Source organism: Cajanus cajan, chromosome 4 (genome assembly GCF_000230855.2).
Source record: "Cajanus cajan strain Asha chromosome 4, NIPB_CcT2T_4, whole genome shotgun sequence".
In the NCBI taxonomy this organism is placed as follows: domain Eukaryota; kingdom Viridiplantae; phylum Streptophyta; class Magnoliopsida; order Fabales; family Fabaceae; genus Cajanus; species Cajanus cajan.
The window spans coordinates 2650215-2720936 of record NC_138520.1 but is presented as its reverse complement, the minus strand read 5'-3'; the positions used below and the strand labels follow the sequence as shown (position 1 = coordinate 2720936).

At 29.1% G+C, this 70722-nt stretch overlaps 5 protein-coding genes across 6 annotated transcripts; 2 read left to right on the top strand and 3 right to left on the bottom strand.

Moving 5' to 3' along the window:
• Positions 1-20678: 20678 nt before the first annotated feature.
• On the bottom strand, positions 20679-24244 carry LOC109814588 (putative serine/threonine-protein kinase PIX13). Of its 2 annotated transcripts, none has more exons than XM_020379049.3 (6): positions 23929-24244; positions 23392-23690; positions 22165-22300; positions 21825-21964; positions 21519-21642; positions 20679-21257 (listed from the first exon to the last, which is right to left on the bottom strand). In XM_020379049.3, the coding sequence occupies exons 1-6, from the start codon at positions 24218-24220 to the stop codon at positions 20842-20844; spliced, it is 1407 nt and encodes a 468-aa protein (XP_020234638.2). In that variant the 5' UTR covers positions 24221-24244; the 3' UTR covers positions 20679-20841. The 2 variants fall into 2 exon arrangements, with proteins under 2 accessions (XP_020234638.2, XP_020234637.2); XM_020379048.3 differs by having other exon boundaries at positions 21825-21961; positions 23929-24239.
• A 4859-nt stretch (positions 24245-29103) lies between these two features.
• LOC109814606 (putative serine/threonine-protein kinase PBL21) lies at positions 29104-33265 on the bottom strand. Its single transcript, XM_020379071.3, has 6 exons — positions 32842-33265; positions 32572-32759; positions 32237-32426; positions 30849-31240; positions 30228-30497; positions 29104-29860 (listed from the first exon to the last, which is right to left on the bottom strand). The coding sequence occupies exons 1-5, from the start codon at positions 32936-32938 to the stop codon at positions 30237-30239; spliced, it is 1128 nt and encodes a 375-aa protein (XP_020234660.1). The 5' UTR covers positions 32939-33265; the 3' UTR covers positions 29104-29860; positions 30228-30236.
• Positions 33266-36448: 3183 nt separating this feature from the next.
• Positions 36449-38492, top strand: LOC109814615 (glycosyltransferase family protein (DUF23)). Its single transcript, XM_020379082.3, has one exon. The coding sequence runs from the start codon at positions 36464-36466 to the stop codon at positions 38402-38404; it is 1941 nt and encodes a 646-aa protein (XP_020234671.1). The 5' UTR covers positions 36449-36463; the 3' UTR covers positions 38405-38492.
• A 2865-nt stretch (positions 38493-41357) lies between these two features.
• LOC109814614 (uncharacterized) lies at positions 41358-45864 on the bottom strand. Its single transcript, XM_020379081.3, has 9 exons — positions 45491-45864; positions 44887-44923; positions 44680-44758; positions 44513-44558; positions 44325-44423; positions 43401-43469; positions 42977-43316; positions 42706-42854; positions 41358-42476 (listed from the first exon to the last, which is right to left on the bottom strand). Exons 1-9 carry the CDS (start codon positions 45782-45784, stop codon positions 41646-41648), a joined length of 1944 nt encoding a protein of 647 aa, XP_020234670.1. The 5' UTR covers positions 45785-45864; the 3' UTR covers positions 41358-41645.
• A 15859-nt stretch (positions 45865-61723) lies between these two features.
• Positions 61724-63637, top strand: HMGB2 (high mobility group B2). Its single transcript, XM_020379075.3, has 8 exons — positions 61724-61869; positions 61964-62018; positions 62252-62368; positions 62682-62739; positions 62832-62876; positions 62961-63041; positions 63126-63218; positions 63304-63637. The coding sequence occupies exons 2-8, from the start codon at positions 61972-61974 to the stop codon at positions 63319-63321; spliced, it is 459 nt and encodes a 152-aa protein (XP_020234664.1). The 5' UTR covers positions 61724-61869; positions 61964-61971; the 3' UTR covers positions 63322-63637.
• The last annotated feature ends 7085 nt before the right edge of the window (positions 63638-70722 follow it).

Below are 70722 nucleotides of genomic sequence, written 5' to 3'. Positions count from 1 at the left end.
AAAAACTTTTAAAACAAAATTAAGCAAAATACTTGCTCAATAAACTAAACTTCTAAGAAAGCATTAAACGAAATATGTACATATTAAATTTTTCCCTCTTTAAGTGAATAAATAAAATATTTCATTTATTGATCGATAAAAAAAATATTATCTTCAAATTAATTTGTTCTTTTTAATTTTAAGAATTTTTTCTCTATTCAATTTTATTAACATCATTGTTAGTTTCAATTTGGATGGAACAGTAAAATTTAATAATATTTTTAATTAGATGATCAAATTAGACAATAATTTATCTAAAATTTTTATTATTTGTATATTTAGATAAAACTTAAATTTTATATTACTTATTAAATATTTCTTATTAGATAACTCTTTATTTATTTTGCGATTTTTTATTTCAAAATACTTAATTTTTTGTTTTTTAAAAATAAATAGATAATTAAGTTTATTTTTATGAATTATTTCAATTTTAATCATTGATTAAAAACCAAATTGAATACTTTTGTTTGATCTAATCGAGAATCGATGAGTGATTAATCCATCAACTTAGAAGCAAAATTTAGAGCGTATTGGAACTAATAAAAATTGGTGAAACTGATCCAAAATATTATTTAAAAATTAATATATATATATATATATATGTATATAAAAATTTTAATTATTGTTTAATGTTGTTCTTCTAGTTTTTAAATATTCAATTTAATCTATCAATTTTTAAATATTTAATTTAATCTCCTAAATTTTAAAAAATATTCAATGTTATTTTTAATTTTAATGTTGACAACATTAAATATTTTTTTAAAAAAGTAAAGACTGGTTAAATATTTTTAAAAATAGTGTTATCGAATTAATAATGTAAATGAAAAAAACCAAAAAAAGTAATTTAGTCTTAAATAAATCATTATTTCTAATATTTTAAATATTATATTAGCTTATTTTAAATTTTAAATATTACCTAAATTCATTATACATGTCACTATTACGAATTTTTATTTTTAAATTTATATTTATAATATGCGTAGTGCGTAAAACATTTGTTGCCGATTCTATGTTTTGTTGACATGTTATTTACTGTTAGATAGTAGTAACAGATAATGGTGTCTTACCTTAATAAATTCATAAAGGTGCTGAAAGCATCTCCATGTTTGAATATTGTTTAATGTTTGAAGCGTCACTTTTTTTTTTTATTATTTTAACGTAGCTATTTTCATCTCATTAACTCGTACATTAATCTCATTCACTTCACAATATTATGATTGTAGTACGGATTTTTTTAAGGTTCTTACTTTTTACACTTGATTTACAAATAGAAGCATTAAAAATATACATATTTTTATCTAAATTTAATATACAACAATTTTTAGATATACAAATAATATATATATATATATATATTATAATTCAAAATCTGTAATATAAAAGTTTAGGTTGTCAGTTAAGTAATAATTAATAACTATTAATTAGTTTAATTATTTCAAGTTAGCCAAAAAGTTAACGATGTTAATCAATCTAGTTTCCAAGGAATTCCATCACATAACCTATTTCTATTTTGTTTTCATACTAAATATGATCATCACAATTTAACCGCATGAAGACATGCAAAAGTAAGTTAAAATTCAAAAGAAAATAACATAATTAGTATAAAAGTATATATATATATATATATATATATATATATATTATCAACATAAACAACTCAACTTGATTTAACTTATGATACAACTTTTCAACACAATACAACATTTTTTCAACTTGAACAACACAATAGCATCTCAATGCAACTTATCACAATTTAACATAGCACATGAACTACACAATTTAGTCGACGCATCATATGCACAATCCAAATATTATATGTGTCGTCATACATTTCAATTAAAAGATTTCTTATAACACAGGTCAACAGTCTAGGTAGTTTGATCCTACTGAACTATCAACCCGATCTTTCAATTCAATTAGATCAACAACCAATTTGGATAAAATTCCACAAATAATGTGATTTCTCAAATTTTGCCATTTAAACTAGGAAGTCTAGTATTATTGTCAAGGTAGAATAGTTTGGGTGTGAGTTAAACATGACATTAACTAGCATAATTAAGCTACCTATGGGATTAACTTGCTAATTATCCTCCAAATACTACATCATTCTAATACTTAGTTAAGGATTTTGGCCTTTGACCTTGTACCTTACTATAATTTGGTTATTTTATACATGTATGCTTCAACTTTGTCCATATACAAATCAACAATGGTGCTTATAATCAGCATGCCTCGACCTGACTCACATATTGCATCAACTATGATCCTAGAGAAGACTTAACTATCCACTTTTAGGATCAATTTTTCAAAAAGGGTTTTCAACAAAGTTGTGTTCTCAGAACACCATAACACAATATCCTTATAATGGGATATGCAACTTTAATAATAACTTCTTTTTTAGTCTTAAGTCGATCAACTAAGTACAACTTTAATGTCAAAGAATTCTCAAAATAGCTACTCAACATACAACTAAACTCAACTTCTAACCATTTAATTAACTTATACAATATACTTCATTAAGGTATAAAGAGTTAACATCATGTATCAATAGATGACATATAGCACAACATAATTATCTTAGAACATGTAATAGATTCCACAAATCTATATACATATTAAATTTTCTTAACAACACATATGTATAAGGTAGTCCACTTCCGACGCCACTCTTCTCGTGTCCGACGTGAAATGAGGCAAAGAATTTCTAACTCAACTATGTTTGACGCCAATCTTCCCACATTCAGCATGGATGAGGCAGAGAAGTCATATGTGCTCACATGCCTAGCATGGCCAAAATCCACACCCAACCTTGTTTCAAGGACAAATATTTACCTAACTCATGTTCGACATCACCACATTGGCACCCGACACTGTCTAGGTAGAGAGTTCTATCTTGACATTTGATGACACTTAGAAATTTTTTAAAAATAATATATATATATATATAATATATATATATATATATATATATATATATATGAGATTTGTTAATAAAATCAATATTAATCACCCCTTAAAACACATACAAATAAGATTTTTGTATGTTATTTTTAAAAAATATTATGTCAATTAAGTGGTGACAAATCACGAAATAATATTAAATTTTAACGATCAATAAATGTAAAATTGACAATAAAACTAAAATTTCATATTTTTTAAATTAAAATGATTAAATATCTTAATTTAAAATATAAAAATTAAAATTTTATATTAACAAAAATAAAGAATAAAAATGTAATTTAACTCGATGTTTACTAGTATTGAAATAAATATTAATATTAATATATATTAATATTCAATTAAAACATACTATTAGTCTCATGTTTGTTTGACTTTTCACAAACAGATATATCGCTTATGTAACTTGTTTTTTGTTTGACTTTTTTGAAAACAAATATAGCTTATGCAACATGGACTTTTTTTAATTTGGATACATTGCTGCTTATTGACATGTGCATGGCTGCTTATTATGGAAGCTGAAATGCCTGTTTTAACATCCCTATAAATTGTTTGGGAGTATGGCACTAAGAATTTTATGTATTGAAATTGACTATAAAGAAGTGTCTCTTACTTTCAATAATGGTTCCCAGTGCATCATCCCTTGTACAGGTTTTATCAATAAAGGTGTAGCCTTATCAACCGTAATTGGCAAGTTCACTTATGTATAAGTGCGTGAAGTTAACAATTTAACTGACTGTTTGACAGATTTCTCTATTAGGTCTATAGTTAATTTTTCTGTTATGTCAGAACTTCCGATGTTTTGTCATCCTTTTTTAAAACGGTGTGAATTTCTGATTTAGTTGATTTTCTCGCGTTCAGCAGATCTTGTTTAGAAAAAAAAAAAAAAAAGACATGTGCATGGCTGCTTATTGACCAAGGAAAATGACGAGTGTATACATTATTTTATTTTATTTTAAAGAGATAGAAAAAAAAACTAATGAAAAATTAAAATATATAATGAACAGTGTGATAGATGAAAATAAAAGATGGAGAAAATTATAAGATAAAAAAACGTATAAATATATAAATATTGTAAATGATTGAGAATAGCATAAACATATGTATCAATGATGATTATACAGGAAAATTGACAAGAATGACGGGAGCCAACGATGATACTCATAAACCTTATTTATTTATTTATTTGGATAATTACTTTATACGAAGTATTTATTATTTTTTTAGATAATTATTTTTATTAAAAAATTTAATCGATCATATTTAATAAAATTCAAACATGAGATCTCACTTGAAAAAGTAAATCCGACAATAATTTTACTCGTAATAATTCATTGCTTCGTACTTTATTTACGAGACAGCCAAATTCAATCCTCTTTATTTAATACTAGCAAAGAAAAAAGACACTCCTTGCCTCTATTATATTAAAAAAAAAAATAGAAGTTAATCATAAAAAAGTAGTTATTGAAAAATAAATAAAGAATAACATGTTCCATATAAAAATGAAAACTAAAAATAGTTATTAAAAGTGGTATCTCCTTTATATATTAATATAAATTCATTAGTTTTAAGTTCTTAAATTTGATTAAAAAATATTTTTTCTAATTTTTTAAAATAAAAAGGTATAATGGTCAAAAAAGTAAAGACCAAGATAGTTATCGAAAAGTGGTATCTCCTTTATATATTAGTATAGATTCATGAAAAAATAGTTAAATTTGTTTTTTGTTCTTAACGTTAAAATGCAAAAAATCACGTTTGACTGGAAGTAACGAACCCTAAACATAGTAAGCAGACAATATTTTATAAAAAAAGTTAAGTTATAACAATTTTTAAGAGAAAATGGTTATTTCGTTTTTCTACGTGAATTTCACATAATAAATAGGGGGTGCTTTATTTTCTTATTTTTTTATTTATTTATTTCTATTTATTTTTTTTTTAAGTTTTTAGTTTAGAATATAATCTAATTTATATTTAAAGAATTATGTTATAAATAATTATAACATAATAATAATCGAATTCATAATATTAAAAAAAAATGCAAATTCCACGTAAAATCATATTGAATGTGGAGAGAACGTGTGAAAATGTATTTTCAAACACTGTAAGTGTATAAACTGGTAATTAGATTAAATATGAACGGATTACTGGATTTGATATCTTATCATCAAAGTAATGATGGCAAGTTTTGGTTACTGAATCAAGTACACACACGTCGTGTAATATTACTAAAATACGAAGGTATGTGTCATTTTCAAGTAGTGTGATATTCACTATAATTTATGATAGAATCACAATTCATGTAACTATTTTACTCAATTTTTTAAATAGTGGACAGGTCATATATCGCTCAAGATATTGGATGCGGATGCGAGTGATAGAGGTTAAATTAGTGAGTCATTTATTAAATTTTATAGTTTATTTTTATTAATTTTTTTAAGAAAATTATTGTATCATATATTTTATATTTATAATTTTATAATATTTATTTTAAATAAGTTTTCAAAAAACTATAATTAATATAATGTTAATAAAATAATCAAATTATAAACTAATTGAATCAAATAAATTAATATAATTAAATATATAATTTTAAATTAAAAATATATATAAATTATTTAAGTCAATTGGTATAGTAGTCACTAAGATAATAAATAATCACATTTATTTATCCAAAATTACTTTTTTGTATTGTTGTTTGTATGAAAAAGTACATATAAAAGTATTTTATTATAAACAAAAGTTAATCAAAAGTACTAAATATTATAAATAAAAATATAAACTATAATATATATATAATATTATATTTATCAAGTATAATAATAAAAATTGATATGTCTGGTGCATTTAAGCAGTCAAGCATTATAAGGATCTCAAACAGTTTAATGACGTCACTCCTAGGTCAAATGCCCAATTGATATCAACTCGAATTGATGTACTGCATAGGTCCCAAAGTGAAAAAAAAAATTGTTTCTTTTGATTTCTTAACTTTTCAAAGATATTTACTTATTAATATTTTCTTACAATTAAGATTAAATTATTTCTTCTCTCATTTATTTGTTTTATTCTAATTAATATTTTTATTGTTAAAAATTTAATTTAATTATTATAATCAATTTGATGATAAATAATTGAATTAGTATGTATAAGATTTTAAGTTCCAACCTTTTTCACATTGTTGTCGTAGTCGATCGACTTAACTATAGAGTAAAAGAAGTTCTTTGTTTTAAACCTTCAAAATAATGTACAGGGCATATTAGTATTTTTACATGTTTTATTATTAATTTATTTAGTATAATAATAATTAAAGTGTTTTTTATAAATAAAATTTTAATATTGTTGAAGAAAAGATTGTTTTTATTTTTTTAGAGATCTCTATTTTTCTATTATTTTTTAAAATTTTATGAATATCTCACATTAAAATTTGCTTTAAGTCTAATAATACATTGAGTTGGTACTAGTCATTATAAAATAAACACATATATAGTTAATAAAATAAGATTATATTTCTAAATAATCATATACTTAAATAATTATTATTTATAATTGGCAGGAAAAAGTATTTTGTGCATAGTTAGAAGAAAAAAAAATGAAACAATTATTTATGAACAGTTTCATAATAAAATAAAAACTATAAACTAAAAAAATTATAAATAAGAGTAAGAACATCTATGTAAAACTGGACATAAAAGAGGATTATAAGAAAAAAATAGTATGACCTTTATTAATGATATAGAAATATATTTATTATTCCTATAAAATTAGGTAACTAGAAGTAATTGTTCCTATCTTATCATATAATGAGATTTTAGTAGTGTAGTTGGTGAACGAAAAAGACATGTCTTGAATCGGAGACAAGTAAAACCGTACAAATAAGCAAGATCCAATAATAGGAAGACACAAACTTCCTTGTATTTAAAGGAAGAAAAAAAATGATACAATCTCCGAAAGTATGTGCTGAAAATCAATGATTAAAATAATGATTTAAATTATAAAATATTAAATTAAATAATTATTTAATAATAAATTTATTAAAAAATATTAATATTTTAATATTCAAAACATCATTCAGAATACGATTTCGGAATATATATTATTGCTCTTTAAAGAATGAATTGCGTATCATTAATTATTTATTTATTCCTATTATTTTGTTTGACATTTAAAAATTGTTTCGGATTGAATATTATTTTATTATATTTTTAACTATATTGTAGAATAAAAGAAATACAAATGAAAGAAAATGTATAATATATTAAAAAATGAATAATATTTTTTTTATGAAAACTAAAACATTTCTGTATTTCATCATCTTTTTATACACTAAATAAGGAAATAATAATGATGTTGTGTGAGAATAAATTATCTAAATTAAGAGTTATTATATATAATTCACATCAATAATTTTGGATGTGATTAGCCCAATACTTCACGCAAGAGGCACTTTACCATATAATATCCATAATGGAAATTATGGTATATAATTAATTTGCTTTCTGGAATCGATATAGGAACATATTGGCTGAATTGTTCCGAGAATGTGTGGGGTCAACGTAAACCACGTGCACAAGCAAAATTAATGTTGAAACTAGATTATGGTTGGGATACTTAAAATATACAGTAGTTATATTGTCATGCATGGTTGGGATGAAAATGTTTAGTGGCAAGAAATAACGTGTTGATGATGCAAGGTCATCTTCAATGCATTAATTTCTAAATTTATTGTCCTAGTTGTGGAAAAGAACATAAACAACCAAATGAATTAATCAATGTTAGAAAACCTCGGGGTTAGAAACACCAGCTTCTATTATGACGGAAAAAAAAGGGAGGATAGCAATATTTATATGGTGAATTATGTTAGGCTTGTACTTTTTTTTTTTTTACATTATTTCTTCACCCGATGATACTATTATTTTTCTTGTTTTTTATCAATTAATTAGTAAATGATCTTTGTGACGATGCTTGAAAACCTCCAAGTTAGAAACACCAGCTTCTTTATGAGCAGAAAGGAATATTTATTGATGAATTGTGTTAGGCTTATTTTTTTCCCCACATATTATATATATATATATATATATATATATATATATATATATATATATATAGAGAGAGAGAGAGAGGAGGGTTCAAATGATACCGGTGTAACTTTTACTAAGTGTTACACCGCTTAATAAATTTATATTAAATATGAATTTTAAAAATTTAACCGTTAGATTGAAAGTTTATATCTCTTAGATCATATATGTCAAATTTTATATTAATCTAAGATGATTTGATACTTCATTCTCATAAAATAAAATTGACGTAATATATACATTTCAAAATATACTAAAATATGAACGTTTTGATTACCTTCAAGTTGTTTAATTTTAACAAAATTTGACATATATAATCTAAGAGATGTGAACTTTCAATCTAAGATTGGATTTTCAAAATTCACATTTAATATAAAGTTATTGAGCGGTGTAACACTTAGTAAAAATTACACTGGTGTCGTTTGAACCTTCCTCATATATATATATAGGGGAATGCTAATATACTCCTACCTATTTTTTAGTGGGAGTATGTTAGTAACCTACACCAAAATTTTAGGAAAAAAAATCACTCATTTCTTTTGATTTGGTTAATTTGTATAAAGGATATTATAGTAATTTAATTTAATTTTAAATGAAAATAAAATGTTTTCTCTCTCTTATTAACTTCATTCTCTAAGTCATCTCTCTCTCATATTAAATTCCTTCTTCAACTCATTTCTCTTTCCTATTAAATTCTTTCTCTAACATATTTATCTCTTTCCTATTAAATTCCTTCTTTAACTCACTTCTCTCTCATTTCTCATGATGTTTCCCCCCTCTCTCTGTGAACAAATAAAAATTAATTAATAGAAAAAATAAATGAATTGGAGAATAAAATTAATAAGAGAGAGAAAATATTTTATTTTCATTTAAAATTAAATTAAATTACTATAATATTCTTTGTACGAATTAACCAAATTAAAAGAAATGAGTGATTTTTTTGTCCTAAAATTTTGGTGTAGGTTGCTAACATACTCCCACTAAAAAATAGGTGGGAGTGTATTAGCATTTCCCATATATATATATATATATATATATATATAGAAGAGGGATCCTTTTACTCAAGGAGTAAGTCTACCTAGACTTACTCCGTTCAATAACTTATGTTCTACATCAAATTTCAATGATTCAACCATTCAATTTAAAGTTCTCAATGCATAGATCAAATCTGCAAATTTTTAAAAAAAAATTGAAAATCATTTGATACTTCGTTTCATTAAATCAAATCAATGTATAAAATAATTTTATGATTATCTGTCAATTTGAATTAATGAAATGAAGTATCAAATGATTTTTAAATTTTCTAAAAATTTGCAGATTTGATCTATGCATTAAGAATTTTAAATTAAACAGTTGGATCGTTGAAATTTGATGTAGAATACGAGTTATTGAACGAAGTAAGTCTAGATATACTTACACCTGGAGTAAAAGAATCTCTCCTCGTATATATATATATATATATATATATATATATTAAGAAAAGTTAAGAATAATAAGATAAAGTACACCTCTATGAAAGGTTAAAATCAATCCACAAACCCCTTTTGATAGTTTTTAATGAATTATAGATCGTTTATCTTCTCTTTAGAACAAATTTACATGAAATAATATAAAATATAATAGAAATTAAATATTCAATGTCCTAACTAGTAGAATAAAGACTTAAATAATAGTTATTTTATCACCACACTTAACGTTATATCTGCATGCGATACTATTAGTATAACAAGTTAGAATTATGATATTTATGATGAATGTGATGTACATAAAGAGGTGTTAAAAGTTTTTTAAAACGCAACAATTATTACTTAAACGGTGTTATAAATTAATGAGGGAAAATATAGATCCCCTACGCCGAAAAAGATTACGGTTTACAGAAAGGCAAATTAAGTGAAATGATAGTATTGGTCATCATTTATTCGTATTGTTGAGGCTATCAATATCATCATATTTCTTATAGACTTAATTTAGCCTTTTCTATTTATGCATAGAACGCGGGTTATCGGTTAAATATTATGAATTAGAAATGCATGGATCAACTTTATTTCCCTTATCGAAGTAGTGTGTAAAGTTGAACAAACCGTTACTTCAATTTTCCCCTCCAAAATAAACTAGAACAGTAGTGTGCATTGTTAGATTTTGTGAAAGGAAGGGAAGAGAGCCCCATCATGAGAATTCACAAGAATGGAGTGTTTTGGATTTGTGCAATCACAGCATAGGATGAATATTTTACATTACCTAATCAGCGTGCTCATACACTTTTTTCCGCTTTTGCAATCACACATTCATCGTTTTCTCATGCTTCCAAAAAGCAAATAATTTGAAAATGCCTTAGATCGGACGCTTCTCGTGGAGGGATGAAGCGTTTAATCATTGATAATTTGGACAATTTTTTTTTTCTAAATAAAAGTAATAACTTGACGTGCTTGCATGCATTGATTCCAAAACTTTTAGGGTTGGGAAATTTTAAAAATAAATATTTTATTTTCTGAAAACATTTTTATTATTAAATTAATGTTGGAATGCATGCGATCCCGGGCCAGGGGGGAAAGAGATATATGAGAGGAATTGGAATTGAAATGGTCAAAGGAAATGGGTACATTGATGATGATAAGGTATTATTATGCAAGGTGTGCAAGGTGTGCAAGTGAAAATATTGACATATAAAAGATGGAGAAATTAGTAAAAGTGAGAGCAGAGAATTGAATGATTAAGTGGTGTAGTTAACAGTTGGGAGATGAGTAAGTGGGAAGAATGATGGAGGTGTGAAAGTGGAGCCAGGCGTAGTGATTGTAGAAGCAAGTGTGAGATTCTAGATGAGTGTGGGACCTTACGCCCAAAGCCAATATCTCCATCATTTCGCGTTGCGCGCCAGTCATGAGTAAATACTATATCACTCCTTCTATTAGTGAACTCATTTTCAAAAAGATAGACCCATTAACTCAGTTTGGTGTTGTTGGGTAAGTGAACTGGTGTTAATTGTTGATTTGATTTATTTTGTTAACATATTCCAAACAACCCACGATTGAAGAAGAGTTTTTTTTTATTATTATTATGATTATTAAATATTTATAAACTTTGTCATAGCTAATATATGCTAGAAAACTTAACTTGATCATTTTTTGTGACATCTCTCTTCTAAACTATCTTTAATTACTAATCATTTTTAGTGATATTTTTTTTCAATTATTTTTTTTTAATGATTTTTCTTTTAATCAGATTTTTTTCATTTAGAACACTGGATTAATAAACGAGAGTGTGAATCGGTTGAATTGTGTTGTAAGTTGTTGCACTTTATAACAAAGGGGCCATGGCATTTGCTTTTTCCTTTTGGGTTGTTTATGTGGAAAATTTGGAGGACCCATTAGGCGTCATAATTGCCTCTTATCTCATGTTATGTTATTATATTTATGGCACAAAGCTACACGCCTTGATCATGCAAATCGCCACACGCTGCACAGAGGTGCATACACAAGTTACAAAAGCAGATTCTCACTCTCTTACCTAAACCTAAACAAAGGTCTATACCAGTTTGATTTGTACCTTACTTTAGTTAGCAACACACAACAGAGGACAGGATTAGTTTGAATCTCCTCATTTAACATCGCCAAATTAATAGTACTTGCATAATTAGTGCTTCTATATATGGTTAGATGAAAATTAGAAGAAATAAATTATCGTCGGTCTCTTTTTATGCATGTATATCAACTTAACAAATATAACATACTATCTTGCTTCACATTTAAAGTATTGATACCAAACTTAAAAAATATAATTAATATGTCTGATTTTATAAAATAAATTATATAACTTCTTATTACACCTTTAAACATTTTGGATTTCTACCAATAATTAAAGGATATATTAATAATAATTAAGAATATATAATAGAAAAAATATTTGATGTTGTATTAATATATTAAAACAACAATCAAATTAAACAAAAAAATTACTAAAACATCAAATGAAATGCAACAGAAAATAATAAATTTTACCCCGTTAATAACTTCTTAACATTATGTACTTGGATTAAAAAAGTTATCATTAGATTAAAAAAAATGTTAATAACAAATAGGACAAACAAATCAAAGTACTAATTATAAATGATGTGTGATAAATTATTTTTAATCATTCAAAAATAAATTTTTTTGTTATTATCAAAATAAATAATAAAATTATTAATTATTTTTTAAGTAAAATATTATTTAAAAATATATAAAAATTATTTTTTTAAAAATAGTGGACATATTTCGAGAAATAATAAAAAGATAAGAGGAGATAAAGTAAAAAAAATAAATTAAGAAGTAGTTAAGAAAAATAATAATTATGATAAATAATGATCTTAAAAATTTAAGGAACGTTAATAGTACAGCTAAAAAAGTGTTGCCAGCTTTTGTTAAATAATAAATCCAAAATTCCCTTCATAAAAAGTTAGAATTCATGTGATAAAAAAAAAAAAAAACAAACAATTCATTTTATATAGATGATTGGACATATTGATTTTAATTTTTTTTATAAATATTTTTAAACTAAATTATTTTAAATGTGTAAACAATTCATAAGTAGCTTAACAAAACAAAATCTACAAAGTGATATCCCTTATTTAATTTGCTCTAGAATAACACTAGCCATTTAATTTTAATGTTTTTTTATTATGTTATTAATATAAAATATCTTTCAATTATGTCAATAATTAAAATATATTTAATTAATCATTTTGAGTATTTTTTTTTTCATAGTCTTATTTTTTTTATTCACAAATTTAAGCTCAAAATATTATTTAAAATTTTAAATCTAATTTCACTTGAGCAAATAATCATTCCTCAGTTATTTATGTCTAAAAGAGGTGATTTAGTAGGGAATAGAGGAGAAAGAGAAGAATTGTCAATGAATTAAAAAAATGTGTTTAAAGGAAGTGATTTAAGTGGATTTGTGGAAAAATTATGATGGATTCATGTGGATTTAATTTCACTCTCTTATAGATTGATTTGTGTGGAATTTTCTAAAAAAAATGCTTGGATAAGATTGATTCTACATTATTGTCTAAATAGTTGGTTAGTAAAAAATAATAAATATATATAATTATTTAAATAATAATTTTTACATAATATCTCTATTTCTTATTCCATACCATGAACTAAAGTGAGAAGATTTCTCACTCCCCTTTGTTTTGATGTCTTGGTTGTATAAATATTGTTGCAAGTAATGCTTATCAGGATTTTGTTGACTGTAGTGACAAGACCTGATACTTGTTTTAGGAGTGTTGTAATAGAATATGTAACATCGGGGGCTTAGATTAGAGATAGTCTTATTTAATTTCTAGTACAATATTTATGTTTTGTGTTATATTTCCACATTAGTATGGAGTTTGTTTTGAAACATGTTATGTGAGACTCTTTACCTCATATTGGAGGCTTTACTTGATTATTTATCCATGAGTTTGGAGTATTTTTTATATACTTTAATATTTTAAATGTTTTAAATTATTTACACATGTGGAATAGATGGTGTCACAAATAAGACATTCAATATTATCCATATTAACTTCACAAGTAACCTAGGTAAATATTTGGGATATGACATGGTCCATGCATGGCAGAGTTACTAGTGAGTTGTTTAGGTCTTTGGTGGAGAAAGTCTAGTTTCATCTTGCAACCTGGGAAGTGAAACTCTTAAATAGGGTTGGAAGGGTCACCTCAATGAATTATGTTGAGACTTCGATTCCAACTTATACCATGCAAATGCTAGTCGCTTCCAAAGTAAGTGTGTGATAAACTAAACTTACTGGGGCATCGATTTATTTGGAGTGGTAATATGGACAAGAAGATCAACTTGGTGAAGTGGGAAATGATTATCAAGAGGAAGAAAGATGGGGTCTTGGTGTGTGTGTGTGGCCTATTGTTAGAATATTGCCCTTCTTGGCAAACTTGTTTGGGACGTCTTTCATCACCTTAATAAGTTGTCGATGAAAATTTTTAAATCAAAATATACAAGAGATCACTTGCAGGACATTTTGGATCGATAAGGTTCTTACTTAGTCACCTTGTTGTGAAACGCCTATGCCTATATAAATGATGGGTTTCGCCTTCAATTCAATAATGCTAGTTGCAATTTTTGGTTTGATCCTTGACTAGATGGCATCCAGCTCGCGTTAGAAGTTTCATATGTGCATTTGCATGCTATAGATTTGTTGGTGAAAACTTTCATTTAGATAATGGTTGGATTTGGACCAACAAACCATAATCATTCTGCCTCTTGTTCGATATAGGATTCTACAAATAATTAAGAGTGGTGCTTCACCTTGCTACTGTTGACCTGGTAGTTTGGAGGGGTGATTTATCATGGATTTATTATATTGTGAAATCAGGTTACAATTGGTTGCTGAAGTGTAATACTTGGAGCAGTGGGGAATCATGGTCCTAGATTTGGAAGTTGGACATCCCAGAGAATGTAAAATTCTTCCTGTGGTAGGTGGGGTTTCAGGCTTTTCCTACATGTACCTTATTTAGAAGATGACATAATAGTTACACTACTACTTGCTTGTGGTGTGGGTCTAGAACGAAGGACATGAGCTACTTATTTTGGAGGTGTAGTGAGGTTGATAGGGTTTGGAGGTTGTTTCTTGTTAGCGTGGCTACCCCGAGTTGTATTGATGTTACTATTTTGGAGTAGGTACACCTTCAGGTTTAGTTGTTAGACAAGTGACCTCAGATAACTTAAGAGCACGGGGTGAATTAAGTTATTCAAAATTTTCTTTTATTACTTTTTAATATCTCTTACCATGAACAAAGAATGATTTTAAGTTGAAAGTGTACGTGCAAAATGTTTATCTCTTTAAGATACTTACTTAACAATCAACAAGTAAAAGGATAGGGAAGAGAAAATTGCAAACTCAATTTTATATTAGTTCGGCCAACCCTTGCCTACGTCCAGTCCTCAAGTCACCACTTGAGATTTCCACTATGTTGTAAATTCTTTACAACAGATGAATACTCAAACACCTTGGAATCCCCTTTCCTTTGTGTTGAGTTCCAATCACACTCAAGAGAAACACTCTCTCTTGATTACAACAGATGAATTGAAGATTGTTCACAAGATAAACTCTCTAGAAGAGTAGATTAAACAATTTGAAGATTTTATAAGAACTTTCAAAGATTTTGCAAGTGTTTGGCCAAGTAGTTTTTCAAAAAGGTTTCTCAAAGTTGGAAAATTCGTCAATCTTCTCAGAAGTGTAGAATATATATATGAGGAAAAATTCAAAGATTTATTGTCTTTTCATGAATAGTTGTAACTTTAAATGTTATTTTGAAAAGACACGCTAGTAATCGATTACAATGTGTTGGTAATCGATTACAACAGTTAAAATTCAAATTTTAATAATACCATTGATGTTTTTCATTTGAATTTTAAATCTTCTTATTGTTGGTAATAGATTACATCATTTGGTAATCGATTACTAAACCCAAAAATGTGTATTCTGACTTATTAACATTTGATTAAAAACATTAAAAAAAACTTAACAAGGCCAATTTGATTTTGCAAAACTTAAAGGTTCCTTTAACAAAGATCTAAGTTAATCAAGACTTATCTAATGACACTTGTAATCTTGTACTTTGAATCAACCTTGCTTCAACTTATTCTTTATAATCTTTTCCTTTCTGTTGGCATCATTAAAACCTGAATTCATCACATTAACATTAGTGTTCAAGGGCTTGGTTCCCATTACTCTTTGGGAAATTTGGAAGGCAAGGAATGCATCATTATTTAGCATGATAGAGTTCCCCCGATTGTAATAATGAATTAGATCTCCCAATTATGGGATAGGGTGTGTAAAGTGTTTGGTGTTTCAAAGGTGCAAACCAATCATGCTACTTCTAATAGAAGATGGGTTTTTTGTATTCATGTTATTGGTGACCAAGTCACATTACATGTTGATGACAATTGTTGGGGGAATCCTGGGCCTAGTGGATGTGGGGGGCTCATTCGAGACTCTCATGGATGTTGGGTTAGAGGCTTTTCTGGGGACATTGGCCAGTTTAATATCCTCCATGTTGAATTAACTGTCATCTTCTAGGGGCTAAACTTCGACTAGGAGTTGCAGTACAAAAAAGTGGTGTGTGTTTCGGATTCTCTGCATGCGCTTTGACTTATTAGACAACTTACTGTTTTATCTCATGTGTATTCTACCCTTATCGAATCCATTGAAGATTTTGCGAAAGAAGACTAGAAAGTGGAATTTGTGCACACCTTAAGAGAAGAAAATCAATGTGTTAATATTCTCACTAAGAAAGGACCCCTTTGAAGAACCCTTGTTGACTTTGGTGGATGCTCTTCATGTTGATAGATGTCATGTGTCTTTCTTGATGCATTAGTTTTATTTTCATGGTTTTTTTCTCTCGTTTGATTCACATTACCAAAAAGAAGTTATTGTTTGGTTTGAATAAAATATTGAAAAAAAAGGAAGAAGAAAAAAAACATGTTTATTGAAACTTTTTTCTTGGTATAAAAAAATCAGAAAGGAAAGAAAAATGAATATGAAATTCATAATAAAATTCTCACTTTTCATTTTTGAAAGAAAAAAAAAAGGTTTAATATGTTTTTAGTTCTTGTAAAATGAATGAATTTTGATTTTAATTCTTAAAATTTATTTTTTTTATTTTTCATCCATCTAAAATTGTGTAAAATGCGTAAATTTTTGTTTTAGTCTCCGTAAAATATATATATATTTTTTAATTTTTATTCTTTTTAAATATGAAAATCACTAATTTTTATTTTTAAGAATGACTTTAAAGTATATAAATAATATTTATTTTAATAGTCTTTAAAATTTTGTGGAGATGTCACATATTAACATAATGTCATTAACAGTTATAAGTAACACTTGAGATAGACGTCACATAATATTTTAATGAATAAATATGTAGTTAAAAATGATTACATAATAATTGAGACTAAAAATAATAATTTAAATTTAAAATAATAAAAAACAAAATAAAAAATTTACAAAGACTAAAATTTAAAATTGTTCATTATATAAGGATTAAAAATATATTTAAACCAAATAAAAACAAAGAGATCAATGTAATAAAATTAAAATTTTACTCTTTATGTTTACAATAAAAAAGCAAAATTATTATTTTATTTTAAAGAATGAAATAAATAATTTTAAAATATATTAATATTTTAAAATTTATCTTAAAATGTATTTTGAGTTTTTATTGATTTTAATCATTAATACTTATTTTTATATTTTTATTTTATATGAATTTTTACTTAGGAATATTTATGTCTTTTTTATATATACTCCTTTCTTTCTTCTCACCTTTTCTTTCCTATCAAATAACTAAATAATCGTCTCATTTTTTCTTCTTTCTCACTTTCTTTTTTCTCCTTTTCTTTTTCCTTTATTATTTTTTTTCATTAACCAAACATAGTGCAAAAGACATGCAGTTACTCCGCTTTATGTTTTGGTCTACTGTCCAAGTTTCCACTGATTTGAACACCACTAAAGTGAGCAACCAACTATCCGATTAAGGAGGCAAAGGCTATGTGAAAATGACTTTGGGAAAGGTGACAATTAATAATATGTTGAGTTGGGAGATTCAAGTTCACACTTCACACTGCAAAAGAAGCTTCTTATATAATGGAACCCTGACATGGAAAACAACCCAAGAAGGTGACATATTTAGAAAGAAACTGCTTTTGCACCACTTAATAAACCATTAACGTCAGTGTGGACCAGAAAATTCTGATCATAGTTTCGCAACAATGTCATTATGGTCCCAATTTTGGTGACACTTCTAAAATAGTACATTTTCAATGCAAAATCGAAGTAGGAATATTAGTTTGGTTAAATGATATTGTACCCCATAGTGGTTAGAAAAATGTGGAAGCTGTCATTGAAATTCTTCCCATAACATGAAAGGAAAGGAAGAACACGTGGAGGATGTCATAGATGTTGTGATCCACCAACCTTACCATAGTTCAATATATACATATAAATACACATACAAGTTAGGTCCAACAAATTCGTTTCATTTCTCTATATAATGTATTTTCTTAATTTTTATAATAATTACTTAAAAATATACTAATATTAATTTTTAATTAGTTGAAAGTGTATTTTTTTTTTTACAAACTATTAAGCTTTATTTAGAATAGAAACATTCCCCTTAACTTCATTTGATTCCTTAAAAAAAACAGGTTAGAAATCGTGCAGGTTATTTTGAAATGACTGATTAATTAGGAATGAATATTAAATTTAGAAGGGTGAGAATAAAATGTCCGAAAATTTTCATTATTTGCACAAGTTTTTTCAAGAGAATTTCATATATATATATATATATATATATATATATATATATATATATATATTTTAAGTAGTTCATGTTTGATAACTGTATTTTAAAAAATTTCTTATCTAATGATAATTTGGTTTTAAATTAATAAATAATAAATTTATTTAATAAAAATAATATTTTAGTAAATTAATTATATGATTTATTATTTAATATTTTTATAATAAAAAATAAATTGAAACAAAAAAGACAATATAAATAAATAATAAAATATTACTATATATTATTTAACATATTAATTTATTTTATATTGTATATTTATATGCATTAAATGAAAAAAACAATATTAAACAATAAAAATTTTTATATCTATTAGACGAAAAAAATAGAGTAATAATATAATATTAGTATGTATATTATATAAAATAATTTCATATAATAAATAATATAAATTTTATAATGTTAAAATAGATAATAAAACATTATTGGTGTATTAAAAAAAAAGAGAAAAAATATATAATTAAAAAATAAATAAAAGACCAAAATTATATATATATATATATATATATATATATATATATATCTTTCAAATTGTGTTTCTACTATTTTTTTATCTAATAAATATAAATTTCATTATTTAATGTGTTTACTATATATTTATATTTATTGTATAACAAATATATTAAGTAATAAACTATATAATTGATTTACTAAAATAAATATTATTTTTATAAAGTAAAATTAATATTTATTAATTTTAAACTAATTAATATTAGATAAAGAGTTTAAAAATAATTAATTAGAGAAAAAAATTATCAGCGATTAAGTTTCTTAATGATTTATATTGTGAGTTAATGAGTTTTATGATGAAGTTCCTAAATTGTAATATTCATAATATTAATATTTATTATTTTAAAAATAAATCCTATATTTTTTTATAATATTTTTTTTTTATCATGTCAATATTATTAATGTCATTTTTATTAGTTTATGTGAGTAGTTATGTCATTATTAAAGTGATACGTCATCATTTCATGTCAATATTAATATCACATCATAATTTAATTGTTGACGGGAAACAAAATGTCTTTTAGAAAAATAATATAAAATTGAGATTTTTTTTTTGGCATTGTCTAATTTTTCATTTAATTAAATTCCCCTTTTATCAAAAGAAAAATAAGAGAAATGTCCATCCATCTTTTCTTGGAGCGCCCAAGCCATGAAGCTATGAATCTTCAAAATTAGACAGTTACACAGACATCAAAATTCAAAGGTTAGTCAAATTATGGCTCTTTTGGGTTCATGGTACAACAAAACCCCAAACAACCATGAAGAAGCCCAAAATTTGGAACTCAAATATTTTCATTGTTCCGAAATTAAATTTTTGAGACAATAAATTTAATCATATACAAAAGCAACGTTAGAATATAATTATATAAATAAAAAAAAAAAGATGTGATTAGAAAAAATAAAGTGCAGAAAAACAAATAATCGCAATAAAATCACATTTTCAGAATAAAAATTCAGCAAAAACATTCTGAGAAAGGGAAAGAATAGTCATAATAGAATAGACTTAAAAATGACAAATTATAGTATGAGAAAGATAGTGTCGCCCACATTTCAGATTTCACCGAAACACACTATAGAGTGAGTTTTAAGTTTGAACAATCCAGCAAAAGTTAAACAAAATTTCATTACTTATTTTGAACAATAAGACAAAAACAAATAATTTCATTTATACCCTCTAGTATTAATATAGATAAAATTTGTATTAAAATTTAGGGTTAAATGTTTTATTTTGTCTAAAAAAATAACTGAAATTTGATTATTGTCTAATTGTCCTTCCAATGGTTTAAGTTACTGAATTATGGAAAATAGGTAGAATTGGTCTTTCACCCTAACTTCGTTATAGTTTTGTTGACATGGTTAAAGGCTGTCACATGGTATTAAGAACTAATTTCGTTGTATTTCGGACGGTGAAGGATCAAAATCACAATTTTTAAAGAAAAAATATATAGGCTAAAATTAAATTTAACTCAATTTTTAGTAATGAATAAAACGTTTTACCCTTTTAACTCGCATCAACAATAATTATTTACATACTAGTTGTGTATGAATATTAAAAAAATTATATAATTGCACGGTTAACAATACTATTTTTTTCCTATTTCTGAACAAACGTCGACGTTCAACAACAAAAGAAGACAGCAATGTTCATCAAGTGACAAATTTATCCACGCCTTGCCTAATTGTTTTGGGACTTCATCTATCAAAGTGAATGAAATATAAATTTTCCAATTTGCACAAAATATGTCCAAATACGGTATAAATTTGACGATTCATCATGAGAGTTTACAGCTAATATAAAATTTTAAAAAAATACATATGTGCACAAAAAGCATAATCGAAATGATATTTACCAAATTCATTAACAACATAACTGCTTAAAAAATAAACGGTATATAATAAATATACTAGCACTGTCGAGGAGAATGACTTGGCGTCTTGTTGTAATGAACCGGTGGTGACATTTGACGTTGACGCACCGCATTGCATTTCTTCTTCTTCCCTTTGGGCTTGCATTTTATGCTTTGGGCTTTTTCCAAGGTTCCCAAAACCTCCTCCATAGAGGGTCGTTTTTTTGGGTCAGATTCCAAACATTTCAAAATAAGCTGGGCCACATGAAATGCGGCCCTTAATTCATACTGTTGATCCATCTTTGGATCCATTATCTGTTTTAGCTTCTTTTTGTCATATAGAGATGGCATTGCGTACTCCACCAAATTGTGCATACCCGTGGGCCGATTTGTGTCCAACGCCGCAGAGCCCGTTAGCATTTCCAGCAAAACAACGCCGAATCCATACACGTCGCTTTTAACATAGAGATGGCCTGTCAATTTTGAATTATGTTTTTCTCATTATATATTTCAAGATAAATATATAGAACTGTTTTAATAGATTTTAATATTTTTCTGGTCCAGAAAATACCAGAGAGAATTTAGCTTACTGTTTATCTAAAATAAGAACATTCAAAAAGTGTATTCTAAACTTTTATGTAGATCTGTGTCAGATATTGATATTAGATTTATGTAGACTTTTTCCTAAAGATTGTTTCACTTGATCCTAAACTTTGATTCATTCAAGAAAGTACCTGTAGCCATGTATTCAGGAGCGGCGTAACCATAGGTGCCCATTATCCGCGTGGTTACATGGGATCTACCGTTGACAGGGCCAAACTTCGCCAACCCAAAGTCTGATAGCTTCGCATTAAAATCCTAATAAATATATACATGTATATAGTACCATCACAACATTGCGACCCGGTTAATGATGAATATCATAGCACTTTTTCTGCCACCAAATACACGTTTAAATAAAAAGTGCTACTCTTTTTATTACATTAATTCTTTGTTATTAATTAAAATTTGGTCAGTAATAGCTAGAGACATGCACATACCCCATCAAGTAAAATGTTGGAAGACTTGAAGTCTCTATAGATGACAGACTTCTTTGCTGTATGCAAGAAAGCTAGACCTTTGGCAGCTCCTATGGCTATCTTCATCCTTATATCCCACGAAAGTGCATCTGGGCCTCCTGCTATCCAACACCATCAATACTTTAGACCAACATTCTCGATTATAAATATTTTTAATGTAAATTTATAAGTGTTTTTGAGAATTCTATTAAAAAAATATTCTTTAGTTCTAGTAGAGAAATTTTAAAAAACACACTTATAATTTATGTCCAAAGAAACTATATAAAGCGGTTTCTATGTTGTGAATTAACTTCTTACGTACTTCTGAAGAGGTGGCTCTCAAGGCTTCCCTTTTGCATGTATTCGTATACCAGCAGGAATTGATTTTCCTCCCAGCAGTATCCAATTAGTTTAACCAGGTTTGGATGAGAGAACTTCCCCAAAAACTGCACTTCACTCTGTATCCAAATATAATACAAATATTCATACAAATTGACTAACATAAAGTATTTTTAAGATACTAATAATTAAAGAATTAATATTTTTTCTTCAAATCATATGTGAAATGTATTAAAAATTACGATAAAAATGCAATGGTAACATACTATTATAATTTCCTGAAAACTTTCAACTTCGCTTGCTTAATTGATTAATTAGTACAATAAGCATGTGAGTAAAATAGTACAACACAAGCAACGAAGTTCAAGCTTGACCCCTTAATATTATATATGACTCGTGATTCTTGACGCCGACACTTACATTAATTCATTACTTCTGTACATAAAACAAATCTGCATTCATAAGTCCAAGTAATTACATATGGAGCTATTATAGCAAAGGAAGACTATTTCTTATCCAATCAATAAAAAGATTTAGCTTCAATAATATTCAAATAACTTCACGATAATCATTAACGTAAATAAAGCTTTATTATTATTTTAAGGCACTTTGTACTTTTGCTTTGATTTAACTTTGCCTATAGGGATTTTGCTGGCCCCAATATAACTCCCAAAATCATTGTTTATCAATCATCTATATCCACATTCCACACCACTAATGATCGAGGCAGATATTTTATGGTAATTGGCAGTTTTTGTCCAATACGAACATTTGGAATCAAGTGGAAACACAATTGAAGTCACTAAAATTAATTAATCGCCGTCCGAGACGGGTAATATATTTTATATAATATACTCAGAATCTTCTGATCTTTGTCGATACATGTAATTATGTAATGGTAATCTGAAGTTAGTTAAAAGGGCATTAAGATGAGGTCAGTGTAAGCTGCAATCATGAATAGCAAAGACTATATTTGTTATAAAAAAATAAAAAAAAAGTAAATCCGACAAAAGACTTTGAGAGATAAACAATTATTAAAATGATGAATTTTATTTTTTTCAACAATTTTTTTCTAAATACACAAATATTAGTATATTTAAAGAACTGAATTATGTATCAACTGTGTTAGATGGGTGAAGACGCACTGAAAAACACAAGTACGTACATTGATGTAATGTAATTACTGTGAGAGGAATAAAAGGGAACAAACCTGCCATTCTTGTAGACCTTGGAGGCTGTCGGGGTTGGACTTTTTGACTGCAACGGGGATTCCAACGCCAACTCTCGAGGGCTTAAACGTGTTCTTGTCAATCCAACCTCTGAAAACACGTCCAAAGCCACCTTCACCTAGGACCGTGTCTGGTCTGAAGTTTCTTGTCGCACTTTTCAACTCATCCAATGTATACTCTATAAGTTTCCGCGTCACAACCTCTCCACTCGGTGCCTCTAATGAACTCACCGTCCTCACACCGTTGTGTGCGCGCTCACCACTTTCTTCTGCCGTTTTCACTACAAGATAATTCGTTAAAATTCTTCACCAATCTCTCCACATTTTAATCTATAAATTAATGATTTCATATTCCCCTATGTATGTGGATTGAACATTATTTCTTACTAATATTTGTTATATGATACTAAAAAACATAAAGGGGTTAATTGAAACTATATATATAGCTACATGACTAGGAAAATTAACGGGATTATTTCATGTAAGAGATGCACACACATAACTATGATATATATGTACCTGGGGGAGTGGTGGTCCTAGACGCGATCTTCTTTTTACCATCATCTGGCTTTGCGAAACAGATCCCCATGAGCGTGATAAAGGGATATGATATGAAACTCAAACTATATAGCAGAAACGGAAGCAGTCTATATAAATGAAAATTGAGGAAGTGGACAAGGTTGTTTGTGTTATGATATAATAAGGGTGAGAAGTTCCACGAAAGAGAGGAGAAGTTGAAAAGAAAGAGCTTAGGCTGGGAGAAGTAATCGATTAAATGGATGAATAGCACTTGTTGACTTTTTCCTTGCATGTATTGTTGTTTTTCGAGTCTTGACTTCTTGCTTGTAGTTAATACTAGTTTAATCTTAATTTATATATATTCCATGTCCCACACTTTTTTGTATACCAGTGTTCATTCTTGGGTTTCACACGTGTCCCTTTTGAAATTTGGCTGCAATTAAGATATCTGAAATGAAACTTTTGTGTCCCCATGCATTTTCCAAATTAAATCTCACGGTAAAGAGCATCATGAAAAACTCAGACCTGGCCCCTCCTCTGAGAAGATTTTGCAATGCAAGTGAGCAAGGTCAACGTTAGCGTTAATAACACTGAACGTTCACACCTTGGTGTTTGTACTGTCGAATGAATAGTCCGGCCAAGAGAAAATAATTCCGTCGTATATAGACAAATTCAACAAACAGATCGTACTTTTTGATTACTATGTAGCCTCATTCTCGGAGACGGACCAAATCAACAAACTTTTGTAATCTGATAACGAATCAAACGCATGGCAAACACACATACACATACATATACAGTATATTGGTCCAATTGGCGAAGGTAAAAATCACTCTTGATTTTTAACCTGTCATATGGAAGCTAATTAAGTAGTGTTACAGACTCGGCGTTATTTTAATTTTAAACTTGTATTAGTAAATATCATATGCTATATTATATAGCCTGATGGCCATGTAATAATAGTTCGTTGAACCTCACAACAGCAAGAGGGATTAGATCATTGACCTTGCTATATACACATAAGTTTTAATTTAAATATAATTATGAGTTTAATTTTATATATTATTGCTATAAAAAATTTAAAGTGATTATTAAAGAAAGTAATAAATTTCAATTGTATTATAATTCATGATTAGAGAATAGTGTGTTTTTCAATTGTATTATTTTGCTATGACGAAAACAGGTCTGAACGTTTATTAATTTTTTTTGGCTTTTGGGGTAGTTTGTCCTCTTAGCAAATAAAGTTATATATATTTAACGTGTTACATCGCATAAGAGCCCTTACCGTCAACCAAGCCAAATAACATTAAATATTCTTTTTGGTATATAAATAATATCAAATATTTGTTTGTATAAAACCAAAATATGATAGATGTAGTTATAAAACTAAATAACAAAATGTAATGGCTATGCTATATGATTGCGAATCTGGACCATTCTCACTTTGTTAATTGTTATTATTCGTTTGTTTTCAGTTTTAACTTTCTTTTGCTTTACAATTATTCACTCATACCATGATCTCGTTGTTTTAAGATATATTCAAGAACAAGAACTAAGAAATATAATTAATACTTTATTTTTTTATAAAAAATATTTATTAGTTTTATTATATTCTTTATAATTCATATCTATTAATTTCTCTCACATTGTTCAAAAAATAGTTAAATACATGATGAAATTAAAAAAATAATATCCCTTAATTTTATAAAATGTTAATTAAAATGAAACAAAAAAAAATAGTAAAACATAATCACAGTAGAAATGAAGGGAGTAGTAATTTTAGATTTATTTTTATAAGATTTATTGTACTAAATAACTGCAATATCTAAGAGAAAAAATTTAATCTGAAAATCCTGTGATTTCAACACCATTACGTCTCATCACGATCAACAGGGTTGAGCTGATGAATCCACAGATGTCAGTTTTCCATTGTTGAAAATGGTTCGAAAGTGTGAAGTCAAGGTAAATTAGCCATGCCATGCAATGAAATAAACATTGGTCATGCATGCCACCCAGTGACTCAACAAACACAAACTCGTGAATTTATTTTGGAGGGTCGGAGACTAAGGGGAAAAAGGTGTCGGTGCCCTTTAAGTCCATTAATTCTGATATTGAATTCTTGATAAAAACGTTTGAAGAATATTTTAAACGTATTTATTAAAGAATTGATAAATACAAATCTGACCCAAAAAAAAAACTTTTACATGATTTTTATTTTTTCTATTTTTTAACTAATGTTTTAGGGAGTATTCCTCACGTTCTCTTTTTAATAAACAAAGTTGTTGTATAATAACTCGAAGACTAATTGACGAAAAGAAAAAAAACTCAGAGACTTCTATGTTATCAAGTTCAGTGTAAATGCATGCATTGGTGGGAAAAAGGAAAACAAATCTATATCATAACATATATGAATGTTGAATGGGGTCCTCCGATTGTTCCGGTCGTTCCAATGAGTATATTCGAGGAGGTACGCTACTTAGGATCAGGGACTTTTTCAAGAAAAAGTATGAAATGTTAAATATTTAATTCTGACTAATAAATGGATATAAGCCAATAATAAATATATAATTGAGACGAAGTTATTAAGCTTTGTAAAATATGACAAATTTAAGAATAGAGTATCAAAAATGATTTGATCCAAAACATTGAGTTGAGTTGGACTCTTAAAAAGAATTTGGATTAATTTATTTCATTTTGGTCAATCAATCAACTAAGACCATCTAATAATCTTCAAGTTCAAAATCTATCATACCTATTTAGGTTTATATTTTTATGTTATTTTATTTATAAAATTTAAAATAAAAATAAAATAAGTCAATTTGACCTAGTTCAACAAGTTAATGAATTAGGTTGAATAATATAATAAATGACTCGTAAGAATTTATATCAGATTAGACTAACTCACTTACATTCATAGTTTTAAAAACCGGATCGGTCATCGAACCGGTTAAGGTACTGGGTCAATGGGTCAAAGGTTGAACCGGTGGGTCACTAATTGAACCGCATGACTCGATTTTTATTAAAAAATATTTATATTAAATATATTTTATACTTATAAATTTTAATAAATTCATATCTTATTTTAAATTTCAATTTTTCTATCTTATTTAAAATTATTTTTATTTTTATTTTGTAAAAAAATACATAAAAAAATTACATGTTAAACGGTATATTAATACAAATTAAAAATATAAATAATATGTACATATATAATATGCTTGCAATTAATATCACAAAATAATATATGTAATATTTACATAGATATTGCATTATTAAATATATAATTTAAAATTAATAATATACTATAAAAGTTATTTAAGTTGTATATATTGCAAACAAATATATTAGAACAAGTAGTCATTGTTATATTTAATAAGATTCCTTGCTTTTTCATTAAGAGATTCATTTTTCATTATTATTTTTGTGATTTATGGTCCTTAAAAAAATTTAAAAAAAAATTTAAAAAAAAAAGTGGTTGAACCGGCTTGACCCACCGGTTCACCGGTTGAACCGGAAAATTGACCGGTTCAATCCGGTTTAAAACGGGTCGACTGCATAACCGATCCAACTTCAGATTCGAACCGGCTAGACCACCGGTTCCCGGTCCAACCGGTCCGACCGGCCGGGTCGGTCCGGGTTTTAAAACACTGCTTACATTACCTTACATGGGACAAGTCGAACCAATTAAAGGCTTTATTAATGATAACATTATAATAAAAAAAATACTTAATAACAAATTAAAATTATTTAATGTGAAATTGTCTTTATTAGGAATAGCATAAAATATTTAAAACAATAATAATAGATAATAAAAAAATAATACAATAAGTAGTCATTTAAGAAGTGAAAGAGGCTTAATAAAAGAAAAATAGAAGTGAAAGAAGTTTGGAGTAGAAAATGTACATTAGTGGATTTGAGCTTAGAGATAATCATAACTTATAAGTATAAAACAATATAAGAATTATGTACATAAAAATAAGACATCATTTTTATATATAAGTATAGATAAAATTTCATTTCCCTCAAATTAAACTATTAATACAAGTATTGAGTTTATATTAAAAATATAATATGTATTGGAAAGAGAAATCCATATTCACCTTCCCAAGTCTCTATCTTTCAACCTAGTTGAGATTATCAATCACAACCTTTGATTCATTAAAAAAAATGGAACCATAGTCACAATCCAAAAATAGTTATAATTTCAAAAAATTCAGTTAACCTAAGCTATCAATTAACTAATCTAACCACAAACAATTTCAAATTAATCAATCTCATTTTCTACGTCTTCAATTATAGAAAAATGGAATATAAATCAATTAGAATTAGATCAAGCACAATCATGATTTCCAAAGAAAGGCATGATTAATTGTAATTGATTTTTAATTACGATGATTATCAATGTCGTGGTACCTTGACTTTTATGCGTCATTTGTCTCGAGTTAGAGGATGTATCCTACGCAATGCTGATTTGCTAAGTTGACATATAAAGATCAGGCGTGGGAAATGGGGACAGAAAAACAAAATGAAATACTTGGGGAACAAACTGCAAAAGTCATTACGACACGGAACTTGCTGTGCAAACACACGTTGTCGTTGTGTCAGTGGGAACGCTTCAATTCAAGTTACTTCGCTCGTTATTTGTTGCTGAATTTGGGGATAATACAAAACAAACAACTTTTCTTCTAAGTTAGTAGGTAGGTCGCTTTCTACAGTGAGTGTAGTCACATCCCATTTTGGATAAAAATGCCTTACTTTCACTCTTTTATTTCATTTGTCTTTATGTTTGCGTTTTATTTACACACATTGACGAGTTAAATGAAATTGTTAATCTATTTGTCAAAAGCATGGTAGATTTGGGAGCAAGTTTATTAAAATTTTATACTGAGAAAACTTTAAAGAATAGTCAACACTCAATATTTGTCTTAAGAAAATATGATGATTCTGGAAACTTCGCAATGAACAACAAACAAATCGCAGTAAAGTAGCCAATTGTTAATTGGTATAGAGGTTTGACAAAAAAAAATAAAAAAGTATTGAGTCAAGGATATTTACCTTAAACTAAAATAAATATTCGTCACATAAATTAGTAATTTCTCAATTCTTTTAGAAAAATAACTTATAAGATTGAATTAATTATTAAAATGATAAAAAAAAAAATGGATGTGTAAAGGATATTTAAAAATAAATAAATTGTCTCGTCTAAAGTGAATAGCTCATTGTTTCTAAAAGCCCGTAGAAGGGCTTTCTTTTGACTTTGGGCTACATTTTAGAAGCCGGTATTGAATTTGGGCTTTTTAACCCGACCCTCTAAAGTCTACATCTCGCATGAAACCAGGTAGTCCGTTTTGCCATCTTCATATAATTCCCATCCTTCCGTGGTTGGGGTAAAAAACAGAGAAAGAAAGACAATAGAAAAGACATGGAAAATGAGGAATAATACAACACTTACTATGTTGTCGTACATTTAAGAGTAACAATTGCTGCACAACACAAGAAAATCCAACTTTATGAAAGCTGTTGGTTTTAGCATATATTGCAAAAACCTCTCTATAAACATGTACAAAATTGTGTTTTAATTTTTAAAAGTGAGTTGTGTAAACAGTAGTACTTTAATTACACTTTTGGAAATACACAACTCTGTCATCTTGGTTTAACATGACATAGAAACTCGCTGTTCTGTGTCACTGAATGCAGGTTCAATATCCTAGTCCAAAAGTGCTCTAAAGCCCAATACAGCACTTCCAGAAGAATAGGTACAAGTACACCCGCTAAACTATCCTTTCTGAAAACAAGGCCCGCGTAAAGAAGTACTGTATACTCACAATTTCAAAGCATTTATACCCGCTCTCAATTAAAATATAAATAAATAAATAACTACCCTTCATTTTACATCAGCACTACTGTCACTCAATAACACTCCAGCTCCAACCTGGGGTGTACAAAATCAATGTCAGGAAAACCAAATACCAAATCAACAAGCAAAAACTCTCTTCCCCCTCCCCCGCCTTCCAAATTTGGTTGATATGACAAGAAGCATGTCATAGGTGCCTCGTAGAAGTTTAAAAGCCTAAACAAGCATACATTCATGTCCATTGCAATTAATCAATCCATATGTTTACTACTGCTATATACGAAAGTTTATCTTTACTCCTGCTACGACAATAAGTTAATTAAAGTAATAACACATGAAACCTTAAAGGCTTAAATAGCCAAGTTGGTAGCTTACACTGACCAAACCAGTAAGAAATCTGTACCCAAAATCATACAGAAATGAAACTCGAACTAGAATCAGATACCTGTGAATATTAATTTCTGTCCATTTCTGAAGATGGTTGCTGTGGTGGGCTGCGCCCACCATGTCTATGGACTTCAGGAATACTCTGAGAAGCTAGGTATTCCAGTGCAACAACAATATCACCAATAAGTGGACGGAATTTCGGTTGCTCCTGAAGACACATAGCAGTTATAGCAATTGCCTGATGCAAACAGCGCAAGGGGAAGTTTCCTTGTAAAAGAGGGTCAACCATGTGTACAAACTTTCTCCGGTCACTGAAATATGGACGAGACTGGACAAAATAAAAAACAAAGTATAAGTAATCTTACAAGATTCGTTTAGATAAAGACGTCTATAAAGTTGAAGACACATTTGAAATGTCAAAGAATCCCAGGGATTTGTTATAATTTTTGGAGATGGCAGGAAACATCATATTAGCATACATTAGAGCTTTCGCAATGAGGCATGCTCTACTTTCTAGTTTTCCAGTTTACCATATAAAATGATATACGAGGAATCTGAATATGCTAGTGAAAAGATGAAATCTAAAATGAATCACTCGCATGCATTGCAAAGCTAACACAAACATACTTAACTAAGGGGGGATATATTTTTAAAGAAACTATACAAACTAAACATTTACCCATGAAACCAAGTTTTGCTCTCCTGGTTTTCTACAAGCATCTATTGCCCTACGTCCAGTGATCAACTCCAACAAAACCACACCAAAGCTATAGATATCGGATTTAAGAGTTAGTTTGCCGCTCATGGCATACTCTGGCGCACAGTAGCCATATGTTCCCATCACTCTGGTTGAAACATGGGTATTGTCTCCAACAGGTCCGAGTTTAGCAAGCCCAAAATCTGATAGTTTTGGGTTGAATTCATTATCTAATAAGATGTTCGCAGATTTCAAGTCTCTGTAGATTACAGGTGGATCCGCTTTACAATGGAGATACTCAAGGCCACGAGCAGCTCCAACAGCAATCTTCATTCGAGCACTCCAACTTAGAGGCTCTTTGTCTTGGCTAGGATCTGAAATGAGAGTAAAGTTATAACCTGATTGGTATGTTTAATCATTAAAAATTGGTCCCATAGAAATCACATTAAGGAGAAACTAATTTAGGAATATATTTTAAGGGGAATTCCTAATATGCAACCTAATCAAAACTAAACTGTTCTTTTCATAACTTTACATTTAGGCCAAGATATTTATTTTCTTAAATTTACAACATCTCTCAGCAAGTACAAAATAATGCCAGTTCAAAACCACTCCCACTGCAAAACCATGTGTTATCAAATAGCATATCACAAAAAATGGCGGAAAGCCAATAATTTGTTATATCATATATATAGCAGATAACATTGCAGGCAAATAGGTGAAGTTGCATAACAGTTGAATTATGAAAGTGTAAGATGTGCAAATAAAAATAAAATGCATAAAATTGGCACAATTAACTCAAGTTCAATTGGCTGGAGACTTGCCAAAAATGACCAAAGGACCCAGTACACATGCCACAACCGCAACACCCATGACATGCTTAGGACCCCTACACTAAAATAGTGAATCAGGAACACGGTCATGAAGTAGTCAGTGACAACTTAGAAAGCAAAGAATACAAAGTTTCTCTCCATAGCAGATTAAGTTTATCAGCACAACTCTCCTTACTCACCAAACCATAAACCAGCTCAAGTCAGTTCCATAATCAATTTATATTCAGTCACGGAGGGTCTTTCTTCGAAGACTATTTTTCTCGGTAAGTACAAGATGTGCGATGTGCAAGGATAACACAAATGAACCCACTTTTTCTCAGCAAGTACAAGATGTGCAATGTGCACAGCTGCATTGCATAGAATCTTGATTAACAAATTCTGAGATACTCAGAAATTGAAGACACTTACCCACATGTGAAGTTTAAGTTCTAATTAGTTGCTAATGCTCTACGTACAGACAACCAAAGCTTTAAGGTGTGTAACTATATTCACAAATTAAGTACAGGTAGAGAGAAAGAAACAGTCATATAAGATTACCAAAAAGATGATCTTCGAGTGAACCCATGGGCATGTACTCATAAACCAAAAGCCTCTGATCCCCATCAGTGCAGTAACCAATTAACTTAACAAGGTTAGAATGATGCAGCAGGCTCAACATAAGAACCTCCGTCACAAATTCCTGAAAACCTTGCCTCCCATCATGACTCAATTGCTTCACCGCAACAAGCTGTGAACAATTTCAAAAACTATATACATCATTATAATGAAACAAGTCAAATGACCAAAATCTAACAATTCCGAAATCAACACTTGAAAAACAGAGAGCGATCTGAATAAAATATAAATAAATAAATAAATAAATAAAAACTTGCCTCCCCCGTTGAAAGACGACCCTTGTAAACCCTACCAAAACCACCTTCCCCGATTAAGTTAACTTCCTTGAAACCCCTCGTTGCCGCTGCGAGTTCGCGAAAGCCAAAACTAGCCGCTGCCGTATTTCCTTTGCTACTACTCACACTCTTCCCCTTCCCCTCTGAGGATTCTCTCCTCCTTTCACCCTCTGCAATTCAAATCAAATTCAATCATCACACAAAGCACACTACAAGAAATTGAGAACTAAAAAGCTGAGTCCGGGAACGAACCTGAAGAGGTAGCATTAGCAGTAGCAGAAGCAGTAGCAGATCGAGCGCCATTATCGATTTCAACCCTCCTCACATCAAAGCACGAAAAGCAACTCATCTCTACAGAGAACCTCAATTTCGCTCAATCTTCGGGAAGAAAATAAGATCCGAGTAAATCAATGAAAGAGAGAACGTTGCTGTTGGTGTTGCTGTTGGCGATGCATTTCCGATTTCCCCTAATAACGAACTCGCTATGCTTAAAATTCAAATGAAGGAAATTGCGGTTGGCAGAGGCAACCTCGAAGATAAAATTTAAGACGCGTATGAAACAATCTGCATTTGTCTGTTCTGTTAGTTCACGCTTCTTCTGGAACTAGTTTAGGGGAACCAACTCACATTAGTCCATAGCTCTGTGCATTTTTTTTTTCTTAGTTGGATTTTAAATAAGGTAAAATAAAGTATTGACTGTGCTATGCTATGAGCCTATGTAATGTATGAGTCGTGTCTTTTCTTTCTTACGAGTTTTATTTAATTTAATTTAATTTAAATATTGAGTTATTGGATTTCCGCTTTGGTTGCATTAATGTCTCTGCGTGATTGCTGCGAGTCGCTCTCAATGCCTCACTTTCGCTCTAATGCGCATTTATAAACGTTACGGTCCCAGCCATCATCGCCTTTCTCTCTCTTTTTACCTTTTTGCCCTTCTGCTTCCGCTCCTTTTGCAATCTGCATCCAACCGTTGCCAAAAGTTTTTTATTCTCTATTTTTATTTTTATTTAAATATTCTATAATTTTATAAATTTTATCTTTAATTTATATAATTCAGAAAAACTTATTTTAGCTCCTATATACATTATTTTTAAGATTTTATAGTTTTATAAATCTACCATTTATTGAACTATAGAAATCCAATGATACTTAAACAACTTTTGTAAGTAAAAATATTAATTTAATTCTTAAAATATTCTACTTTCTCTTAAGTAGTTCTTTAAATTAATGAAAGTATTTATAAATTTCTAGAATATTAAAATTATGCTTACTTGGTCTCTTAAATATGGAAAAGTCATTCAAATTAATGTTTCCATGTTAGCTAAATATATTAACATAGAGATTAAATTAATAAGGGTGCCAGAAAATTTTTTAAGAGTGTACCAAAAAATTAATAAATTTTTAATACTTCATAAATTATTAATATATTTTTTTTAATATTTTAAGGAATATTTGAAAGAAAGAATAATACCTTATGTACCAAAGATTAATTTTGATGCTTAGTTGTGAAATTGAGATAATATATAAAAAAGTTTGAAAACCTTTGTGTTATCATTAAAATTCCTACGAACAAAAGATTAATTTTGATAAAATAATAAGAAAATTTATTTCTTTTTTACAACTTAATAGGAAAAATTGTTAGGAACCAGGCCAAAAGCTGGGTAGTTGAGCTACTACATGAATGATTTTTCTGCCATAAAATTTTACATTTCAAGTATTGTGTGTAAAATAATTATTAAAACGCGTAATTTTATTATTTGTAAAAGATAAAAGTCTTATTAAAAATATAATATTGTGAAGATTGGCTCAACCAACCATCTCGATACCTCGAAAAATCGATTAGGTAATTAGATTGAATGAATTGTTAGATTAATTATACGATTGAACAAATTAATTAATACTTTCCCGATTGAACGTTACAAAATGGTGCTCCTCTAAAATCATAAATAAGTTAAAAAATAAATAAAAATTGCATGCATTAAAAATTGTACTATTTAACGTCAAATATACACTATATTTTCTAATTTCACGATTTCATATCAAATATATAATATCTATTTTTTAAAGTATTCTTAATTATATCTTATTTTTTTGGAAGTCTTAATTATATCTATTATAGATAATATTATCATTTATTACTTAAAAATACATTTTTAGATTTAAAATAATAAATAAAGTTAACTTAATTAAAATTTATCTGTACTTTAATCTTAAAAAATTATGTATTTTTTTATTTATAAAACTTGAATTTAAAATTTTGTTCAAATATTTTGAACTTAATTTCACTTAAAATAATGACATATTGATTATTAATGTAATATTTAAAAAAGAATGAAATATTGATTATTCATTAACGGGAGTTAAAACAGGCTGGATAGGATAGACTTTAGAAATTTTGAGTATAATTTATCTTATTTACACGTTATAGACATTTTTTAAAGGTTTGATTTTACTTGTTTAAAATTTTGTTTAGTCTGAAAAACTATTTTCATAGTTTATTTTATACAAGACGTATAAATAGGCTTATAGGCCCAAGTAAGCTAGCAAACTTAGTTCGTCACCAAACTTATTATTTTTTATATATAATGATTCTACTGAGGTTCAAACTTAGTATTTTTTATATATAATTTATCAAAACAAAAGGAGTTTTAGTATACTATCTTTACTACTCCCACTAGGTCAACATAATATATAGTTCTCATTCGTAGTTAAAAAACTATGATCTTTTCTATAAATTCAATTTTTCAAACTTACTGATGGAGATTATAAATGTTAAATGCAGAAAGAGAATTTTTAGAAATTCACAATAACTAGTTAAAATGATAATTTCCCTATAACTGAAAAATAATAAATGCAAGGCAAAACATATATATGAAAAAGTTAGTTAATATTTGTGACATTAACCTTAATGTCTTAAATAATAATAAAACTTTTAAATTTTGAAATTAAATTTTTATTAAAAATAGTATAACTTTTAACATACATATACATACACATACATATATAAATTAATTTATATATATTATTTATACATATTCATATATACTAAAAATTATTAGTTTAAGTGATTTAACATATAATTAAAATTCGATCAATTGTGACTAGATGTACAAATTTACTTTTATAAAAATGAACAAGACAAAAAAACAGTTATAATTCTTATTAAAAAAATTATTAATATTCGTGCTAAAAATTGTTGGTTGTGTTCTCTTTAACTAAAAATCAAAATTCGATCAGTTGTGACTAGTTATAGAAATTTACCCAAACTATAAAAATGGATTAGATAAAAAAAAAAAAAAAAAACTATAACTCCTTATTAAAAAAAAAAACTCATTCATACGTTTGAATTAATAATTTATTGACAAGACTAGGGTAAGTTATTGATTTTATGTATTCGTATGTACTGAAAATTCTTTTAAATTAATCAACTTTGTTAAATAATATTAAAATTAAGATAAGCGTCAAAATGTTTCGATTTGATAAGATAAGACGGTGAAACTTGGGAGAGAGCATTTATGCGTGTTGGAGGAAGCAAGAAGTCCGCGTGGCGAAGAAAGAAGTTGAGTTGAAGTTTACTAGTAGCGTTGTGGTTGGGCCTTTTGACCTCCATGTGTCACCGCAAGAAGTGCGTCGTGCCGAAGCTAAAGACATTTGACACCCCTCCCAATCCAAGAATAAACCCAAAGATGTTGGAAGCACGTAAACCTTGCCCTCCTTTTGTCTACTTCACTCGTCTCTTTCTCTCACTTTCTCAATGTCTTATGCATCCCTCCAATAATAGCACTAACCCATTCCATGCATATATATTCTTCGGTTTCTATATATAATCTCTTACGCTATCTATAACAAACATTCTTCCACCACCTTGTAGAATATGATTCTTAATAAAGAGAATGATCAACCTTCACCTTCCACTTCCCCTTCCTATTCTCCGATACTTATCACCCACCTCAAATTCCTTTTCATTTTCCCACCACAAAATTTCCACCCCTTCCCCTCGGATACAAATATTAACAAGCCAACATTCTCCAACAATGCGCTTTCGTCTTCGTCGTGGTTGTTTCCTTCTTCGATCGGGGAAGCAATGCGACGGAGACCTCGCACCACCTTCCTCGTCTCGTTCGTCGCTCTTCTCACCTTCACCACTTTCTCCCTTCACCTCTCTCGCAATGCCATTTCCACGTGGCACCCTGACTCCGACCTCAGAAACTTAAACCTCGTCCTCCGTAACAACACCACCCACAACATCGTCATCCACGAACTCGCACACCAAACACGCCGCGTCTCCTCCATCAAGGACTCGCTCTCCACCGTCTCCGTCCTCATCCCGGACTGGGAGATTCTCGTCATCGTCGCGCCAAACACGCCCTTATCATCCTCCCACCACCACTGCCTCTTCCCCAACAATGCCAAGTCTCCGGCCAAATTCGCCGGCGTCTTGCCCTTCACCAACCGCACAACGTTCAAGTGCGACATGCCGGAGTCCGTCCGCCACCGCCGCATGTTCTCTCAGCCCACGCTCGTGACGGGAGCCTCAGAGGGAGAGCTCGCCGCGCCGGCGCCGCCACTCCCGAGGTGGAACTTCCTCGTCTACGAATCCTTCTCGACCGAAAACGACGTCGTCGTTTTCGCCAAAGGAGTCAACCACCGCCAAGGAAACCCCCGTTCCCCGAACGAACTCCGTTGTGTATTCGACCTCGGAGGAAAAAAAATCCGTAACGCGGTCACAAGCTCCGTCCAAGAAGTTTTCCGATGCCCCCACCCTAATTTAGATTCTTTCGATGACCTTCCCCAAACAATCGGAATCACCCTTGAGATTGTTTCAGACAAAATAATCGTTCCCTCGGTGGCTTATTACATTCCCAAGCCCAAGCCCAAGCCCAAGCCCAAGCCCAGTGCTATATCCATGCATGGAGACATTGAGAAAGCCCGGCCCAAACATTTCCTATGCGCATGCACGATGGTTTACAACGTGGCGAAAGTGTTACGGGAATGGGTTATGTATCATGCAAAAGTGGGAGTGGAAAATTTTATATTGTACGACAACGGGAGTGATGATGATTTTTATAGCGTGGTGGAGGAGCTTCGTTCGGAGGGTTACAACATTAGCACGGTGTTTTGGATATGGGCGAAGACGCAAGAAGCTGGATTCTCGCACAGTGTGGTGTACTCTGAATCGAAGGGGTTGTGCAGGTGGATAATGTACGTGGACGTTGACGAGTTCGCGTTTTCACCCTCGTGGGGAAGCAAAGCCAAAAGCGTGGTTCCCTCGTTGAAGTCGTTGCTGCGGGGGGAGGCGCAGAGAAAGAGTGGCAATAAGGTGGGGCAGGTGTCGATGCGGTGTCTGGAGTTCGGGCCGTCGGGGCAGCGGCGGCACCCGGCGGAGGGTGTGACGCAGGGGTACACGTGTCGGCGGAGGGGGGAGCAGAGGCACAAGTCGGTGGTGTTGGTGGAGGCGGTGGACCCCACTTTGTGGAACGTTATACATCATTTCAGGGTTAACGAGGGGAGGGGGTTCGGGTCGAAGCAGATAAGCGTAGAAGAGGGGTTGGTGAATCATTACAAGTACCAGGCTTGGGATGAGTTCAAGACCAAGTTCCGAAGGAGGGTGTCTGCTTACGTTGTGGATTGGACTCAGGCTGTGAACCCCGAGTCTAAGGATCGGACGCCAGGTTTGGGTTTCCAGCCTATCGAGCCTAAGGATTGGAGGCGTAGATTCTGCGAGGTTAGGGACCAGAGGTTGAAATCGTTGACCCGGGCTTGGTTCGGCTCTGTCACACCCCGTGGCTACACAATGGCTTGGCAAACCACTTAATTAATTCTAGTTTACCATAGTTGCTTTTTTTGGAGGACACCACAGATTCTTGTATCAAATAGAATTATTCATCTCATCACTTTTTCCACTCTTTCATCTTTTCTACTCTATTCAATTTTTACCTCTCTTTCTCCTGGGATAACAAAAATGATTTGAAGGGTTTTCACTTTTCAGAAAAAAAATTATGAACAATTTTTCATAATGCTGTTAGAATAAGGAGATGATGTAAAAACGTAGAGACCTGCTTCTAAAGGTTCGTAGTTTTAAAGTTGGATGGGATTAGTTCATTAGTTGTATTGTGAATTATTATTGAAATGTATACGCTAATTAATTTTAAATATCACTCTTACTTTGGACAGTGAAATAGCTCAAATAAGTGATTTAGGGAGTTTAATCTGCCGTGCAGTAAAATCGATCGGTTCAAAAATATTTTTGATGATTTGTGATTAAAGGAAAATATATAAAATGTGCATGATCAGAAAAATTAGTGTAAAGTAAAATTCACTCCAAGTTTATTTTGTTTGTCTCGTTCAGATCATTAATAATTAGCAAAGTTAGTAGGGAGTACTTCATAATTATAACATTGTGATATAAAAATTTAGACAATAATTATATATTAGATACATAGATCAATTCACGTGTAATTGTTTTAACTTAATTAATAATTTTAAATAATTTTTTTGGTATGTAAATTTCCTTTCTTTTTTTATTTGTCCCTTTTAAAGAAATTTATTTTTATTTATTTATTATCTTAAATCTAAGTTGATATTAAATATTATGTTTTAGTTATATTATTATAAAAATAGTCAAATCAATCCTTATATATTAAATACATACTATTATCTTGTGTAAAACTATTTTTAGAAGATTTTATTGCTGAAGGGTTTGTAAGAACTTTTTTAAATTTCATTCTATCTAATTCAATTTTTATTTATTATAATTATTTATGAATTAAATATTAATATTTTAAAATAAATTATCAATAAATAAAAATAATTTTATGTTATAATATAAATTATTAATTATAAATCTAAAATATAATTTTTATGTTTAAAATTATTATTTATAAAGACTTTAAATATAATTTATATATTTAACATAGTATTTATATATATATATATATATATATATATATATATATATATATATAACTTATTATAAATTTTAATTATATGTAATAAAAAAATATTTGTACACTACACATATTAAAATACTAGTATTTATGTATAAAATATCAAATTAATAAAAAGAAATAAAAATATATCAAAGTTACAAATATTTTTTTACTAAAATATGGGAATAGATATTTTCTTATTTTATGAATTATAGTCTTAAGTTATTAGCTAAAATATTAGCAATTCATTTGAAAGATTTGTTGTGGACGGTGGAATATAAATATCAATATTTATATAAGGTCAAATTTAACGGCTTTCTTACACGGTTGGTCTCTTTGGTTACATAAAATATAATTTATACTTGTAAATTAGGTTATTTATTTATAGAATGAATTTTATTTATAAAAAAAAAAACAACTGTTGTCTTTTGTTTTTTTATAAAAATATCTTTCCAAAAAATAAATTTTAATTATCTTTTAAATAAAAATATATTAAAAATACCTAAAACTAAAATAACTCTACTAATTAACATGATAAAATTAAAATACTTTGACAAAAACAGAACTCTATAGTATATGATATGCTAAATAATTATTTAAATTAGATTAAAGATATTGACATATTTAACAATTATCAATTATTTATTTATACAATAATTTTTTTAAAAAAAAAAACTTTTGTCTTTTATTTATTATAAAAATATCTTTCCAAAAAAGTAATTTTTAATTATATTTTTTTTTAATAAAAGCAACAGTTTTTACACATTTTAAAGAATGTAACTAAATTGAGTTCTTCGTTAATAATTTAAATCTAATCCGTTATTTATATTTTTTAGTTCAATTTTATAAACCTATATACAAAGCTCACAAGTGTATTTTTATTATTTATTTATTTATTTATTATTATTATTATAAAAAAAACATAAGTTATTTTTCTTTTGTATTTTTATCAATTAACTAATTATTCTTTTAAAAAAATCATTTAATTAATTATAATTCTATTTAGAGTATTAGAAAGAAAGAAAGAAAAAAGTCCTAGTGAGAGTATTATAAATATTTAATTCTCAAGATAATTTTTTTTTCTAAAGAATATAATATATGTATTTGATAGTCTAAAAGAGTTTTAAACCATAACTCAATCACAAACGCTCGTGTATAATAAATTTGACTTTTACAATAGCTAGTTTAAAAGTTATAATAATGGTGATTTTTAATTAGTTAATATATTTTATTTTATACAGAGTGCATAGAAATGAAGTCCAAAGAAACAACTTAAAACCATTTTGAGGAAAAATGATGAAAAATAAAATATAAATAAATCAACAAATTAAATTTCTTATCATTAAATAAGTTGAATATAAATTTTTAAATGCTTAAATAATAAAATAAAATATGAACATAAATTTATTTCATAACTTAAGCTCAAATTCAAATTAAAAGGCATTAAAATAAAATTCCACGCCCAGTGAAGAACTACCGTTCAAATTCTCATTGAGTGGTCAATAAATATTTGACCGTATTTCAAATAAAATTATCTCCAACGGAACATACAAGTAAAAGATATATAAAAACAACAAAATTCATCCTTAACACTCATGCACGTGTCAATTTTACTGTAGAGAAATACAGTATTAGGCCTCACCATTAAACATTATCAAAATACTATTATACTATTTAATATTTAATAAATTACTGTTATAATTTATATTTTTTTTAATAATTGAGATTTCATGCTGTGAAAACGTCACTATCGAAAATATATAGCTCACCCCTATTATTGTTGGTATAATTTTTAATTATGTGATTATTTAAAAAAACATTTAAGATGCAGTAAGAGGATTGTTATCCAGAACAGTATGGTAAATGAGAAATATTGAACATTTAGCGTCTGAATCACATGTATGTCATAAAGACTCGACCGATACCAATTTAACTGTATACTTACTGGTATGGCCAACCTCCATTATGTCAAAAGCAAAAATTCAGAAGTAAAGGCTGCTTCTAAATGCTTCAGAAATAAAATTAAAAAAAAAAAAGGTCCATTAAATTGTGTCTTTTCTTTCCTATAACATGACATTATCATGTTAGTAAGCAATGAGAGGATTCAATCCAAAGAATAATGTATCATCATAGCTGTAATGCCAAATTGGGCTGCAACTGGGAACCAGCCTCCACGTTGGAACTAGGTGAATTTGTTGTTCCAATCTTTCCATTGAGGTCATTAGCAAGTGCAAAAGAATTCTGTTTAGTGGGAACATCCAATCCCTGCCAAGATGATTTTCCAGCAGGCCCTTGAGCCCAACTTCGTGGCTCAAATCCAGATTCCCGAGCCAATAAATTACCAGAATCTAGTTGACTTGATTTGCTGAAGTGTTGGCCCTTAAAAGATGAATTCATATTTGTATGCGCAATGCGGCTGCCTATGGGATCCATGTCAAACATTTGAGGAACAACCCCCCCAGTACTCGGAGACCCAGTTAGGTCAGCAAGTCTTACCATCTTCATTTGGGATGAAAAGTTAGAACCTAACCGATCATGTGAACTGAAATCATCAGAGTGTGCCATGGATTCCTGTTGAATCCTCACAGGTGTCGTAGTTTCAGACCCATCACCAATGCTGATTACTGGATTCAACTCATTTTGGTTGTTATTCATAACCATGTCTCCACTTTGCAAGCATGATGATCTATTTGCAAGGGGGAACGATCCAGAAGGTGAGGAAAATCTACTTCTATAATCCTCTGGTACAGGAGGGTCTGAAGTTCTACCCTCATCACAAACTGGCAAGTGTTGCATCTGTGACACGTCATCTTCACTAACCCATCCAGGACCAAATTCATGTCCTGTCGGCAAAACACTGCTGATTTTACTTGCAGCAATCTTCCAGACAACAGGACCAAGATCTGCAGCAAAATTAGCCAGACTTCTTGCATAGCTATGCTTCATGTGTACACCTACCTGATTTATTAAAAAAATAAAATAAAAGAAACCAACATGAATTTTGTTGCCAAGAAAAAAGCTTTTGGATCTGACTGAGCACGAGATATTAACAGCAATGTAGAGGCAGTACAAGATTTTTAAAGTATCATGATTCATAAAAGACACTTGCCTAACTTGCTTCAGGTTTGCATTTTCTGGTTGAAGAAAACAGGAAATAGAGTAAAAAAGAAAAAATAGAAGTTCGTACTGCAAGAAGTTGCTTGAATTCATCTTCAACTGTGGTCAGCACCGGTCGTTCATTTCCTGAAGTCATGGGATTTTTATAAGTATCACGCCTGGTCTCATCAACAACAAACTGCTTCTTTCCATATCTCAATACAGCTTTTACAACAGAAGCTGCAAAAACATACATAATTAAATGAATAACTTCAATGAATAAAGGCATCCATCTGTCCCTAGTTGAATCCAGAAGGAATTGGACAAACAATGGGAAAGTGTGGATCTACATAGATATTGACCTGGAAATTCATTCTCCCAATCGGACCAGCCAGCATACCCTCCACTATTAAAAGTGCTGTTGTAGACCCTGGCAGATGAATCTGTAGGCTGAAATTTGCTTGGCACTTTCCTTAGATTATAACCATTGGAGCCACTAGCAATATCCCCTCCAGAAGCAAGAGTTGCATCAGAAGAAGACTCGGGACCAACTCGCTCAGAAGGAGGCATACCTAGTGACTTTCTTGTTTGCTTGCCTGGTGGCCTTCCTCTCTGCACAATTTTGGGCTGTGGTTCACTATCATCACTATCTTGTCTCAGATTCTCAAAGTCCTTCCTTGCTATCTCTTGCATGGCTCGGGCCTAAGAAAAAGTACAATCTTTACCATAAACAAACAATAAAAAAAGGGATGAAACAATTTAGTTTAATAAAAAACTTCAACAAACCTGTCGGTGGTAAATGGTATCTGCTGAATTATATTGCATTGCATTCGAGCATATCAAGAACACATCTTTCTGCAGGAATGAAGCAACAGTGTCTTTCAAATTTGTATCAGACTAAGAAGATATATTTTAACTCAATGATCAAACAGTAGTACATGAAACCCAAAAGTTCCACTCAAGAGTCTTAACTAACACAAAGGTGATTACATTAAGGAGAAAACTTGATTATAGTTCCTTAGGTATGGTTTTGTCCTATTCTCTGAACAGAATTGAAATTTTACTTCAGTTATATGCATTTACATTTAATGCACTATTCAATAATATACATTTATGCATATTACCAAAACTCTAATTCTAATTAGAAAACAGTAACAACCCTACTTAAAGAACTATACTTGAGTTTTTATCCTTGGATTAATTAGTGCAGATCTACTTCAATGACCAGAAATGTAAACTTTACCCAAACTTGGCGTATCAGTGAATCTAAAACGAGCAGCATGCCTAGTAAACAGCCTTTGCTTGGGTTTATAATGATGTCAGACCACAACGACACAACAAGAATTACTTACTGAACTGAACGGATGACATGTCAGGAATGACAGTCCTTAATTAATACAACTTTAATGTGCCAAACGACATAATAAATGATTAGTTGGTCATATGTTAGGCTCCAAAAATCTTTCATAATATCTAATCGGCCAACCTTCCATATAACTGTCAAGCGTACATAGCCCACAGTTCAAAAGCATTGTGCTGTAAACACGAAATCTGCACTGAATGTAACATTATCTGAAAATTATACTCGCTTTGTTTCGATCTTTTTTTTTCATTCATCGGTAAATATACTAAAAAGTCATGTCGCGGGAATTCAATACAGAAGCAAATCACACATTCTAGAAAGCTGTTCCAGAAAATAGCAACACCAACCTCAAATTGTTCTAAGTCCGCATATAGCCCCCCATCCAATTTCTTCCTCACAGTTCCAAAATCCATCGGTTGTTTAATGATGTCGTGATAATCAGGAAGCTGCAGCAACAAAGCTTAAGTGTTGAGCATTCAAACAGTGAGAAGTCAATAGCAAGTACTCTAATATCACATATATAATAAAATGGCACCTCTTCTGGATCCACGGGCTCAGAAAACACCCCATGTGTGTCCTTTCTGCAAGAAGGTTGAGCAGTACAGAACATCAAATACCCAACTTAAATAAAAAAAACAAAGAAGGAAAAAAGAAGAAAAGAAAAAAGAAAGAAAGAAACAAATAAGACTACAAGAGACACACTTTTGAAGCCTGTCAAGGATAAACAGCAAGAGCTTTTTGTCTGGCAAAGGTGTAGTGGGACCGGACTCACCCTGCGAACCTGTCAACACATAATATAAAAATCGCCATTAATATTCCCCCACTATGCATGTATTGTATATATATGCCCCCTTGCATTGCACCACCATTCACAAATGATTTTCACAAAACTTCATACACGATACATACCATGTTTACTGTCAGTCGCTTTCGGAACCTTCTCATCCTGCAAAATCACCCCATCATCAAATACCATAAAAAGCCATGTGCGTGTGATTTTATAACACAACAACACCCACTTTTTATCTAGTCTTCCAAAAGAGAATCGAAAATCGACCCCCCTTAAACAAATATTATTATTTTATTTATAAGAAAACGAAAGAAAAAAAAGGCACAACTCACGAGCAGGCTACTAACTACTAAGCTATAGAGGCTTGTGTTGAAGGGCAAGGAATAAAAAGGAAAAAATAAAAAAAATGAGCAATAATCCCAATAAGAGCGAAAGATAAGACAAATTGAAGCTTTTATGCATATCCGTGCATAAACGAAGGCTCGATCTGGCGTAGTACAGCCAATAATGAAAGATTAAAATTAGGGGCAAAAAGAAAGAACAAGCAGGCACCTACCAGTGACAGTGCCCCAGCCCCACATCGAAATAAACAAAATGAAAGGAAAACCTAAACGGCGGTGACTGGTGAGGTCAAACGCATCCAGTTGAGCGCCAAGTCCGAAAAGATAAATAAAAATTGGGGGTTTATCGCAACAGGAAGAGGCGACAAATGGCGAAACGCACCGTTTGGTGGAGAGGGTCAATTCTGCGCCTCTTGGGATCGGAATTGAAGGGGTGGAAATTGGGCAGTAATGTTGGGTGGTGGAGATGGGAATTGAGACCGACCAAGAGCTTGTGCTTCTTCTCCTTGCGCTCGTCGTCGTCGTCGTCGTGGTCGTGGTCGTGGTCGACGTTGGTGTTGGGTTGGGAATTGGGGTTTTGTCGCTGTTGCTTTCTGAGAGATCGCTTTTGAAGATCCAAAAGGGAGGGGCGTCCCTTCTTCTTCCTCTTCGTCATGGTTTCAGATACCTCGCCCATTGTTTCCTCCTCTTTTCTCGCTCCAGGCTCCAGGTCCCAAACTTCTCTCTATTCCTTCCCCTTTTTTAACAAATTTTAATTATCAAATATATTTTAAAATATCTATATTCCCCTCCTCGCGTGCGCCTCACGTGACTACCGCGTTTGACGTTTCTTTCTCTCATTCCACTTCCACCTTTCCTACGCCTGCCTCACAACCAATCCGTGCTACTGCTTCCCCCTTCAACCTTTTTTTACTGCACTATTTATTTTTATTATTTTCTTCTTATTCCTACTAACTCTTGACCAATCACAATATCACAACTCTGCCCTTTCTTTAAAAACAAAACTCCAATAATTATTAATTTATAACACAAAAATTTAAATCATTTTTTTATAACTAATATTTGTACCAACTATCGTTGTAGATAGTTATATGACAAAATAAGACAAAATAAATTGGATACATCAAAATTATCACATATTCTTTTTATATGTAACTAGTGTAAAGAATAAATATTTCATGTATATGTGTATTTTTTAGAAAATAAAATAAAAGTAGAGGTTAATAATTAGAGGTGATAAGTTATTGAGTGGTTTTATTTGGAAGATAAGTTTTTTAACAGTTATAAAAGTAAAAATAAAGAATAAAAATTAAATAAAAAATGAACAGTAATTCTAGAGAAAGTAAAATGGATAAATTTGTTTAGAAAAATGTGTAAGTCAAAAGAGATAATCCCTTTATTGTTAGTGTAGGTATAGATAGTATGAAAAATTTTACAATGTAAAGAAGTGGTAAATAAATATTTTTAAATATATATAATTAAAATTCCATTTAAATTAATATTTTGAATATATACTTGTATTTTATATTCACGATAAAAAATATATATTATAAAATGTAAAATGAGATTAAATTTAATTGTTGGTTCTTTTATAATGTAACGACCCGCCACGGTCTCTACACTTAGTGGAATCGCACTACAACTAGTTAACTAAGAGAATATTAAACTGGATAACACATACATACAGACATAAATATAAAGATCGAAATAATTAAGTTTCTGTATATAAAATATAGCACCATATATGTACAGTCATCCCAAAATATTCCTTAGTGCCGGTCAAACACTAACAAAAAAATGTTACCCAGAATGGTAACTCAAAACACGAGACTCAGCTCCTCGTCTCACAACGATCATCTCTACTCCTAAGCTATCCCTGACCTGCTCCCATACCAAGTATAATCATCGCAGTTCCACCACATGGAAAACAGAAGGGTAAGCTAGAATTCAAAGATCAATAATACAAGTACAGAGTAAAAATCTATACTACACATGCATCCTAAATCTTGTCCTTAAGGAACCTTTCATCTCAATTAATCATTCATTCACCAAACATGAAGTCAAACACCACACTTCATCATATTAATAATCATGCAAGGAATGCAACTCATGACAGATATGCATACATATCAATCATCTAATGCGTCGTCACGTATACACCTAGGAGATCTCCACAACAATAGAGCTGTACAAGTGACATTCCATCCTACCGAAACCACCCCAACCGTTTTCACGCCCAATGCGCCCGCTCGGTCACAGCTAAACAGGATATATAATCCTCACTCGGGTTTACTCGGATGATGTCACTTACACACTTGGAAGTCCAGATCCACCGTCAGGTATAGCACAGCTGGGTACGGGCTTACCACGACCTTGGCATGCATTAACCAAGTCAATTGTGGAGTTCGCCCACCGACTATCCGCAAGGATCCACGCACCTTCCCGAGTACTTGGTTAAGGGAATAACCCTCGACCTCATACCCCGCTCCAACACTAGCTAAGGACTTAGAGGAGACTCACCCAACCCAGTGGCCTATCTGAGCACCACTCTCCCAAATCCAGTGGCCTCCCAGAGCACCACTCTCATATATCAGTGGTCTATCCAAGCATCACTCTCAAGAGACTCTATGTGAGCTCTTCCAGTTCGAAAATATTTTTCCTCTCCTCAAGTCCTAGGCTAGACTCATGCCATAGGCATCACATGAAATCATGCATCATACATCATAATGGTCTGCCCACCATCATGATCAACAACCATACACATGTCGTAAGACATCACATGCAATAATGCATCATACATCATAAATGGTCTACCTACCATTATGATCAATACATACCATATGAACATATCATATTCAAACATTCATATATATCATCACAAAGCATACATATGAATCACACCTCACCATACATCATATATCATACATACATGATCTAAAACTTCAACTTTAAACATGCATAAGCATCAATTCATTCATAAATATATTCAAGCACAGTGCCGTCAACTCGCGCCTGGCCTAACACCAACCCAAAAGCTCTAAGCTCTTCCACGCCTGACACGCTCAACCTGCGCCCGGCCTAAAACTATTCAGAGAGTTCAAAACTCTCATCCAAACTAATAAATTCAGCCACATGCAAACAATCTAGCTTCCCTTACCTGAAGATTGGCTCAGATAGCCAAAGACTGAACAAAAGTAGAATTTCCCCTCGAGGCTCAACTCGAAACTTCAATCCTCCCAAAACAAGCTTTCTAATCTGAATTTCAAGAAAAGACAGAAGGAGTTATTGATCTAGAGGAGAAAAGGAGTTAAATAGAGAAATTTGGGAGAGAAAGGAGCTCACTGACCCAGAGACCTTCTCTCTAAAACTTCTCTCTAGAACCAGAACTCCTCACGGCCCCCCCTCACCCCTATTTATAGGCAATCTGGAGTGGCCAGAACGGCCCGTACCGATACCAGAACGGCCCGTTCTGAACTCCCAGATCACGCACAAAATCCACGCCCAGAACGGCCCGTTCTGAAATCGGAACGGCCCGTTCCAGGACTCATCCGGAACGGCCCGTTCTCCCTCTGGAACGGCCCGTTCTCCCTCCGGAACGGCCTGTTCTCCCTCCGGAACGGCCCGTTCTCCTTCCCGGAACGGCCCGTTCTCAACTACAATATGTAGTTCAATTCAGTAGTGTGGAACGGCCTGTTCCAGTTCGGGAACGGCCCGTTCTGGCTACTGAATCGACCTCTTTTTTTTTTTTTCAATGTTACATATAAAATATTAATATTTAATTTAAAAATAAAAATATTAAAAGGATGAATTAAAAGTAGATAAAAAGTTAAGAAAACCTTAAAAATACTTTTATTTAAGTTAATTATTATAATTTATAGGTTGAATTGTATTTTTATTAGATTCATTTTTTTCCTTTAACTTTTAAAATAATTAATTTGATTATTCATTTTCTAAATTTAGATCAATTTAATCTTTTTGAAATAATAATTAATTTAAATTTTTAGACACGATTTAAAAAAATTACTAAAATAATACTTAAAACTTATTTTTGTTATATTTAATATTAAATATAATTGAAGTTCAAACGAGACCGTGTTTAAATATGATGAAAAATGTATAAAAATAAATCTAAAAGGTAATAAAAAATTTAAAATATGTATATATATTATTTTATATTATTTTTTAGATATCTGATATATTTTGCACACGATTTTCACATTTAAATAGGTGGACATTCCCTCTCGTCTTGAGTTTTCTGCATTCGTAAAAGTCAGAATTCGAATTTTGACTATTTGGTCAAGCGATGTAAATCTCTCGCTACTCATACCAACCCAAGGTACATATAAGTAAAGAGTTTAATGTTGAAGTTTAAAGTTTTTGATGAATCAATAATTGATTCAAATTTATTTATAAAATTAAAAATTTCTATTTTTTTAAAGAAATAGATTAATCCAAATAAAAAGATAAATGACCTAAATGAACATTTTAATATATATAGAATAAAATTAAAATTAATGTAAAAAGTAAGACAACAAAAAAGTAATTTAACCTAAATTATATGTATATATAATTGAAAATGTTAAATAAAATCAATAAAAAAAAAGTTAAATAAAATATTTAAAAATGTAACAATTTATCTTGATCTTTAAATTTGACAACTTAAACCGACAATAATAAAAATAACTAATAACTTATAATTATATATCTATTGATGACTAAATATGAATTATATATCATTCATGTGAAAGTAAAACAATTAAAAACATTCATCATCTCAACAATACAACAATGTCATTCATATAACATGTTCAAGACATATACACACTACACGAACTACAATTCAACTTAACTTTCAACTAGTAACTCACAACATAATCATTAATATACAACATATTAAATTTTAGCATGTAGATTTCATTATCATACAACATCATTCATAAACCTATTCATCATCATTTAACCATAAAATAACTCAAACAACAAATGTTCATCATACAACTTAGTTATTATGCAAGCACTTAACTCAGCTAGAGAAGAAAATTATTTGACTAAGTTCTCATGCTGAGCGTGAAATCTCATGCAAAGCATCGGGCTTATATAGTCATATAAGAATTTTGCAACTTTTCACACTAAGCATACAACTCACGCTTAGCCTCAACCGTCGAGAGTCATGCCCAAGTTCTCACGCTTAGTATTACAAACCTAGAAATTCCTGTATAGTTGAAGAACAATCCATTTTTTATGAACACCACCCAATCTCCAAAATCCTCTTAGCTTATGCAATAATACATGCATGCAACCTCAAAATCTTACAATTATAACAACATGCAACTTAGAAATCGAAGAAGAAGAGACATGCAACAACAACACATCAATTAGGTTGTCGAATTCTAAAATTTTCACCAAGAACACCAAAAAACCCAAAATTGACCAATCTTTCATCTAAAAAATTCTTAGCCACTAAAATGAAGAATTTTCAAGCAACATATACACAGAGATCCATCGGGAGTTAGGTTATAACTTTCTTTACCTCAAGGTCTCCCGATTTGTGAGAGAAAAGGAAGTAGTAGAAGAAGAAGAAAGCTTCATGAAATCTCTGCATCGATAGCTCGAAAATAGATTTTCACCCCCCAAGTTTGAATCTCTGTTTTAGAATCTGCAAAAAAAAAATAAAGGAAAGTTTAAAATCTTCAAAATTCCTCTCACTACTCTCTCTCTCTCTCCAACTTCTTTAATGAAGTGAACTTATGAAACTAATTTCTAAAGAAAGACCTTAAATATTTTTCTCCTTAAAGTTCAATTTGACATTTGCTAAGCGACATTACTAACAACAAAAACTCATAAGGAATTTCACCAAATTCCTGAACTTCTTAACAAAAATAACAATTAATCACAACAACATATTAAATTATTTACAACACTCTACAACTTATAGTATTACAAAAAATACACTTATCTGAGAAAACTCTTAAACATACTTTCATAAAAAAAATCTTAATAATATTCTTAACAGTCAAATATAAGTTGGTATAATTATAATTAACCATGGTTAAGATGTGATTAAATAGTTCAAAAAAATGTTTGTTTTAATAATATTGACAATAGTAACATTAAACTTTAATTTTTTTTGTATTTTATTTTAAATTTTGTTATTAAATTGACCATAGTGAATATCTAAAGATTTTTATATTAGTTCAAATTGATATTATTTAACTTGTACGTTTTGTACATTGACTTTTGTGTAATTAGATCTTGAAAACAAAAATATATTTAAATATAGGTTTTATATAACAAAATATAATTATGATGTTAATAAATTGGTATTGATACTTGAAAAGAAATATATATTATAGAAAAAAATTACTTTTATTAGAATATAAATATTTGCTTATATTATTGTGTATTTTGACTTGGAAAGTTTTTTATTCAAATCAATATAAATAATGTTTGTTCAGTAAAAGTCATGTTTAATGAACATAAATTAATACTTGATTGTCAATTTTAAAATATTGCGTGAATCAATATCATAGACAAAATAAAATCAATATGTTTTTTTATGCAAATGTATTTTATATGTATTTAAAATTTTAGAAAATCAATTTTAGTCCCTAAAAAAATTGTACCGAAATGCATTATGTTTTATCTTTAAAATAGTTTAAATAATTCTTAAAAATATTATCAAGGTGTTTCTAAAATTTTAAATTAAAAGACTAAAATATGAAGAAAAAAAATTAAAAGAATAAAACTAAAATTTAAATTTGTTAGGGAGACTTTAAAAAATATTTTAACTTTATTACATTTCCATATAAAGCTTTTATCTATCATTATCCAGGTATTTATCAAATGATTTATCTATGATTGCCTCGAGGTATGTGCCATTCTTTGGATGCAATTACCTTAAAATATGTTTAGGAAAATTCAAGGAACATTGGGTTAAGTTAGGACATTATAATCTGGTCAAGGTCTAAAGGAGTTAAGGCATTCGTAATTCTCGTGATGCCAATACATCTCTTAATAGGAAACATACATGGAGCTTGGTTAATGAACCACAAAAATTATGGGTTTTACTCTTATTTGAGAAAATACCTCAAGGGAAGTTCAGTGTTGTGATTGAGAGAGTGTGCATGTTGTTCCTATACTTGCATTCAATTATTCACGCAACAATATTTCTCTATTAAGGCTTCCATTTTTGCATTGGGTCTGGGCTATTTCTCTATGGTTCGATAAATTTCCTTCTGATGGACCTATTTCTCAACATGTTGACTATGTGAATATTCAACATATCAACTCTAATGTCTATTGATGTTGCATTGTTTGGGACGCGTCAATTGATGATATTTGTAGTGCCAAAGCTGTCTTTCGTTGGCTCACCAACGCTCTCCCTACCAATGGGGCCTAAAAATATTTTACACCTCTTTTATTGTTTACCAACTAACCTTTTTTTCTGTCCCAAAGATATGTTTTTATGGACCCTTCTTGCCTCATGTGTGGTTATCATCATTAGTCAAATCATCATTTACTTTAGGGGTGTCCTAAGGCTACTTAGGTTTGGCAAGTTGTTTGCATTGTGTTTCAATAAGATTTGAGCATTATGGATTCGCACTCTTGGCTAAGGTTATGCTTTAGGTCGTTAGGGAATTTTATTAGTTGTGATCTGTTGGTGGATTTGGAAATCTAGGAATCATGTTATATTCAATGTTTTTAATTGGGATTTATGGTATGTTGTTAATTGCATTCGAAATAGGATGTTCAAAAAAAACTAAAAGAACCGAACTGGATTTAAAACTGTACTGGACCATTTTAAAAAAACTAGAATTAATTGTAAAAAAAATGAACTAAATATATATTTTTAATATAATTTTAAAAACCGAATCTATTTTTTAAGAGGGTCGGTTCACTTAAAAAAATTCAGGTTATACTGTCACGGAAATATAATAAGTTCGTAATCGGTCTCTGCACCTCCACGTTATACTCATTCTCAATTAGACAATTCTTGTCTATATGTTTAGTAAAGATAACAGGATTTAAAAAAAAAAAAAATTGGGCAAAATTTTTAGCAAAAAATCTAGAAACTAAAAGAGCCTCTATTTCGTGCAATTTTTTTTAGTGTACTATAGTTTTGCAATTGCATTACGAATTTAGTGAACACTAAACAAGAAATACTAATTAGTAGAACTAGAGTACTGCACTTGTACTATATTATGATAGTTTTGCAATTGGATTTTTTTAGCAGAAAAAAAATATAGGTTTTGAAATTGGTTTAATATAAGAAAAGTCAATAAACTAGTTTCTGATGTTTATATAGAAGAAAGAATACAGGAAAATTAATTGTTTAAAACGGGTACATTTCTTAAAATCGGTTAAAATTAGTTTATTTCTTAAAATCAGTTTTTAAAACTGGTTTGGTTTTGAAACTGGTTTTAAACCGATTATAAACCTATTTATTAAAATAATTCAGTTTTAAACCAATTTATTAAAGTGGTTCAAATAATTTATAAACTGGTTCAATTTAATAAAATGTTGTGGTTCAGTTCAATGTGATTTTTTGGAAAAACCAAACCATGCACACTCCTAATTCGAAATATATATGCATATTATTATCAAGCGAAATAAGGTCATTTCTATTAAGTTCGTTAGCAACCCTTTATCTTATCTTTACTTATATTAAAGTAAACAACTTTGTTATAAATTCTTTATATAATAATTTTTTTAATTTATATTATATGTATGCAATAATTTCTCTTCATGATATATTTTTTCATGGGATTCTTTTGCAAAAAAAAAAGTAATTATGGGAAATTAAAATTATAATTACATAATAAAATATATAATTATTTATTGGGGATAGCTTTAAAATAAATATAAATAATAAAATTATACTAAAAAATAAATTAAATAAAAAATCACAAAACCTCCGTACAGAATATTTCACTTGTTGAAAATTGTAACAGAAATTCATGCAATTATTTTTTTTTTATGTAATATAAAGAAGAAAAATTACGCAAAAATTTATTTCACAAAATTCATGTAAAGAATGTTTTACGTATAAAAAACTCTAATAAAAATTGACTTAAAAAATATTTAGTTATAGGAAGTTGAATTTCTAACAGTATAAATAATGTTGTAAAAAAACAACATAACAAAGTATTAATTATTTTTTTTACAATAAAAAACTAAACTAATTATAAACGGTGTTACAATGAGCATTAATCAATATTTGAAAAAAGTATCTTAATATTAATATGGAAAATCGTAAAAACGTGATAAAATATTAATTGTTAATTTCGAACAATTTTAAAATAAATGTAGATAAAAAAAATGAAGAGTGTATATGTTTTATATTTTTATTTGTTATATATATTTTATTTTGTTAGCTACATACTATATTAATATAATAAATGTTTTTCACGTAATTATATATTGTATTAGTTTATTGTATTTCTTGGTTTTCAAATTTTTTTTTGGGTATTATTAATATACTTTTTAAATAAGTTTTGTGTAAAGACATGATAAGTTATAACACTTACTATAATTCAGTTTCAATGCAGCAAAAAGAATAAACAAAATATTAACTAATTTAAGGTTATCAAGCAACAAATATATTATTTAATATACATAAATATATGTATAGGATAGGAAATTTTAAAATAGTTCATGTGCATACATAAAATCTATCCAAAATATACAATTGTGTATAGATAAAACCTAATCACCAGTCGAACGTCTATATAAGACCATGTTACTTCAAAGTATTGTCAACAAAAGAGTCACCACTAGTATGACTAACCACCACTTTATCCAAGAGAACCTGAAAATCCTACTTTGTTCTTATATCAAGGATGATTACGGTAGTTTTAACTATAAGGAAAATAATGGTGAACCTGTGAAAAGAATCAACAAACATTGACAACATTGAGTAATAACTTAAAACAACTTAAGTAACAACATTCATTCTATCATGCAACTCTGACTTATCATCAAGTACTTACACAAGCAATTTATGACATCATACAATATATGACACTTCAACATATTACATTCTTAATCATTAACACAATTAACCAACTAATGTGTCATCATACATATCAACTAAAGAGATTTCCTACATCAAAGGTTAATAGTTCAAGTGTTTAGATCTTACTAAATCACAATGTTTGACCTATTGCAACCACGTCAAATATAAATAACTTTGGGCTTATCAAAATACTTGTTTAACAATTTAATTTGATTTTTTAGGTTCCGTCACTTGAACTAAAAAGTCTAGTACTTTGTCAAGGTGGAACAACTTGGATACGAGTCTATCACGACATTAGTTTGCAACACTAAACCTCCTATGAAACTAACTCATTAACTACCCTCTAAATACTATGTTATTCCAATACTCAATTAAAGACCAAGTCTCCAATCTTATATTTTACTCAATTCGTCACTTTATACACGTATGCATTGATTTTGCCCACATACAAATATTACATAAAACCTAGAAAAAACAACTTAAAACAATTACTTATTCGAAAGTCAACTTACTTACTGAAGCTTGAAGACTTTCAACTTTCTTGGAGTGCCGCAACTTATATCCAGAGATATTTTAATTTTTAAAACAACTTACTCTCGTCTAATTTTTTTTTGTATCTCAACAAGAACATGCATGTACATCACAAGTCTATAACATGACAACTTACTCGACTATACCATCTTACAACTTATACAACTTAATAATCATTTAACTTACAACTTAATAACATAACAACATTGTATATAGTATATCAATTAAGAACATAAAAAATTATCATCATGTCATCTTCAACATACAAATAAATCATCTTCTTTCAATCATAAACAACTTAAACATCACTAACCAAGGACGGAGCCAAGGGGGGACCTACGGGTGCCACGGCCCCCCCAACAATTTTAATTTTTTTTTATATACATATATATTACTATATGGTACCCCCTATTTTTAATATAAACTCATATGTATAATTAAATGAATAACCCAAATTTATTTTTTTATTCAACTTTTGGACTTCTGGTACGGCCTGCTATGTGGTATCACTTTGGAATTTTTTTTTTTTAAAAAAATGTAGCGCCTCATTTGATCATTCCAATTCTCGGCCCCCCAGTATTGAAATCCTGGCTCCGTCCCTGTCACTAACAGTCATGCAATTTATGCCTAGTGCCAAGCCATAAGCATTGGGCACCATTGAGGAAGGAGGTTTTTTGTTTTGTCCACTTTTGGTGCCAAACTACCCATTCCCAACCTAGTTGAAGTAGAGAACCTCTCACTTTCTCACACCTAGCATGGCAAAAGCCCATGGTTAACCCTAATCGGACAGACGACCTCTGCCTAATTCACGTCTAACGTCACTTCATTAACACTTGATGTCAATCAAAGCAAAGGTAATTATCTCTTCTCACGTCCAACGCCAACAATCTTGCACATGATGTGAGCAAGAATGAATCCAATAGTTGAAGCCACGCTTGGTGCCATGAAGGCGCACCCGATGTAATATTAGTTTTTGCACTAATGCAAAAATCAATTATGCCTGATCCACTTGAAAAATAGCAACTTGCCAACATACATTGCATCATACCACATCTAAACAACATGTACAACACAATTATACCATGAAAAATAACATTCATACATCAAAAACCAAGAATCATCATGTTTCATCCCATTAACAACTTTAAGAGAAAAACCACAACTTAACAAACCATCATAAATTCAATCAATCTCAACCACGATAGATGATCATTAGTAGTAAACAACCATCAAAATCAAAAAATCCACAAACTTTCTTTACCTCTAATCAATCCAAATTGAAAAGAGGAAAAAAATAAAATTTCGCACAACCTAAGACTTTAGATTCTTAGCTCCGTAAGCTTTGAATCAACAATTAACCCACTCAACCAGTTGTAGGAAGAGTAGAAGACGAATTAGATAATGAAGAATTGAAATTGGTTTTCTTGAGTTTGAGAGACCTATCTCTAATTTATTTATAGTCTTAAGAAAAAAACTTGCTTACTTTTATTTCTATTGACTTAATTAACTCTAACTAAAACTGACTTTGGACAACTTAATTCTCAAGGGCTCCTATGTATTGGAGTTTCAAAACAACAACATTAACATCAATAATCAACTAATTATATAATTAATTTAAAACATCAAAAGCTCGTAGTGTTACATTTTGCATTTTAATCTTATTAGTTGTGTAACAATTTCCCCTATATATTTTTTTTCACTCAAATCATATATTTAATTATTACTATATCTGATGCTTGATAAGTGGAAGCCACATCTCGTGAGAATAGATTAGCCTTTGGTTGTTCGCTTTAGGATATTATATGGATCACGAAAATATGGATCATGTTCGTGGACAAAAAAAAATCTTATATTATTTGTATTTACTTTATTAATATCATCTCACAATATTAGTGATGATCATAACGAATTTATTTGTTTGAATATTCAATAGCAACATTTGATAACCACAAACAACTCTTCATATGCAAAACATGTAAACATATATAAGACCTTTTATTTTATTTAATGAGAATCAATTAAAAAATTAAATTTGATTTTCCTCATTTTCTTCTTTCATTGTCATATGTAATTGTGAAATTTAAATATCTCTAAAACATTTAAATTTTGTTTCTCTATTGATCTATGATGGAACTTAATGGTGTCTTAAATAGACCCGCATAATTAGACAAGTTATGTGAGTATTATTCTCTTTTTGTTTTTTTTCCTTATTTATAAATGTTACTAAAAACTAAAAAGGCTATTTTATTCCTCAAAAGATTTAATATTTTTTTCCTTTAGATTTTGGGTCTGTGCTAACAAATTTTATATTCATTTTTTTATTACATTTTATTTTATTCATTTCTATCACCATCATTTTATGTTCTTTCTTAGATATTATTCTTCTTGGCGTAGGTAAATTTGAAACTTATTTTTGCTATTCAATATGATTTTTTTCCCCTATTTTATTGTTCTTTTATTTCATCTTTTAAAAATAATATATGACTTAACATCTAACTTTAGTTTAATTCATATTTTTCATTAGAAGTGTTTTTCCCCCTTTTCTTAGTTAGATGGTTAAATTTATTATTTTTGGGCTGTGGTGTGGCTAGAGTAGTATGCACATGCTGTCATTGTACTTTTGAATGATAAAAAATAATATTAATTATCTATCATATAATAATTTAGCATTATTGATATATTATATAATATTTATATATTGAGTAATTATCATAATAATAATAATATTATTATTATTATTATTATTAAATGATGAGATAACTTATCTAACTTACTAACCCTTAAGAGAGTCCGATTAGATTAATTCATTTAAAATATTATCTCGTGGTAACTCAATTTGGAAATTAATTCACTTTGACACTTCTAATTAAGAATATTATCAAAGTTAACACCAATGAAAATTTTATGGCAAAATATAGGTTATTTAGATGTGGTAACTTATTTAAAAATGTTACTATCAAATGAATTTTGAGAATTTTAATTAGTTATTGTGAGTTTTTTTTTTATTTTCAATTTAAATGCTCAATTGTTTATAGTTCTTTATGATTTATAACTAGTATGAACTAATGGTTAAAATATTTCATATATCAAATTTAAAGCTTGTTATTCATATTTTTGTCATCAGTTAATTAAAAAAATAGTTTTAACTTTTAATGATATTTCTAATCACTTCTAAAAAGTAGTTTTTTTTTATCATAGAAAAACCTAGTAAATATTTGTAGTCACTACTTTCATTAATAGTCACATTTTCATGTGTATAAAAAAAAATCACATTTTCAAATAATATTTTTAATCAAATATTATAAAGGCATAACAGTTAAGATTTTTCATCCAAAATCAATGTGAATACTACCAATTCAAACGTTTAGCCAAATAAAACACAAAAGACACATTTAAACAACTAATAATTTACCAATACATACACCATACAACAACAGACTTTGAGGTGCGAAAGAAATGTTGAAAATAAAAAATATTTAAATAATAATGTATTTTTTTATTTATTAAAAAATACTACACAAATAGAAAAAGTCATAAGAAATAGTTCATTATACAAAATTTCAACCCGAAAAACATCAATACGAATTCACAAGGCTCCAAGAACTTGGGTTGCAAATATTTGTTTATCTAAATTGATGTTTGAGTATTTCCTTCATGGACTTTCAATAAAAATGACAAATCCATCAACTTTGAAAAGCTCTATACTAAAGAAAAATACAAGTTTCATCTATTAAAATCTTGAAATGTGATGACAAATATATATTTTTTAATTACATATTAAAAATTAAGGTAAATTAATATAATTATTATTATCTATTTCATACAAAATTAGTGCTTACGTATATAATGCACCGATAAATATGTATAAACTAATGAAATTGATAGACTTCATGTCTTTATCAATATAACCATGAGTGATGAATAATCATGTAATAGAAAATCTGTTCAATAAAAAGTGATGGGAGTGGTTATTTACAAAACACGATAGATTTATTTACGTAATAGAAGTATAATACTAAAAATAAAGACCAAAATAATTACACCATTCCATATTTTCTTTATAATATATATAAATTTATTAAAATGAAAATCATATATGTAAAATATAATGCACAAGGATGAACGTTAATATATATTTGTAAATTTATTAAAATAAATATTATATGTGTAAAATAGAATGCATGTGGATGAACATTTTTTAAAGATAAATATAAAATTTTATACTTAATTTACCGGGCAAACTTTTTGACTAAATGATTTTAATCAACTAAAATTTAAATTTCTTTTATCTAATTAACATAGATTGATTTACACAACAAAAATTAAGTTAAATGTGTAGTAATTTTAACATGATTTATTTATTTTTGTTTTTTGGAATGAGAGTAACTCTCCAAACTAAAACTCACAAAAGGAAGATATAACAGAGAAGTCTACAAGTAGTAAAAAGTAAACTCAAATTGAGGAAACACATGCATCCCTTTCAAATAAAGCAAGACCTCTATTACCATTACAATCTATTTCCTAATTAACTTTCCTAAAGATATGAAGAAAATCAACGTTATGATTATCTCCTGCCATTTGTACCACAAGACTGGCAAAATTAGAGACAATTTTCATTAAGGTATTTAATATAAAGAGCTAAAACTAACTCTGTTAAGAGCATATTTGTTTTATCATTGAGTTTCCTTGAATGAAAAAACACATTCCAGAACACCAAATCAAGGAGTAACATTTTCTGTCTTTTTTCATTAAATGTGGTTTTGTGAGTTTTCAATGGAAAACCAACGCACATACTAAATCTTTCTTGAACATATTAATTTATTTATCTTTAATGAGTTTCTAGCCATGATAAATGACACATAACTCAGGCTGAACCATCTAGCATGGACCCAACTTACAACAGTAGACAAGTATGAAGTTGCTTACATGATCATGAATAATACCTCCACACAAACAAACTGCACTTTGATATAATGGTACAATCCATCACAATTGAGCTTAAGACATTCTTTTAAGAGTTTAACCTAATTGATATAAAAACTATAAAATTATGACAGTTCAAAAGTCCACGGTCGTTCAATCCATGAAATTCTAAAATTATGAGCTTGTTTCTCAAGAGCCATTTGTTAACATTCACACCTACGTTCTGGAACAGGAAATAATTTTGCGTCTTCTGAATCGAGCCAGGAGACAAATATTAAGTTGTCCAGATGATCATGAATAATACCTCCCACAAATCGCACTTTGATATAATGATATAATCTCATCACTGTTGAGTTTAACACATCCTTCCGAAAGTTTAACCTAACTGATATAACAACCTTAAAGATTATGGCAGTTTAAAAGTCTGCAATCATAAATTTCAATCCATGAAAATTTCAAAGTATGACCCTGTTTTTATGAGCCATTTGTTAAACATTCACACTTACATTCTGAACACATGAAACACCACAAAATAAATAATAAAAACTCTTACATGCATATTATACTTATATTAAAATTAGTAGAAATAGACTTAAAAATAGTAGAAAAATGGATAAATAATCTAATTATTACGGTTAACAAATTTTCTAATGTAATTTAATAATTTTAATCTAACTTCTCTTCCATGTGTTTTTTAAATAACAACTACATGATTTTTTTCCATAATTTCTCTTACGTTTCTTGCACTACAACCTTAATTTTTATGTTTCTAATTTTAAATATAATAAAAAAGTAATATTTTATTTTGTTTTATGTCATAAATAAAAATAAAATAAAATAAAATTCAATTTGAGCAAATATTCCATAGAAGTGGGCTTTGGGTGATTCATTCGATAAATGTTACAAGTGTCCAATACGCATGAAACATGCAATGGGCTTTGGCAAATTGGACTGGACCGAAGTGATGGCCGAAAAGAGAAACGAGAAAGAGTAAGAAGATCGGCGATGAAGTAGAAAGCACACAGAAAACACAAAATGGGAACGGAGGCATAATCCAAGGAATAACGCAGCCAACACAAGAGAAGGGCACGGATCAATGACATGGCAATAAATTTAAATTCCCGCCTAAACCCCTGACCTCCCCTTGATTTCATTTCGTTTGCAATTGAATTTCAATTTCCCTAGGGGCTTAATATCTCCCCTCATTTGTGCCTAGCCTTATGTCATAGTATCATTTCCCTTATCTTTCTCTCTCTCCCCCTCTCCACCCAAACCCTAACTCCCACCTCTTCGTACGTATTTTCCTTCGCTTTTTCATCCTTTTTTTTTCGTTCTCCACGAATTCACGCTCAGAAATCTAACTCTAACTCGTTCCTCTGATTGCAGCATCAGCCATGAAAGGAGGCAAGTCCAAAACCGAATCTAAGAGAGCCGATCCCAAGTAAGTTTCATTTGTTTTTGATCCAACTCTGAATTTTTCATTTCTCTGATGGTTCGATTCTTCGTACGGTGAAACACAAGAGAACTCCAGGTTTCAGATATTTACAGATCTGAGATCTGAGGTTTTCAAACTGCGTCTCGATCTGTGCTTGGTTCCTTATGCAGATTATTTTAGATTTGTTCGTCATAATTTTTCTTGGCTTTTGGTTCTATCGGTTTTGCTTTGAATTGCAGACTTGCTGTGAATAAGAAGGGTGCCGCCACCAAGGCTAGGAAACCTGCCGGCAAGGGGAAGGCAGCGAAAGACCCTAACAAGCCAAAGAGGCCTCCAAGTGCTTTCTTCGTTTTCATGTAATTATCACCTTCAACTCTTCGTCGATGCCCTCTATTATTTTCCATCAAATATTTTTTTTTTCGATCTCTTTTAAATGTTATGCTATCTGTTCTTTTTCATTTGTGTACCCTGGAATGCTTTATATATAAAAAATAATATGACATGAGTATGAAAGGTTGTGCATATTGAGTTTACTTGGTCCAAGGTATCCTTCATGAAGTCTGGTATGGTATCCATGATTATTGATAATCAACAATTAATAACTAAATGCATGTTGTTGATGTATATCTTGTTTGTGATTGGTTTCTGAAATGTGTGTGGTTATTAAAGGGAGGAGTTCAGGAAACAATTCAACAAGGAAAATCCTGACAACAAAGCGGTGTCCGCTGTAAGTTTTTACTATGGTTATAGTGTAGTGATTGCATGAATTTAATTTAGTGATGAATCTCTCAGTTTCATGACGTTAACTGAACATTTCAGGTGGGCAAAGCTGCTGGAGCCAAATGGAAGTCGATGTCTGATGCTGTATGTAGTTCACTGATTTTTGGTTATGTATTGTGATTTCAATTTTAATATTTTCTTATTGAAGCGATGGTGAATTGTTTATAGGAGAAAGCGCCCTATGTGGCAAAGTCTGAGAAACGGAAAGTGGAGTATGAGAAGAGCATGAGGGCCTATAACAAGAAACAGGTTTGTGCATTTGTGGTTATGTTTTTTATTGCCTGTACGATGATTCGTTCTTACATACATATGTTCATTTTGCATGTTGGTCAGGCGGAAGGTCCTACTGGTGGGGATGAAGAGGAATCTGAGAAATCAGTATCTGAGGTGAATGACGAGGATGATGATGAGGAGGGCAGTGGCGAGGTATACTTAAATGCTCTGTCCATCTTTCTTTGTCGAATTTATCATATCTGCTCTGTATTTATTTCGTGCTGTGTATTTTGTGCAGGAGGAGGATGACGATTAAAAAGTGGAACTGATAATAGCATTTATGTAGGTTGTGATGATTTTGATCATCTTTTGTGGGTGGTCAGGTCGTTTCCTGATAAACATATTTCTTGCTTCCAGAAAAATATTTCCATGCTCCCTCCGTTAATTTGTTTTGTATTTGCAAAACGTGAATAGTTGAAAGAAGGGAGTTCTTTATTTGTACTTCTAAATGCAACTGTTTAGTTAAGGGGTGTTTATCTTTTGTAGAGCTTTTAGTTCGATTTAGTTTTTATTGTTGAGTTCTGGTTAAGTTTGTATCAATATAATTGGCTTATCATTCCCTTCCTTCTGTATATATATGCGATCTTTTTATTTCCTCCCCCTCCTAATTGACGATTGGCGCGGTATCGCCTTCTTAACGTTGCTAGTGGACCGCTGTTGCTATATATGAAGTTTTGTACTTGTCTCTGATTTGGTTCTAGTTGTGAGTTGCTGTCTGACAGCCAATATCCTTGTGACAATTTGCCCTGTAAGTTGAAATGTTTTTTTTTAAAACTAAAAAGTGAACTGCATTCAATGCAGTTCTCAAACTTTTTAAAAATACCTTTCTTATTTTCAAAAAAAATTATTTTCATGAAAGATTGCAATCGTGATATCTTGAATTTTAGCTGTCGAGTACCACTATCGGTTTGCCAATATGTCAGTCATTGGTTTTATGATCTGTCTTAATGGTTTCTTTTTGTTAGATTTTGCTTTTCTATTCCTCTGACAAGTTTTATTTTATTGTGGAGTATTCTAATAGTTTTTGATCCAATAATGTGTTTGAATATTTTTTTTGATTATTTTCGAAACTACGTTGTTTTTAAGTTTTCAGTATTTCACTTTTAAAGCAATATATATTATTTTGTTTTATTATAGTTAGAATTTGAGCAAACGATTTTGCTTTTTGATATATGCTGGTTTTTGTTATTATATTTAATGAACTTCGATTCTGTTATATATTTTATTGATTAGGAATACCTTGAACGTATAATTTTGAAGTTGGAACTTATCCATGGTGGTCGTCATTTAATTATATTTATATTGTTTGTTTTGTCTTCATATTGTAGTTTATCTTCCCGCGCCGTTCTTAACAGTTAAGTTTTCATTTTTGTTGCGGTTCCTTTTTGCTAAATTCTGGTAAAATTACGGGAAGTAGGTATTTTGTTTCATTGTATAGTGAGTAATTGTAATTGTGATGACTTTTTGTGACTTGTTCATCTGAATGTTCTTTCGTTTGCTGGCTTTTGTTGTCTTGGTTTGTTGTTTGCTTTTTTTCCTTTTAATTAATTTAATTTAGTTCTCTGATAGGTCCGTAGCTGTAGAGGCTATCAAATTTATTTAATCTAAATCTGCTTTTAGAAGATTATTAGGTCGGTGCAGTTATTATTTGCGTGATCGTTGTAGGATTTATTTTTAAGGTTTGAAATACTGTGTTAATCATTTTAGAATAACATTTCTAATGTTCTATATTTTGTTAGAGAATATTTGTTAGTATCTTAACTTATGATTATTTTAAGAGTTAATTAGTTATAAACTGTTTGTGTAAATTTATTTTATACTCACAACTAATTTTATTTTTTTATTGTGCTATGTCATTTATTTTTAATAGTGATATGATATAATTAAAAGATACAATTAACTCTTATTTTAATAAGATAAATTAAATAAAGTAAATAGAATAGTTAAATGTAACAAAATCTTAAATGTATTTTATTTAAATTATATTATGGTCGTATTGGTTGGTTTTATTTATTGTTAAGATGAAAATGTTGTATTCCCTACATTCATGTTTTGCTAATAAGTGTCGGATTGAAAAATATATGATGCATTTTATGTGAATATTTTAATTTTCGTTACAGGATTCAGCTCATTAGGTTAAGTTGATTTTGCTCGTGGTGTATTAAGAGTTGATAAACCAAAGGATTTTTGTTTACGGTGAAGATTAAGTTACAAGATTCACTGTTAAATAAATTGTCATTATAATGTGCTCAGCTCAACTAAAACACGAATCACCTGATTTAATAACTCGATTAATGTTTGACATATTAGATGCATCACGAATGACCTATAATTTAATTTTTTTTAGGGGAGTAATATAATAAATTTGTTGGATTTTCTTTTGTCACTTTTATTAGTTAATTACGCTTTCCCTTAAATTATAATCGAATAAAATTTAAGTTTATATATATACATATATTTATTTTGCAGGTGTACCAGAATATATATTTTCTTAAATTTTTTTTTTATCGGTATTAGAATCTTAGTCCTGAATAAACGCATTTTTGGTTACGGTTTAAAAATATGTAATCATATTCTCCATTTGGCAATTCGGTTAATCCTTGAAGGTTGTTCTTTGGCACACCCATGCTCTACCTTGGTGCAGGAAATAGTAGAACTCAAAGATAAGTGAATTTCATTTCATTTACCCATATTCTTAGGGAAGCTAATAAAGTTGCTGATTCTTTGGCTAAATATAAATTGCCATTGAGCGAAGTTATGACAATTTTTAATTTCCCTCCTGAATTTCTTCATAATTTGTTAGATGTAGATAAGTCTGGTAGTTTTCTTTTGAGAATCTTGTAGCTGGGCTTTTAGCCCCCTTGTTTACTAAAAAAAAATGTAATCATAATTTTTCACTTTTCAAAGCAAAATTTGAGAAGCAAGATCAAACTTTGAGAAGTAAGAAAGGTCTTATTTTAAGTTGAACGGGTGTTTAAAATCTTTAAACCCCCAAACAAACACGTTGTAAATTATTAAATTACTTCCATTTCATTGTTTACAAGGATTTAAAATCTTGGAAGCGCTTGTCAAAACTAAAAAAATCTTGGAAGCGAAAAATTGAATTTAGAACATTCTCTCCTATTTAGGTTTCAATTAATTTTATTTTCAATTTTCAATGGTGTTGGTATATAACTCTGGATTCTATATATACTAAGATTTTAATTTAGGGAAAAAGTATTTAGCTCTTTTAAACTTTTTTTTTTTTTTTTTGCAAATAGTCATCATAAACCTTTAAATTTATCACAATTGATCCTTAAATTTTTTTGTTAGTAAATAGACACCATAAACTTTAATTTTATTATAATTTATCCTTAAATTTTATCAATTTTACAAATGAACACATTTATTGCATTTTCATTAAATTGTTTATTTTGTAAGTCTCTTATATTACATTGAAATTAAATTTCTAAGATAAACAAATATCAATCATTTATTTAAATCACACTTGTTTATTTAAATCACACTTGTTTATTCATTTTATTTTCACACACACACAAAATTAAAGTTGAGGATGTTTATTTGTAAAAAAAGTAAAATTTAAGGATTAATTAAATTAAAATTAAAGTTTATAATGTCTATTTATAAATTAGATAAAGTTTGAAAATTAATTAGGATAAAATAAAAATTTATGATACCAATTTATATAAAAAAGTAAAATTTAGGGTGATTGATTACTTTTTTTCTTCTTTAATTTATACAATGATTAAACATTTTCTTTTACATGTAATTAAAATTTATAATTGATTATATATATATATAAATAGTCTTTTTACATGTACAAATGAATATTTTAAAATATATGTTATATTTTAGGTTTATAATATATAATTTATATTGTAGTAAAAAATTATTTATTAATAATTTTTTTAAATATTAATATTTAATTTATAAACATTTATAATAAATAAAAATTGAATTAGAAAAAAAGTTAAAAGAATTTTTACAAATTATTTCATAGAGAAAAAACTCTTGTAATCCCATTCAAGATAATAAATAGTTTGTATTTAATATATAAATGTTGATTATAAAAATAAATATTAAACTTATTTAAGAAGAGCAAATAAGTGCAATTTGATATTTCCACAAGATAAATGATTGATCAAGATGTCCTCTTTAAATTTTAATACACAAATCCATTTCTATAGAATATACAATCAAATTTAACCAAAATGCTATGTAACAAGCCAAATTTATTTATCATCCAGCAATTAACATTCTAGCAACTTCTAAGTGTGAATTATATATATATATATATATATATATATATATATATATATATATATATATATATATATATATATGTATATTTTGGGCATATTATGTCTATTTTAAATTGAAAATGCCGAGTCCTATGTTAAGATATCTCTGTTATCAAAATCTGATATAACGTGAAAAGTAAGAAATGCCCTTCTTATACACCTTAGGGGAGGGGAATATGGAACATATGCAATACCCACTACTCATCAAAGCAACAGTGAAACAACACTGCTCAAAGTATCCAACTTGTCAACAAATGGAGGTATTAGTGATACAAAATGTTGACAATACAGAAGAACATTGATCAATGGAAGAAGGAAAAAATGGCATCTGCTAGGTGATGAGATATTCCTGTTTCATAGATTGCTCATGTTGGCCAATTTTTCATCTAATATTTTTAGTATTTACTATTCATCTCTGCAACTGTGAGTCAAATATTAAATTAATTATGTTGATAACTTATTCAATAAGAATTCATCACCCCCATATTGCTGCACCGCCTCAGAGAATAATTTTGCTTTTTTTTTTTTTTCTGCATCTCCATTATGAGTAGCGTAACCATTAAGAATTATTGTATGAATTGGAGTTTTAGTTTTCTTAGCAATTAAGTATTAATATATTTTTATTATATAATGTCTATAAAAGACAGCGTATGCATATGTACTGCAAGAACTAAATGAATCATTTTTGATTGAAATCCAATTGAATCAATTTTGTGAATTTCAAAACCTCTTCCTCCCTCTTTTTCGTTTTCGTTGTGTGTGTGAATATTTTTCTCATTGATAATAATTAGCATCAAAGCTTAAAAACCTGATGGTAGTGTAAGTAAAAAAATATTTAAGTGTGTAAGGAATAAGTGTTGTCACTTTGTCTTAAAAAAAATATAGGTGTTATATTTTTGAGAGAGAAATATAACTATTACGTACAATATTATTTGGTGAGGTTCCAAGTTAGAAGAAAGGGGATGTCTTTTAAAATAACAAAATAGAAACAAAATAAGCTAATTTGATTTTTATTTTTAAATAAAAAATGTAAAATTACATGTATGTGTTTGTGTTATAATTTAATTTGTTTTAATATTTAACTTGATCAATTTGATTTTATTGATATCTTGTTTATAACTTAAATAAAAGTCGAACTTATATGATTGACCAAACTAATTAAAATTATGAATTAGTTAGGTTGTCATTCAAATTGAGTTTAGAAGTGTAATTAATTTATGCCTTTTTCAATTATTGCTTATATTTTATGTTAATTTATAGTTCTTATTTAAAAAATACTAATATATAAAGGGGATATCTTTTTCGGTAACCACTTTGGTCTCCACTTTTTTAGACCATTATACCCTTTTATTTTTAAAAATTAGAAAAAATATTTTTAATCAAATTTTTTATCCTAATATATAAAGGAAATATCAATTTCAATAACTACTTTTAATTTTTATTTTACCATTTTATCCTTTTTTATTTTTTAATAATTACCTTTTTATGAGTAATTTCTCATTTTAAATTTTTCTTTTCTTTTAATACAATATAGGCACGTAGTGCCATATAATAGAGATATTTTTCATTCTTAAATAATAAAAAATATTTTTTTTCATATTTACTTATGTATTTAATTAATATATAAAGGAGATATCATTTTCAATAACTACTTTTAATTTTCATTTTTACATGGATCATTTTATCATTTATTTATTTTTTAATAACTACTTTTTATGTGTAATTTTTCATTTTTTTAAATTTTTTTTTAATACAATCCAGGCACGTAATACCTTTTTTCTAGTAGAACTATAGGCTATTGGGCTTCAAAAATTAGTCCAATAGTTCACGAGCACTTTATTTTTCTCATGTAAACAAAAACAACTCAAATATAAAAGCATTCTATATTAGTTTTATTTTCTAAAAATCATTTTTATTCTATAAAATTCATTTAATTAACTTTTAAAATATCAAATCTTATATATATATATATATATATATATATATATATATATTTTAAGAAAATTGGGTTGTTGCGGATTTTATAAGAGGGACAGTAACAAAATAGAAACAAAATTAGCTAATTTGATTTGCACTTTTAAATAAAAAAAATGTAAAATTACATGTATGTGTTTGTGTTATAATTTAATTCATTTTAATATTTAACTTGATCAATTTGATTTTATTGATATCTTGTTTATAACTTAAATAAAGGTTGAACTTACATGATTGACCAAGCTAATTAAAATTATGAATTGGTTAGGTTGTTATTCAAATTGAGTTTAGAAGTGTAATTAATTTATGCCTTTTCTAATTATACTTATATTTTATGTCAATTTATAGTCCGTATTTAAATTATATATATATATATATATATATATATATATATATATATATATATATATATATATATATATATATGGTTACTTTCTACTAGCTTCTATTTCAGAAGGATCAATTGTGATAAATAATAATAATAATATTTAAACCATTAAAATATTAGGGTGTGTTTGGTTTAATGTGTTCTATTTCCGTTTTTAGTTTTTATTTTTTGAAAATAATTTTCAGCTTCAAATTTTCAAAACTTAGAAAATATGTTTGGTTTAACTATTTTTTTTTATAATAAGAATATATCTTTATAATTTTTTTATTAATATATATGTTTCTACATTTAAAAAAAGAAAGTTCTCAACCTGCATAGAATAATTTACTAAAATCATAAAATATTACATTCTTTTACTTTAAAAAAATTTGTAACAAATAAACAGGTTTATATTATATATAATAATTAAAAATTACTATCTTTATGATAAATAGTAGGAAAAAGGTACTTCGTGTCTGCATTGTATTAAAAGAAAAAAAATGAGAAGTTACTCATAAAAAAGGTAGTTATTAAAAAATAAACAAAGGATAAAATGATTAATGTAAAAATGGAAACCAAAATATATCCCCTTCGTTAAGCCATCAGATAATCGCAAGTTTCTTCTGGTTTATACCATAGTGGGTAAGGCGGTTTTTGCTTTCTTTGTAGTGGGATTCTCACCAACATGGACCCCTTCAACAATTGAGGAAATAACTCTACGTAACTTGTAGGAATTTTGTCAAATTTCCTTTTTTGCTTTCGACATTGTTTTGATCCTTTGAGGAATGACGGAGACGGTTGTAGAGTTGATCCCCTCCCCGACCCCTTTTGACTGATCATTGTCCGATAGTGGGGGCTCTATGGTTTCGTATATAAATGGGATGTTTTGCATTAGGCACGTCTTAGCAGCTTTTTTAGCATCAAAGTTGTGGTCTTCAATGGTTCTCAATCTTTCCTCTAGAGCACTGAGATAACCTTTAGTGTAGTCAATGTCGTGTTGCATTTTGATCATGGT

Excerpts from the sequence above, each read along its gene's own strand:
- LOC109814588 (XM_020379049.3), bottom strand. The coding sequence starts at position 24,220 with ATGCAAGGAAAAAGTCAACAAGTGCTATTCATCCATTTAATCGATTAC. Across the intron at positions 21,965-22,164 it reads TGAGAGCCACCTCTTCAGAA|CAGGAGGCCCAGATGCACTT; the intron begins GTACGTAAGAAG and ends GGTGTTGGATAG. Across the intron at positions 21,643-21,824 it reads CCAACATTTTACTTGATGGG|GATTTTAATGCGAAGCTATC; the intron begins GTATGTGCATGT and ends TATATTTATTAG.
- LOC109814606 (XM_020379071.3), bottom strand. The coding sequence starts at position 32,938 with ATGAGTTGCTTTTCGTGCTTTGATGTGAGGAGGGTTGAAATCGATAAT. Across the intron at positions 32,427-32,571 it reads GTCGTCTTTCAACGGGGGAG|CTTGTTGCGGTGAAGCAATT; the intron begins GCAAGTTTTTAT and ends AATTGTTCACAG. Across the intron at positions 30,498-30,848 it reads AGCAAAACTTGGTTTCATGG|TCTCGTCCATATTTCAGTGA; the intron begins GTAAATGTTTAG and ends TATTTTGTCCAG.
- LOC109814615 (XM_020379082.3), top strand. The coding sequence starts at position 36,464 with ATGATTCTTAATAAAGAGAATGATCAACCTTCACCTTCCACTTCCCCT.
- LOC109814614 (XM_020379081.3), bottom strand. The coding sequence starts at position 45,784 with ATGGGCGAGGTATCTGAAACCATGACGAAGAGGAAGAAGAAGGGACGC. Across the intron at positions 43,470-44,324 it reads CGGACTTAGAACAATTTGAG|AAAGATGTGTTCTTGATATG; the intron begins GTTGGTGTTGCT and ends TCATTCCTGCAG. Across the intron at positions 43,317-43,400 it reads ATACCATTTACCACCGACAG|GCCCGAGCCATGCAAGAGAT; the intron begins GTTTGTTGAAGT and ends ACTTTTTCTTAG.
- HMGB2 (XM_020379075.3), top strand. The coding sequence starts at position 61,972 with ATGAAAGGAGGCAAGTCCAAAACCGAATCTAAGAGAGCCGATCCCAA. Across the intron at positions 62,740-62,831 it reads ACAACAAAGCGGTGTCCGCT|GTGGGCAAAGCTGCTGGAGC; the intron begins GTAAGTTTTTAC and ends TGAACATTTCAG. Across the intron at positions 63,042-63,125 it reads GGGCCTATAACAAGAAACAG|GCGGAAGGTCCTACTGGTGG; the intron begins GTTTGTGCATTT and ends CATGTTGGTCAG.